This window comes from Mesoplodon mirus (assembly GCF_964341445.2).
Source record: "Mesoplodon mirus genome assembly, chromosome: 3".
Lineage (NCBI taxonomy): Eukaryota > Metazoa > Chordata > Mammalia > Artiodactyla > Ziphiidae > Mesoplodon > Mesoplodon mirus.
In genome coordinates, this window is record NC_138978.1 from 154003086 (window position 1) to 154075174 (window position 72089).

Consider the following 72089-nt stretch of genomic DNA (forward strand, 5'->3'; position numbering starts at 1 on the left):
TCACTTTGCACCTCAAATCTGTCCCATTTAACAAACAATATTTATAATGAGCCTACTGTGTGCTAGGCCTGGGAACTGACAGCTGAATCAGCCAATGGCTTCAAATCTGATTCAGTTCGAAGAATTTACCACCTTTTCCTGAAAAGTTGAGCAGGAATTGATTTCTGTACATCTGATATCAACTGTATTAAGAGAGTTTACTTTTCAAAGGAAACTTCATAATCAGTGTTTGAATTTCTCTACATTGGGTGTCTTTAGACTGGGGCATACCCCAACTCATATTAGCTTGAGCTCAAGAAAATTAGGAAGGCAATGACATAGACTTCTAGAACTGAAGGGACCCAGGCACTGTCCAACCCAGCTTCTGGATTTTTATGGAAGAGACCATTCAGACCCTGAAACGTGACATGGCCATCTGGTCCTGAGCTGGTCAGTGGCAGAGCTGGGATCACCGTCAAGTGTTCCTATGTACCCTGCTGCCTTCTCATGCTCCTGGTGAGGGGTTATCTAGGCTCTCTGGGTTGTCTGCTGGTTTGCACTACCATTCCGGGTTCCCTCCTTCACTGTAAAAAAAAACTGGCTGTGTAACATTTCCATAAAACCGGTGTGACTTTTTAATCTTGGGCCAAATTGTCTCCCCAAAGCACTTGTCCTCATGGGCCCAGGTTCAGGCACTCTCCTTCCACTTGGAACTTACGTGCAGAATTTCAACCCTGCAGTAACATTTGGCTCCTTGAATTTACTCCACTCCAAGAGCATGTGTGATACTGACAGACCTCTCCCTCTCGTGCCCAGAAATCACACTAAAGAAGCAAGGACAGATGAAGCCACCACTGCCCTTGGTGGGGGAGGCCATCGAACAGAAGGGCATGAGAGCAGGGACATGACACATGAAGCCTATTGTCCCGGCCTCGGCAGCCCTGGGCACGGCAGCACCTGTCCTTCTGGGCTGCTACCGCTTGAGGCATGTGGAGTGTGGACACAGGGTGGGCACGTGGCCCTGGAGGCCGCCCCTGCCAGCAGCGGCCCTGGTGGGAGCTGAAGCAGGAAAGGGCCTCACGTGCTCTTGGTGCAATTCCTCATCTGTTTTGAGTAGCAAAGTACTGACTTTGGCAGTTTGACTCTTTTTGCAGATGGAAACCGGAGGGCTTTGGTGAGATGAGAGATGGACCAAATGAAGAGCGTTTCTTCAGAGTGACCCCCATCTGTAGGGAACGGCCTGGATTTTGGCCGTGTCCTCATTATCCCCAAATTGTCTCCCGGCTGGGATCTTAGAAGAGGCAGCGTCCTCACCGTACACATTCAGAGCAGAGAAAGGGGGAGGGGATCACTCTGGGAAAATCTCACGGGCTTCGGGAAGATGCTGATCTTCTGCCGAGCGCCTGTAAAACGATAACCAGCCTGGGGAGGAGGACAGGGGACAAAAGCAAATAAAAGACGTAGACAAAGAGCATCCACTGGGCTCCTCTGTCTTTCAGGGAAAGACTAACTGCATGATTGTGGGGACCTAGAGTTAGGGCGAAGGGGACTGGAACATTCTCTGCTGATTATCTTTCTTGTCCTTCTTCTATGGAGGGGTGTGTGGAGAAATAGTGGGGTGACGAGAAACTTGTTGAAGAGAGCCGTGCAAACAATGGCTGGTGGATGCCAAAGCTGGCAGTCAGTGCTTCTTAATGTTTGAATGGAAGTGGCTGGAGCTAGCTTTTTCTTTTTTTTTTTTTTTTTTTTTCTTTTTTTCCTTTTTCTTTTTTCCACAGTCAGTGTTGCCAAGAAAACAAGGAGTAGCTGTTTTAAGCATTTACAAATGGTAATGTACCAACAGCTGGTCTCAGTCCAACGGAGCTATTGTAGGGGTATTAAAAAGACAGGCCAGAGTTGGAGATGTACTGCCAACCTCCCTTGCAGAGTTGGGGAACATTTTCCTTGGAAAAAAAAGGTCTTATATTCCTGCAGAGATCGACAGCACGGTTCTCCCGTGGAGTCAGTGCCTTGCTTGGCAGCGGAGGCCGCGTGGGCAGGCGAGCCAAATGCTTCGGCGACAGGGAAGCGTGGAGTCAGGGGGCTTGGGGCGGATTTATCAGCGCAGCCGTGCCGCCTCCCTGCCCGCCGCGCGGCGCGTGTGCGCGTGCGTGGGGACCCCGCTGTCGCGCGTGTCTGGGTCCGCGCATCCTCTGACCACCCGCTCCGGCACGTGCGTGGCGGTGGCTAGACAAGTGTGCCCCTCCTGCTCCGAGGCTTGGCTCTCTCCTGTAAATGCATCACTCTCTTCCTTTCCTCGTTACCCAGGCCACGGCGGGGAAGGAGAAAGATCTCATGAAAACCCGGTCCTCCCTACTCTCCTTCCACACCCTCTGCCCCTCGATGGCATAGAGAGGCACGTGAGGGTAGGGCAACCCACCGTTTCCCCCCTGCTTTTCATTTCAACCCCCAGTCTGGGGTGTTCTTCAGGGTTTTGTTCATTTCAGGAAATTGTAATACACAGAGCATGCTTCTTCGCTAAATGTAATTACCAGCGGCCCTGTGTTTATGGATGAGGCATGGTGGAAAGTAATAGAAAATGATTATTTTTCGTTCTGAAGGCCTTCTTTATTAGTGGTGCGGTAGGGACGTCAGCTGCCTTCTCTGAATGGCAATGCAGTGTTTTGCTTTCCCCAGCAAGATAAACGATCTTATTTGTTGATGTTTGGTGCTTGAGATGACATTTATGTGAAATAAAAGGGACCAAATTAATAATAAAAAAAAAATGATTAGCCAGACACAAATGAAAAATGTACATCTCTCCCCACCCCAGTTAAGTTGTTTGTATTTACATGCTATTCACAAATAATGGCAAAATGCCCAATAGTTGGATGGCGAGGATTTTTTTTTTCTTTTACAATCATATGGCTTGATTCCGTTTTCCAGATCTTGTCTGATAGTTGCTATTTGAAATAAAAATGTTTGCAACCGTTTCCTCATTAATCCTTCCGTTGTAATACAACCTGCTGCAGAGAAATGGCAAAACAGATGCAACAATGAAAATTAAAAGGGATGGACACTTATCTTAGGCTATAAAACCTGCTAACCATGGAGGAACTAGAGAGGCTTTTGGACAGAAAATATGACAAATGATAGAAACAATCATCGGACTAAGAGTTTGCTATTTGGAAAACTCTGGTGGGACATTTCTCTGCTCATAACGGCTGGAGGATCACTCCTGAGTTTAGTGTGCACCAGAGAGAGTGCTTTTCTGCTTTGCCTTGAGGCCTGTCTTCAATATTTGGTGCATCTACCCATCTGGTTTCTCACTGGGCTGGAATTTTCTCGACACAAACAAGCACTCTGCAAAGAATCTATGGACCTCATGTTTTGAGGGCTCTATATTTTGCTCGGAAATACTGCTTCCTGCCCTCCTGGGAATCAGAGATTCAGTTCAAAGCAGTGTTGGCCTTGTCCCTTATCTTTGCAACCAAATACATTGTATACTGGGGAGGCGAAGGGTTTATAGCATGTGCTGGGGTCATGATCTCACATTGCTCAAACAACTTGGTAAAAAGGAAGAAGAAGTTTCAAATGTGCCCTTTTTTGGCATATGTGATACCAACCTGTATATCATTCTAGGTTTTCTTTTTCCCTTATGGTTGTCTGATGTTATCTCACACCAACTCCCGAATTCACCATGATTTGGGGTCATAAATAGATTCAGCCTTTTTGTATGTATTTATTGTGTATCACCTGTTTGCAGTCTGGGAGTAATAAAGAGAGCCAGAGAACGGCAGAAACATGGTCTTTGCCCCTGTACAGCTTATAAACCTCTTGGCAGAGACTGGATTGGCACAATTAAATACACATAAAGACAAACAGCCAACCAGAGCCGTGCCCGTGGGAGGTGATGAGTGGGATATGAGATGAGAACGTGGCTGGGGCAGGACGTTTATTTGGTAGAATCCCTGCACTCGGTGTTGAGAGCATGAGGCCGCTACTGCTTGCTGATGGGCTGATCAGACCCTAACAAGTGAACTAAACAAGCAGAAGAGGTGGGAGCCTATGCGTACAGAATGTTTGTCCAATGTGTCAGACCTCTGGTGACTAGCCCCTGGCTTGGAGTGACACAATGGAATTACATTTTGGTTAGGATAGAGGTGCATTTCAGACCTGTCTAGTAGGTCTAGTAGAAGAAGACTAGTGGTAAAGAGGTTCTGCATCTCGATCAAGTCTTGGCTCTGCCACTAACTAGTCAAGCATTCTTGGCCTTAATCTTTTAGTGCCTCAGTTCTCAAATCTGTGAAAGGGGTAGAAGCACAGTGACCACTTTATAGTAACAATATGAGGATTAAGTGATAGAATATAGCTCAGTGCCTAGCATCAAGTGTGTGTCCAATAAAAGGTAGCATAAACAAAGAATTGTTCTTATCCTCTCTGTACATTTGTTTTGTTTTCCTTTCTATTTTGTCTAAAATGCAGGGCCAAATGTGTGTTAATTGTTCTACTTAGGATCATCCCCTGACAAAGAAAATTCTTTATCTTTTCACTAAAAAGGAGGTCCACTCCAAATGATGTAGCTGAAGGCATGAAGCTGGGCTGAATAACCTCTCATAGCCACTTCTAGGAATTTCGTTCTTGAATTTTTTGAATTGTTCTGCTTCAAAAACCTGAGCAGGGCTTGGCCCCAGGGAAGTACGCCTTCTGGGAGTGGGTAGGCAGGCAGAGGTTATTTTGGTACAGCCCCCAGTACAGACAAAGTCCCACTCGTGGTGCAGTTGGGAGTCTGGCTCTGTTGAGCAAGCGCATCTAGATTTCTATAGCAGTTTCGTCAGAGAACCGCTCTCGGTGCTGCTGAAACTTGTCACTACCAGGTTGGTGGCCCCGCCCATGCACAAGTGCTGAAGGGGATGAGCAGGGAAAGCAGGAGAAATAGTAACTCAGTACCTGAAGCCCGGTCTGAAGTCGTGCAGGCTGGCAAAAAGCGGTGGCACAAGGACCGAGATGGCACGGTGCAAGCAGAGATGGATCGGTGGGTGGGAGGAGGAGGGTCAGGGCTGGGGAGGTGGCCCTTGTCAAGCTAAACCTTAGGGCAGCTCATAGGGGAGGGACCTGAGTGATGTCCTCGTTTATCACTAACTTGGAAGTGAGCATCAGCTGGTTACATCCAAATTACAGCCTCCCAAATGTTGAAGGCATTAACTAATGGACTCCTCAGGGCAAACTCCACATCTTATGCATCTTTGTCTTTTTTTTCAATGACACTTGCAGTCCCCGGCCCAGAGTAGGTCTTGCTATCTGTTATTAGATGACTGACTATGTGAATACTGCACACGTGTAGGGTGCAAAGGAAAACTGCTTCTGCAAACTAACATTTTCTTGCCAAGTTTGGATGCAATATCGATATGTATAGTATTCACAGCTAGAGAGAAAACTCAGGAATTCTGATCTGGCTTTCACTTCTCTGGTCAAGTGAATCATTTCTGGAGCAAGTTCCTTGCCTTAAGTGTGGATGTCAGTGCCTGAAAGGGCTAGCCGGATCTTTCTTTTCCTTTCTGGGAAGGGAAAGATATGTGAAATTCAATGACATCTGCTGAAATTCAAACATATTTTTATTTATTCATGGCCATGATCAGGGCAGAACCTCTAATTTCAACCAATAATTAGACTTGACAATAGATGTGGAAATAAAACATTTTTGCTGAATTCACTTGTCATTCCTCCCTGCTGTAGCTGGTGTAACCCAGATGTCAGCTGTCCCCTTATTTTTCTCTTTGAGCTCCCCCTCTCTCAGTCCATTCATACCGATGCATTAGTGAGCCCTGTGGCATTTACTGAGGGTTTCATGGGGGAGGCAGAGACAGCCAATATTGCATACTTCATAGTCACCCATTAAATATCTCCTGAGATCCAAGAACAGTTTTCTAAAGGCATTTTCATTGCCATTCCACCAAGAAGCCCTTCTTTCTGTCCCCACATACGCGAAGCCATAGGTTTCAACCCTGCACCCCCTCTTGCCATTCCCAACTTCCAATTCTTCCCCTTCCTATTATACAGCCTTGTATTTCATTCTTGATTTAATGCCATCCTGCCTGCTGCTGTTCACGGCCAATTTAAAGACCTTCTGAGCCAAAAGGCTCACCAGCCTTTGCAACTTGACTAGCATTCCTTCTGGAAGGACTTGGATAATTGCCATTTTCTGCACTGATCGTGCAAGCGTCTGTTTATGTTTTTTGCTATTTGGTCCTGGGAATGAAGGTAAGAATTATGAGGTGGCTGTATCTGCAGAAAGTCCTTGCTGGCCTTTACTGAGCTTTCAGGAGAGGGTTGGGACATGGGGAGTGAACGGGAGATGAGGAAGGATGGACAGAGCAGACCGCACTTACAGGAAGTTTGCTTGTGAAAGAGAGGAGAGATGTGGGTGGCCTGAAGGGTCAAGAGAAGTTTGTTTAATACAAGAGGAAGATACCAGCACATGTTCGAATGCTGATGGGAAGGAGGAAGTAGAGAGGGAGAGGTTGAGGGTTAGGCGGGCATCCTCACGGACACATGTCTCTGAGAAGGTGGGAGGGCACAGGGTCCAGAGCACCGGAGGAGGATTAGCCACAGCAGAGGGCAGATGTGATGGAGGAGAGAGGGCATAGGGTACGGGGCTGTGGACAGGCTGGTAGTGGGGCTGAGGGTGAAGGGGGTACAGATGAGGCTGGGTGAATGGTGACCTCATGATCGGCTATCTGAGTGCGGGTAGGGACAATTCTGTGGGTTACTGTAGCTATTTACCACGTGTGTTCCTGGAGTCCGCCTACAATCCTGGTCTGCAAGTTTCCCTATGGACCAGCATCTTCTCAGTGGTCTGCTGGATCCAGCTCACACTGGTGCCAAGGAAGATTGTGAGCCAGTTGTTAAACCACTGGTAGCTTAAATCAGCCCTGGTGAGAGAGTGTGTACACTACAGAAATTGGCAAGGGCTATACATCAGGGTCTTTTCTTCTCCCAGGAAAACGGATTGTTCAACATGTAGAAGCATACTGCGCTTTGAACCCTTGCTCCCCACCCCTTGCTCTTTTGGGTGCACTGTTTGTCCTTATCTGCCCTGTTTGGCACACTGCCCGCCACCACCCAGAGCGCACAGGATGGCATTGCCCCACTGTGCCTCAGCTTCCTCCTCTTTCCCCGGGTCTTTGCAGCCTAGGAGGCCAGGTAGGAATGGGACATGTGTGGAGTGGAATATGCTTTCTGAGTGGCGTGGTGCCCATCACTGTGGCACTGCCTGCACTGAGGTGTTCGTGGTGCTCTATTGCAGGAGATGCTCTTCTGTGGAGATGCGGCTGCTTTCTCCTCGCCTGGCAAGTCTGGCAAACTTTGGCTTTAATTATTTATTTCTGAGCCTGCATGCTGGTGGAAGAGGGATTGCCCACTCCCTCTCAGCTCCATAAAACCCACGCACAGAAGCAAGCAGTGCAGCTGCCCCTGTCGCTGAGGATGAGGGTGCCAGCAGAGCAGCGGCAGCTGGTAACTCACGAGCGTCGTGCCTGGTGGGGGCTTCCACGAGTGGCTCTGGTCTTCCCAGTTCTCTAGCAGAGTGCCATGCCTGTCTTCCCAACCCCTTCCGCTGACATGGCTTCTCCCAGCTGCTCCTGCCCTGGCTGCCACTGGCCGATGGCAAATGTTGGGGAATCTGGAACTTAGGACCGTAAATGTCAAGAGTTTGCCATCCAGGGAATATGATGAGGTGGAGAGAGCCTAGCTTTGGAGCCCGAAAGTCCTGGGGTTGAGTTTGGGCTCTGGAAGTTCTCCCAGTGACCTTGGGTAACCTCAGAGTACTCCTCTGGGAAGGATTTAATGTGATCATGTTTGCAAAGGGTCTGGCACGTGGTGGGATTTCAAAAAGTGTTGGTCAAAAGGACAATGTGGGACTAGGGAAGAGTAATTATGGATTAAATATCTCCCTCCTCCAGGAAGCCTCCCTGGGCTGCTGCTCTCCTCCTCTGGTCACTAGTCATTGACACTTCTGATGATGTCCCATGTCTTTATGCTTCCATCACATGCTGACACTCATATGAGGATGAATACATTGTATGGTGCAAAAACCTGGGCTGGGGGGCAAAGTGGGGAACAAAAGTTCAAATCCGCCATGTGCTGCTGAATGTTTAACAGCCAGCTTTCTTGGGGTGGGGAGAATCCCTGATTTGTAGCCTTTGCCGATTTCTGTAGTGTACACACTCTCTCCTCATGGTTGTTTCTAAGCTGCCAATGGTTTAACAACTGGCTTGCAATCTTCCTAAAGATTTAACAATTGGCACCAGCGTGAGCTGGATCCAACAGACCACTGAGAAGACCCTGGTCCACAGGGACCTTGCAGACCAGGATTGTAGGTGGGGCTCCAGGAACACACGTGGTAAATTGGAACAACAACCAACAGCAAAGCATTGAAGAGTAGCTATAAAGCAGCGCAAGGCAGTGCAAAGAAACCATTTACATTTGAGCGTATTCCATAAAAGGAAGGATCAGAGCTGAGTCAGGGCTGGTGTTCCCGATGAGAAAGACTTTGATGGAGGGAAGGTAGATCCCTCAGAGTAGGCAAACGGCAACGGTAAAAACTCAAAGAAGGAAGCTAGAGAGTCAGACTCAGGGGTGAGATAGGAATAGCCCAGAGAAAGACATATGGTGAGTTGGTGGCTTAGACCTTCAGCTCTGCGGTCTGAGAAAGGCAGTTTTTGTTTTTTTTTTTGCGGTACGCGGGCCTCTCACTGCTGTGGCCTCTCCCGTTGCGGAACACAGGCTCTGGACATGCAGACTTAGCGGCCATGGCTCACGGGCCCAGCCGCTCCGTGGCATGTGGGATCTTCCCAGACCGGGGCACGAACCCGTGTCCCCTGCATCGGCAGGCGGACTCTTAACCACTGCGCCACCAGGGAAGCCCAGAAAGGCATTTTTGAATCTTGGTTCCACCACTAACATAGGAGGTTTCATGACCATAAAAAGATAAATGGAGATAAAAAGGAGATGCCATCTACCTTTTAGTGACATTGTGAGGGTTAAATGAGACAACATGAGTAAAATATTGGCACAGTGCCTGGGGTTGGTGAGGGCTCAATAGATATTAGCCATTATTATTGCTATTTGTCCTCTATCTTCATTACCCAGTGCCCTGAGAATGGAAATCTTTTTCTCCATGCCCAGCACAGGGTGTGGCCCATGCTGGGGGCCCACCTCGAGTCCTCTGACTGATGGCACGCCTCTGGGCCAAGGCTGGACAGCAGGGCATTTGTGGATTGTTTTCCCTCTGGGCCCTTCCTGGCTTTGGTGTCATGGGGCAGCTTTGAGAAGCTTTAGGGTCACCACCATCTTCTTTGTGGAGGGGCCTATTGCCTGGAGAAATCCAGAAGACTGCTGCTCCCCAGGCCTTGTCTTGTCTGCTCATTCTCCCCTCTGGGCAGTAGTATCAGGGAAGGTGCTGTCATATGGGGATCCCTGGGCTTGTTCCATACATGTTTATGGAGCACCTGGGCCTGGCACTGTGCTCGTCACTAGGAAGCAAGATGAGTAAGATGGAGACCTGCCCTCAAGGCCTCAGCCGATGGTAGGGGTGGGGACACTCAGTTATGAGTATTTATGTGCCGTGAATGAGGAGGGCATCTGCACCATGGTAGACTTGGGCAATGGTTCCACCTCAGCCTGGACAACAGGCCTGTTCATGCCGTTCGCCAGAGTCTCCAGAAACCCTAGAGACTCCCACAAAGTTCTTTCAAAATTCCCAAAACCCGGGCTTCCCTGGTGGCGCAGTGGTTGAGAGTCTGCCTGCTGATGCAGGGGACACAGGTTCGTGCCCCGGTCCGGGAAGATCCCACATGCCGCGGAGCAGCTGGGCCGGTGAGCCATGGCCACTGGGCCTGCACATCCAGAGGCTGTGCTCTGCAACGGGAGAGGCCACAACAGTGAGAGGCCCGTGTACCACAAAAAAAAAAATAAAATAAAATAAAAAAAAATTCTCAAAACCCAAATCCTTTAAAGCAAATCAATGTAAAATCTGTCTCCATCTTTTCGGAAAGGGGTGCTCACAGTGTTCAGTATATCAGGTAAAGATGCTGGTGCTGTGAAATGGTGGAGAATTGCCTTGGTGCATCAGTCCCCCTCCCCAGCTCAACCCCGCCCCCCCATGGAATATTCTGCTATGTGTGGGCCCCTGGGCAGCCCATCACTCTGATAATCTAACTCTGACATCAGTTAACATTTGGCAGAAGGATATACCCTTCCTCTTTCTTCTCCTTTTTTCCCCTTTTCACATTTTTGTGAAAATGTGCTACTCCCCTTAATCTTCTTCTTTTTAAAAAATGCTTCTCTCTTCAAACCTTCAACGGTCTCATATATGCACCCTTCAATCCCCAGGGTTTCTAGAATTAAAGAAATTGCTCCTTCTCGGTTAAAGTTTTGGGCACTGCTTTTCAGCCTGTAGAACAAAGTATTGCTTCCAACTGACCCCCATTCCACTGCGAAGGATGGTCTGTCAGCACCGAAAGTGCTGCTGGAGAGGCAGGGACTCTGGGGCGTCAGGGGTGCTGAGGCCAGCTCAGGAGTCAGGGACATACACACACACACGAGTTAGGGGCAGTCACCATCCAGGTAGGCCAGCAGATGACCTGAAATTCTGGAGGTCAAGGCAGAAAGGTAGAGAAGAAGGCAGAAAGGCATTTAAGAACCAAATGGGGGGACCTTCGAGATGGCAGAGGAGTAGGATGTAGAGATCACCTTCCTCCCCACAAATACATCAGAAACACATCTACATGTGGAACAACTCCTACAGAACACCTACTGAATTCTGGCAGGAGACCTCAGACCTCCCAAAAGGCAAGAAACTCCCCACGTACCTGGGTAGGGCAAGAGAAAAAACAGAGACAAAAGAATAGGAACGGGACCTGCACCTCTGGGAGGGGGCTGTGAAGGAGGAAAGGTTTCCACACACTAGGAGGGCCCTTCACTGGTGGAGACGGGGCAGGGGTGTGGTGGGGGGAAGCTTCAGAGCCACGGAGGAGAGCGCAGCAACAGGGATGCAGAGGGCAAAACGGAGAGATTCCCACACAGAGGATTGGTACCAACCAGCACTCACCAGCTGGAGAGGCTTGTCTGCTCACCCGCCGGGGTGGGTGGGGCCTGGGAGCTGAGGCTCGGGCTTTGGAGGTCAGATCCCAGGCAGAGGACTGGGGTTGGCTGTGTAAACACAGCCTGAAGGGGGCTAGTGCACCACAGCTAGCCAGGAGGGAGTCTGGGAAAAAGTCTGGACCTGCCAGAGAGGCAAGAGATCATTGTTTCGAGGTGTGTAAGGAGAGGGGGTTCAGAGCACCACCTAAATGAGTTCCAGAGATGGGCACGAGCCACAGCTATCAACGCGGACACCAGAGATGAGCATGAGATGCTAAGGCTGCTGCTGCCCCCATCAAGAAACCTGTGTGCAAGCACAGGTCACTATCTACACCTCCCCTCCTGGGAGCCTGTGCAGCCCGCCACTGCCAGGGTCCTGTGATCCAGGGACAACTTCCCTGGGAGAACACATGGTGTGCCTCAGGCTGTTGCAATATCATGTTGGCCTCTGTTGCCACAGGCTTGCCCCACATTCCGTACCCCTCCCTCCTCCTGGCCTGAGTGAGCCAGAGCCCCCAAATCAGCCACTACTTTAACCCCCTCCTGTCTGGGTAATGAACAGATGGCCTCAGGTGACCTACATGCAGAGGTGGGGCCAAATCCAAAGCTGAACCCCAGGAACTGTGCGAACAAAGAAGAGAAAGGGAAATCTCTCCCAGCAGCCTCAGGAGCAGTGGACTAAATCTCCACAATCAAATTGATGTACTCTGCATCTGTGGAATACCTGAACAAATCATCCCAAATTGAGGCTGTGGACTTTGGGAGCAACTGTAGACTTGGGGTTTGCTTTCTGCATCTAATTTGTTTCTGGTTTTATGTTTATCTTAGTTTAGTATTTAGAGCCTATTACCATTGGTACGTTTGTTTATTGATTTGGTTGCTCTCTTCCTTTTTTTATATATATACATTTTTCCTTTTTCTCTTTTTGTGAGTGTGTATGAGTATGCTTCTTTGTGTGATTTTGTTTGTATAGCTTTACTTTTACCATTTGTCTTAGGGTTCTGTCTGTCCATTTTTCTTTTTTTTTATAGTTTTTAGCACTTCTTATCATTGATGGATTTGTTTTTGGTTTGGCTGCTTCTCTTCTTTCTTTTTTTATTACTTTTTTATTTTTAATATGTATTTTTTACTTTTTATTTTAATAACTTTCTTTTCTTTCTACCTCTCTTTCTTTCCTTCTTTCATTCTTCCTTTCTCCCTTTCTTTCTTTCTTACTTACTTTCTTTCTCTCCTCTTCCTTCTCCATTTTCTTCTGAGCCATGTGCCTGACAGGATCTTGGTGTACTGGTGGGGTGTCAGGCCTGAGGCTCTGAGATGGGAGAGCCAAGATCAGGACATTGGTCCAACAGAGACCTCCTGGCCCCATGAAATATCAAACAGGGAAAGGTCTCCCAGAGATCTCCATCTCAATGCTAAGACCCAGCTCCACTCAATGGCCAGCAAGCTACAGTGCTGGACATCCTATGCCAAACAAACAACAAGACAGGAACACAACCCCACCCATTAGCAGAGAGGCTACCTAAAATCATAAGTTCACAGACACCCCAAAACACACAACCAGACACAGTCCTGCCCACCAGAAACACAAGATCCAGCCTCATCCACCAGAACACAGGCACCAGTCCCCTCCATCAGAAAGCCTACACAACCCACTGAACCAACCTTATCACTGGGGGCAGACACCAAAGACAATGGGAACTACGAACCTGTGGCCTGTAAAAAGGAGACCTGAACACAGTAAGTTAAGCAAAATTAGAAGACAGAGAAATATGCAGCAGATGAAGGAGCAAGGTAAAAACCCACCAGACCAAACAAATGAAGAGGAAATAGGCAGTCTGCCTGAAAAAGAATTCAGAGTAATGATAGTAAAGATGATCCAAAATCATGGAAATAGAATGGAGAAAATACAAGAAACATTTAACAAGGACCTAAAAGAACTAAACAGCAAACAAACAATGATGAACAAAACAATAAATGAAATTTAAAATTCTCTAGAAGGAATCAGTAGCAGAATAACTGAGTCAGAAAACGGATAAGTGACCTGGAAAATAAAATAGTGGGAATAACTACCACAGAGCATAATAAAGAAAAAAAGAATGAAAAGAATTGAGGACAGTCTCAGAGACCTCTGGGACAATATGAAACACACCAACATTCGGATTATAGGGGTCCCAGAAGAAGAAGAGAAAAAGAAAGGGGCTGAGAAAATATTTGAAGAGATTATAGTTGAAAACTTCTCTAATAAGGGAAAGGAAATAGTCAATCAAGTCCAGGAACCTCAGAGAGTCCCATATAGGATAAATCCAAGGAGAAACATGTCAAGACACATAATAATTAAACTATCAAAAATTAAATAAAAAGAAAAAATATTAAAAGCAGCAAGGGGAAAGCAACAAATAACATACAAGGGAATCCCCATATGGTTAACAGCTGATTTCACAGCAGAAACTCTGCAAGCCAGAAGGGAGTGGCAGGACATATTTAAAGTGATGAAAGGGAAAAACCTACAACCAAGATTACTCTACCCAACAAGGATCTCATTCAGATTCGACAGAGAAATTAAAACCTTTACAGACAAGCAAAAGCTAAGAGAATTCAGCACCACCAAACCAGCTTTACAACAAATGTTAAAGGAACTTCTCTAGGCAGGAAACACGGGAGAAGGAAAAGACCTACAATAACAAACCCAAAACAACTAAGAAAACGGTAATGGGAACACACATATTGATAACTACCTTAAATGTAAATGGATTAAATGCTCCAACCAAAAGACATAGACTGGCTGAATGGATACAAACACAAGACCTGTATATGTGTTGTCTACAAGAGACCCACTTCAGACCTAGGGACACATACAGACCCAAAGTGAAGGGACAGAAAAAGATATTCCATGCAAATGGAAATCAAAAGAAAGCTGGAGTAGCAATTCTCATATCAGACAAAATAGACTTTAATATAAAGACAATTACAAGAGACAAAGAAGGACACTACATAATGATGAAGGGATCAATCCAAGAAGAACTTATAACAATTGTAAATATGTTTGCACCCAACACAGTAGCACCTCAATACATAAGGAAAATGTTAACAGCCATAAAAGGGGAAATCGACAGTAACACAATCATAGTAGGGGACTTTAACAACGCACTTTCACCAATAGACAGATCATCCAAAATGAAAATAAATAAGGAAACACAAGCTTTAAATGACACCTGAAACAAGATGGATATAACTGATATTTATAGGATATACCATCCAAAAACAACAGTATACACTTCTCAAGTGCTCATGCAACATTCTCCAGGATAGGTCATATCTTGGGTCACAAGTCAAGCCTTGATAAAGTTAAGAAAATTGAAATCGTATCAAGTGTCTTTTCCAACCACCACGCTGTGAGGCTAGATATCAATTACAAGAAAAAAAAACTGTAAAAAATACAACTACACGGAGACTAAACAATACTCTACTAAATAACTAAGAGATCACTGAAGAAATCAAAGAGGAAATTAAAAATACCTAGAAACAAATGACAATGAAAACATGACAACCCAAAACATGTGGGATGCAGCAAAAGCAGTTCTAAGAGGGAAGTTTATAGCAATACAATCCTACCTCAAGAACAAGAAACATCTCAAACAACCAAATGTTACACGTAAAGCAAGTAAAGAAAGAAGAACAAAAAACCCCTAAAGTTAGCAGAAGGAAAGAAATAATAAAATTCATATCAGAAATAAATGAAAAAGAAATGAAGGAAATGATAGCAAAGATCATAAAACTAAAAGCTGGTTCTTTGAGAAGATAAACAAAATTGATAAACCATTAGCCAGACTCATCAAGAAAAAAAGGGAGAAGACTCAAATCAATAGAATTAGAAATGAAAAAGGAGAAGTAACAACTGACACTGCAGAAATACCAAGGAACATGAGAGATTACTACAAGCAACTCTATGCCAATAAAATGGACAGTTGGGAGAAATGGATAAATTCTTAGAAATGCACAACCTACTGAGACTGAACCAGGAAGAAATAGAAAATATGAATACACCAATCACAAGCACTGTAATTGAAACTGTGATTAAAAATCTTCCAACAAACAAAAGCCCAGGATCAGATGGATTTGCAGGCGAATTCTATCAAACTTTTAGAGAAGAGCTAACACCTGTCCTTCTCAAACTCTTCCAAAATATAGGAGAGGGAGGAACACTCCCAGCCTCATTCTATGAGGCCACCATCACCCTGATACCAAAACCAGACAAAGATGTCACAAAGAAAGAAAACTACAGGCCAATATCACTGATGAACATAGATGCAAAAATCCTCAACAAAATGCTAGCAAACAGAATCCAACAGCACATTAAAAGGATCATATACCATGATCAAGTGGGGTTTATCCCAGGAATGCAAGAATTCCTCAGTGTATGCAAATCAATCAATGTGATAAACCATATTAACCAATTGAAGGAGAAAAACCATATGATCATCTCAAAAGATACAGAAAAAGCTTTCAACAAAATTTAACACCGATTTATGATAAAAACCCTCCAGAAAGTAGGCATAGAGAGAACTTACCTCAACGTAATAAAGGCCATATATGACAAACCCACAGCCAATACCGCTCTCAATGGTGAAAAACTGAAACCATTTCCACTAAGATCAGGAACAAAACAAGGTTGTCCCCTCTCACCACTGTTATTCAAAATAGTTTTGGAAGTTTTAGCCACAGCAATCAGAGAAGAAAAAGAAATAAAAGGAATCCAAATTGGAAAAGAAGTAAAACTGTCAGTGTTTGCAGATGGCATGATATTATACATAGAGAATCCTAAAGATGCTACCAGCAAACTACTAGAGCTAATCAATGAATTTGGTAAAGTAGCAGGATACAGAATTAATGCACAGAAATCTCTTTCATTCCTATATACAATGATGAAAAATCTGAAAGAGAAATTAAGGAAACACTTCCATTTGCCACTACAAAAAAAGATCAAAATACCTAGGAATAAACCTACCTAAGGAGACAAAAGACCTGTATGCAGAAAACTATAAGACATTGATAAAAGAAATGAAATATAACACAAACAGATGGAGAGATATACCATGTTCTTGTATTGAAAAATCAATATTGTGAAAATGACTACACTACACAAAGCAATCTACAGATTATATGCAATCCTTATCAAACTACCACTGGCATTTTTCACAGAATGAGAACCAAAAGTTTTACAGTTTGTATGGAAACACAAAAGACCCTGAATAGCCAAAGCAATCTTGAGAAAGAAAAACAGAGCTGAAGGAATCAGGCTGCTGGACTTCAGACTATACTACAAAGCTACGGTAATCAAGGCAGTATGGTACTGGCACAAAAACAGAAATATAGATCGATGGAACAGGATAGAAAGCCCAGAGATAAACCCACACACATATGGTCACCTTATCTTTGATAAAGGAGGCAAGAATATATAATGGAGAAAAAACAGCCTCTTCAATAAGTGGTGCTGGGAAAACTGGACAGTTACATGTAAAAGAATGAAATTTGAACACTTCCTAACACTATACACAAAAATAAACTCAAAATGGATTAGAGACCTAAATGTAAGGCCAGACGCTATCAAACTCTAGAGGAAAAGATAGGCAGAACATTCTATGACATAAATCACAGCAAGACCCACCTCCTAGAGAAATGGAAATAAAAACAAAAATAAACAAGTGGGACCTAATGAAAGTTAAAAGGTTTTGCACAGCAAAGGAAACCATAAACAAGACGAAAAGACAACCCTCAGAATAGGAGAAAATATTTGCAAAGGAATCAACGGACAAACGATTAATCTCCAAAATTTACAAGCAGCCCATGCAGCTCAATATTATAAAAACAAACAACCCGATCCAAAATGGGCAGAAGACCTAAAGAGACATTTTTCCAAAGAAGATATACAGATTACCAAGAAACACATGAAAGGATGCTCAACATCACTAATCATTAGAGAAATGCAAATCAAAACTCTAATGAGGTATCACCTCACACTGGCCAGAATGGCCATCATTAAAAAATCAACAAACAATAAATGCTGGAGAGGGTGTGGAGGAAAGGGAACCCTCTTGCACTGTTGGTGGGAATGTACATTGATACAGCCACTATGGAGAACAGTCTGGAGGTTCCTTAAAAATCTAAACATAGGGCTTCCCTGGTAGCGCAGTGGTTGAGAGTCCGCCTGCCGATGCAGGGGACATGGGTTCATGCCCCGGTCCGGGAAGATCCCACATGCTGTGGAGCGGCTGGGCCCGTGAGCCATGGCCGCTGGGACTGCGCGTCCGGAGCCTGTGCTCTGCAATGGCAGAGGCCACAACGGTGAGAGGCCCGCGTACCGCAAAAAAAAAAAAAAAAAAAAAAAAAATCTAAACATAGAACTACCATACAACCTAGCAATCCCACTACTGGGCATATACCCTGAGAAAACTATAATTCAAAAAGAGTCATGTACCACAATGTTCATTGCAGCTGTATTTACAATAGCCAGGACATGGAAGCAACCTAAGTGTCCATCAACAGATGAATGGATAAAGATGGGCACAAATATACAATTGAATATTACTCGGCCATAAAAATAAATGAAATTGAGTTATTTGTAGTGAGGTGGATGGACCTAGTTTCTGTCATACAGAGTGAAGTAAGTCAGAAAGAGGAAAACAAATACGGTATGCTAACACATATATATGGAATCTAAAAAAATAAAAAAGGTTCTGAAGAACCTAAGGGCAGGACAGGAATAAAGACACAGATGTAGCGAATGGACTTGAGGACACGGGGAGGGGTAAGGGTAAGCTGGGATGAAGTGAGAGAGTGGCATGGACATATATACACTACGAAATGTAAAATAGATAGCTAGTGGGAAGCAGCTGCATAGCACAGGGAGATCAGCTCGGTGCTTTGTGTCCACCTAGAGGGGTGGGATAATGAGGGTGGGAGGGAGACGCAAGAGAGAGGGGATATGGGGATGTATGTATATGTATAGCTGATTCACTTTGTTATACAGCAGAAACTACTACACCATTGTAAAGCAATTATACTCCAATAAAGATGTTAAAAAAAAGAACCAATTGGACTCAAGTTTCAAAGAGCTGGAGCTGGGCAGGGTGACTACTAATAAGTAACGAGGAGCGAAATGGGCAGGGCCAGGGGAAGGAGAGGACCTGATGCGAAGACATGCTTTGGGGACAATTTCATACCAGTTCAGCTGCTTTCCCAACAGACGTTCTACTGTTTTTCCTGCTGGAGAGAATCTACTCAAAGCCACTGGGAAAAAAGAACATGGGTGGCGCTAGGACAGAGGGGACATTTGGAAGGAACACAACAGCAAAAACCGACAAGGGTGCAGAGACACTTTCCTCGGCTTCTGACTTTTATTTCTGACTCACTTTCCTGGTCAGTGGGTGACTGGACAGTTTTTGCAGGGACCCACTGTGCTTTAAACAGAAATATGGCGCCACCTATCATGTGCTGGCGAGGACATGTACCTGTGTTTTCATTTGTGGGAATGAGTTTGCTGAACCACTCAACTTCCTCCTCAGCTGGGTTGTGGCCCAAGATGTCTGTTTGTGACACTGGATTCAAAGGACTTTTTATTTATTTATTGGGCTGTTGGACTTTGAAATTTGGGTAATTGTTTGTGTTTTCTTTTTTCCTTGGCAATTCAGAACCAATTTGCAGTCCTATTAGGGCACCATTTTATTTGTAATCCACCCTTGGCTTCATGCTATTTTTCCCTTTTATTTTCTTCATCCTAATTTCTTCACTCATTTTTCTCAATGTATCTATGTATGTAAACCACCTTAATTATTTTAGAAATTAGTCTTAGAGTTAATTGAGTGAACCCTATAATATTTTGCTTCTATATTGAATAAACATATATCGAAAGTCCATAGGATGGATCATGAATCAATGCTTAAAAATCTCAACAAACAATATTGGGCCCTTAAGGGCTATTATATTAAAGAAAAGACAAGTGCCTTCCCTCAAAGAGACTCTAATCCCAAGTCACAGACAAAACAGATAGATCTGAGTTAACAGAACTCTTTAGCTACAAAATTATAGAGGCACTATGAATGGAAAGATTCCACTTGGTCCTTCCTCCCTTCAAGAAACATGACAGAGTACCTACAACACCCAAGGCACTGGGTTATTTCCGGTGGTAAAGCTGTTGGTCCTGGTAGACAGTATGCATCTCAGTCATGGTGAGGGTGAGGGCTGGGCTGGCTTTCTGGAGGAGGTAACTTGTGAGAGTGTGCCAGCAGGACGAAGTAGAGTTGAGTAGATCCTTGGCATCTTCCTGGAAGATATGAGCCTTAGCAGTTGTGCTTTAGTGAATCTAGCATTTTCTTCCTCACCTACCATAGATGGCTTTTTGTTTCAGTTAAGGAGGTGAATGTTTCCTCCAAAGACTGCTTCAACTTCCAGACTTCTTTGCTCTTTGGCAGTATGGCTTTCCCAAGCTGCCCTGTTAGCCTTGCCTTCCCTCTGCCACCTCTTCTTAAATGATGTCCAGACCTTGAGCCAGACAGCATGAGGGCCAGTAGGTACATGAGGCAGCCAACCCTCACCTACCCATTGCCATAGAAGCCCAACTATGAATGGCACATAGATCCCCATCACTGTTGGGAAGAGGGGACCCAGGGTGGACCAAGATCGCAGATGACTTAGGGTGGCATGCTGTTTTCAGGTCCCTCTACCTTTGTTGCCGGTGCCATTTGAAGCTGCTGGTTACTGTTTTTAGTTTGGCTGTCCACGAGCTTGAGGAGACAGCTTTTGTAGTCACTCAGGAATGCAGGGTATTTTTAGCAAAGAGATTCTGCTTCAGGCATGTGCATTGTGTTCTTCCAATTACAGGCATGGCAGAGGAGGGCTAGGCTCTGAAAACTTGGGGGATCAGCTGGATTTATTCATAGAATAAAAGAGGTGGGGAGGGGATGTATAACTAGGACCATCTGTTGGGTGTCCCATGGGATTAAAAAAATCTTTTCTCCTCATTCCTCCTCAGAAGCTGCTGCCCAGGTGAAATGAAGGTAGATTCCAGGAAGGAAGGGAGGGTGGGTCGAAGAACTACCAAAGGAACTGAGGAGCCATGGAACTGCATTTATTAGGCTGGACCATAAAAGAACAGGTGGTAGTGAAATGAAAACTCATTGAAAACTTTCTCTTGTGCTTGAAATCAATTTGTAGTGATTTATTTTTTTGACTAATTCACAAGAAAGAATGAATGTTTGCCTAGATATTTATTCATTCATGTTATAGCAACATACAATTTTTAGTCTGGGAGATGTATGAATCATCTTGCTTAATCCATTCCCTTACTTCTATTCCGTGCCTGACACCCCCCTCTCTGCTCCTTTCAGAGACAAGGAAACTGCAGCCCAGAGAGGTTAAGTGACTTGTCCAAGGTCACACTAATTAGTAGCAACATGGGACTGGAAACCAGGTGTTCTGACACCAAATTCCCTATTCTATATTGTTTCTACATTGTCTACGTTTATTATATTGTTGGAAACATTTATGTTGCCTACCTTTTGTTCTTATTTTAATGAACAAATTAAAATGAGAACTTAAAAGATTGCCTGAGATAGGGGTGGGCAGGGGCCATGCTTAGAATCTTGGAACTATGACAATGTTTTTTCTTCTTTCTTGGCTACCTTTTTTGGTTTCTTTCTGCTGGATGTAGCTCCATTTGTTGAGTACCTACTACAGAGACGGCTCTGTGCTGGATCCATCCACATGGATAATTTTGCAAACTCAATAGCCTTCAATGAAAGCGTCAGACCCATGTTTTCAAATCTGAAGACTGAGATGCAGAGGGGTGAAGTGGTTTGCTTAAGATCAAATACCAGCAAGTGACAGAGCCAGAATGAAAAGCCAGGTCTGTCTGCCATAAAGACCAGTCCTCTTTCCACTGACACCCAGATGTTTTCAGAATACCTTAGGAGCTGTGTTGTTCTGTTTCTTGGGCACAATGGTGGACCCTCTGATCAGTGGCATGTGCTATGTTCACTTGCAATGTGGATTTTCAGGGAAGTGTAGGAGGAGATACCGTCTGTTCCCTCATACTGTTAAATCACTAATGAATAAAATGTCTCCTATTGTCCTCAGAACTATCTCTAGATTAAGCACAGACAGTTAGACCACCTCCTTTCTTGGACCCTCAGCTTTGCTTTAGAGCTGCTATTGATACTTGTATGACTGGGCTCTTACCTTCGTTCCAGAACTCTGTGTAGGTTTTGTCTCTTGAATGGATTTTCACAAAATACAGTTTAGTATAAATGAATAAATGTTTATTGAATTCCTCCCAAGGAACTAGGAGCTGGGTCACAGAGGTGGCTCTGTACTTTGGATCTCATGACAGGACCGGGCTCCGAGCCACTCATTTATTCTTTTAATAAATACAGGGCCAGGCAGCCTCAAGGTGTGAATAGTCTAATAGGGGAGGGAGACAAGCACACAGGTTAACCCAAACATCCCAGACACCTCCAACTCTGTCGGTCAAGGGTGATCACCCTGACATTGGCTGCTTAGCAGAACCCAGCCCCACCTGCAATCTGTTGGTGTCTCCAAGTCTCCAGGAGAGAGCTCACTACCTCTCCTTGACCTCCATAAAAAACCAGCTTCCCAATAGGCTGTGTTCCCAATTCTTGACTTATCATTGCACAAAGATTTCAACATCCCATCTGGAATACTGAGGACACCAAAGGTCTTAAAAGGATATGAGGAAATAATGAGCACAGAGGATCTAATTTATCTCAGGCAGTGAGATTCCCAGGTTGGACAGGAGGAGAAAAACCATAAACTCCATGAGTTAAGAGACTTATCTGTCTTGTTCATCTTTGTATCCCCAGCTCCTACCATGGTATGTGGCAAATACACATGATACTGAATGAACAAGAAGATGCATGAGAATGGATTTATTAAATGATTTCTTCCCTATAAACTCATAGGGAGATCTATAACGGTCTGAAGAGTTGAAAATTGACACGTTAGAATAGAATAGAATGGGGTGCGTATATCTTTTTGAACTAGTGTTTTTGGTTTTTTTTGGATATATACCCAGGAGCATGCAATGTTCATAGCAGCATTATTTACAATTGCCAAGAAATGGAAACAATCTAAGAGTTCATCAACAGATGAATGGATAAAGAAGATGTGGAGTATGTGTGTATATATACATATCTATATACACACAATGCAGTATTACTCAGCCATAAAAAAGAATGAAATAATGCCATTTGCAGCAACATGGATGGACTTAGAGATTACCATACTAAGTGAAGTAAGTCAGAAAGAGAAAGACAAGTACCATATGATATCACTTATATGTGAAATCTAAAAAAATACAACAAACTAGGAGCAGACTCACAGATCTAGAGAACAAACTAGTAGTTACCCATGGGGAGGGGGGAGGGGCAATAGAGGGGTGGTGGAGTGGGAGGTACAAAGTAGTGGGTGTAAGGTAAGCTACAGGGATGTATTGTACAACATGGGGAATATAGCCAATATTTTATAATAGCTGTAAATGGAGTGTAACCTTTAAAAATAGTATAAAATAAAAAATTAAAAACAAATTAAAAAAAAGAAAAGAATAGAATGGGCTTGGGATCATTCTGCCTTGAGAACAGGTTATGGAGCAATTAAATAAACATATTTTAAAAAATTAAAAATATTTTAAAAATATGATTTTTAAAGAAAAGCTGGGTGTCATTTGTTCCTCCAGCTCCACTGTCGCCTTTTCCAACTTTGCTCTCTGCCGGGAGAGGCTGGGCTTTAGGCCTCCTTAATGACTCCCTTGTCTTCTGGCTTCTCCCTGGGGGTCCTGGTAGGAGGCAAAGGGACGACAGAGGGTGAGGTCTGGGCATTTTCCCCACTGGCTCTCTCCCTGAGGGGTGCCCCTGGGCTGTCTGTATCTATGACTCTTCTTTCCTTTTGTAACCACTTTCCCCTGTCTCTTCAGACCCCTCTGTTACTAGCCCTGGGTATCACCCCTTGTAATTTCCTTGTACCTTGCCCACACTTTTGAAATAGTTCCTATATTAGACCATCTTCAAATTATCCTAATTCAAGTGTGCCGTCTGTTTCCTGATTGCAACTGGATAAAATAGGTGCAGGTCTTCATGTCTTGAAAACCTGTTTAAGGTTTCTCCCGTTTTCTCCATCTCCTTCGTTTTTTAATACTTTCTTCCACCAAATATGTCAGTCAAGATGGAGAGGCTAGTTTATTTTTATGGATAAATAAACACTAATCTGGGAAAAAAAGAGACTGTTATGTCATCCAGACACATACCATCACACACAAAACGACTTAATTTGGTAACAATCAATGTAGGGGACAGGTTGCTCTTCATCTCAGGAGAAAGCGAACCTGGAAGTGAGAGGTCCCTTTATTGTCTCCTGAGTGAATTTCTCTGTCTTATTTTGGATTCCCACAAAGCAGAGCTTGAGACAAGGATTTGGCTGTCTTTGGCTTATGGTGGGAGGACCTCAGAAGAAAGAAGGAAGCAGGGTACCACTGAGAAAGCGCAAAGCAAGGATGTGGTCCCAGCTGAAGGCTGGCCTCAGCCTGATCCCCAGGGAGCTCTGGAGCATAAACTGTACCACAGAGTTGGGCCCACTTTGAGGCAAAGGTGTTGCCTTTGTACCCCTGTGTCCATCAGTTATTGGCTGTGGGCTGACTGTGGGGAAAGGCTGTCATCTGGGGGTCAGGTGGCTGCTATTCTGCTGAAGCCAGTTCTTTGAAGAAGGGGGGAAGATGTGGGCCAATATTCACAGCAGCTGTGGGGCGTGGGAGCACCGACCTGGCAAAGAGCATCTGGGCAGGGCCTGGTAGTGTGGACTAACCCTCCTTAGCCTTGTTCAGTGAGTACAGAACTACCATTGCTTTCACTTCACTGGTCAACACATACTTTTATCCTCTCCCTCCTCTCTCCCTCTCTCCTCCCCTCCCTCCTTTTATTGTTTTTTATAAATGTTTAGTGAGCTCCTGCTATGTAAGGACCAATGGGATATCCGAGAGAGATAAAAGACATGGCTCCCTCTTGGAGGCTCTTCCTGTCTCATTGGGATGACATGACCTGCCATAGTAGGCAATGTGTGAAGCCATATTTAATTGCATATTAACTCGTGTGGCTGAGAGAAAGAGTACCCTAGGAGCTGAGAGAAAGCAGCAATCAGTAAGGACTGGGATCATCATAGCGGATTTAAAGGTGAAATCAGTTTTGAAGTAATTGGTGCCAAAAATGGCGCCCAGAATCTCCCATCCCCTCTCCCTGGGCTCTTCCTTCTCAAGCGATACTGATGGAAAACAAATGCTGTGTTCAGTTCAGATCCCTATTTAATTCAATTCCTTTTAGGCCACACAAAGTTTCTGTTTCAACAAAAGCCTCCATAGTGGCAGCCCTGCAGATACCTTCTTGTTCTGCTCCAAAGCAATGGGGCGGGGACGGATCGTGGTAGAGTGCGGTGGAGACTGTGGCCACCCTGCCCGAAAGACACAAATGCGGCCTTTCAAGTCCGGGGCTGTAACTTAATCTCTCTTTCAGTTCTATTTGGGGGATGAAACCAGGTGGAAAAGCGAGGGGGGAGGATATTGTGGCAGTTTTGACCTATTCAGGGAGTGTGGAAAAAGGAGTCTTTCTTCACCTGGAAAACAAATGTGCAGTTAAAAAAAATTAAAGTATAGTAGTTGTACAATATTACATAAGGTATAGGTACATAATATAGTGATTCATGTTTTAAAGGTTACACTCCATTTATAGTTATTATAAAATATTGGCTATATTCTCCATGTTGTACAACATATCCTTGTAGTTTATTTTATACCTAATAGTTTGCACCTCTTAATCCCCTCCCCCGTACTGCCCCTCCTCCCTCCCCTCTCCCCCTTGGTGACCACTATTTGTTCTCTATATCTGTGAGTCTGCTTCTTTTTTGTTGTATTCACTACTTTATTGTATTATTTAGATTCCACATATAAGTGATATCATATAGTATTTAATAAATGTGCCCTTTTGATGCTACCCATGTTTGTCTCTGTCCATCTCTCCATTTAGGGCCTCTGCTTTGGGCCCTAGATCTCAGGCCAGGTCGATCAGAGTGGGAATACGGAGACCAAATCCTTCTGCAAAGCAACAGGACGTTTCTCCAGGTTCTCTGGCTCAGTCCCACTGAATCTGTAATCAGCATCTCCAAGTCACAAAATGTCGGATTGGAGCTGCTGTAATTGGAAAGAAGGGAAATTGTCACGTGGTTCTTGTCCACGGCAGTGCTCCTGAAAGATTTCCTGTTTGACGTTTTATTTGCATTAAAAATAAAATTAGCCAGCATCTCCAAACTGGAGAGGATTCCGTGTGTGTGTGTGTATGTGTGTGTGTGTGTTTGTGTGAGTTTGTGTGTGTGTATGTCTTTGTGTGTGTGTGTGTGTGTGTGTGTATGTTTGTGTGTGCTTCATAGGTTGAGGGTAGTGTGGTGGGAGCTTCCATACCACAACACCACCCTCCTCAACAGCAGCCATTTTCAATATGATCCTTGTGTTTGCTTGGCAAAATCCAGGATTGGAAAAACAAAAGGTTTCCTTGCCAGATTCCATTAATTTCAGCAGCAGCAGTAGCAACGGCAATCTGGTTCTGTCGGGTGAATGTTGACAAGAGCAGCCAGGAGTGAGGTTTGGGAGTCTTGTGGGGTCTTTTTCAGTGAAAGTCTAGGCTCTCTCTTCCCATCTTTTCTTTTCCATAAGAACATGTGGTCACAATGACAGGAGGATGGGCAGATGAACTGGCAACATCCCATGAGTGGGTGAGAGGACGTGGGTGCTCTGGGAGGGAGCTGAGATGTGGAAGAAAGGGACAGTGTGGGCTTGTGGCGGGAGTGTCCCCTCTGAGCCAGCCAAGGGAGATGTCAAGGGTCACTCCTCACCTGCTGGGGCTGGAGAGTGTCCAAGGGGGCCTGGTGCTGAACTGTGAGGCCATGGGATAAATCCCAAGGTGTCTGCTCTCTGGGGTCGCAGCACATTGCCTGGAAAACAGGAGCTGCCTGGTTATAAAGGGTGACCCAGAGTGAGCAGGAATGGGACTGGGGAATTTCCACTGGTTCCATGGTGAGGTTGGCTTGTGTGTGACCTGCTTGGAATTTTTTAGGAGTCCTGTAAGCAGACTGGAGACGCCCCCTCAGGGGTAGGGCCCTAGAAGCTGGTCCTGCAGTTTGATGATGATCCTGGACAAGGGACTATTCGCTCAGTCTTTTTTTTTTTTAGTTGTGTTTTCTTCCTGTCCTTTTCTTAGGTTTTATGATCTGGGGAAAAACTTTATGGAATTAGGAGGATCAATGAGTATGTGACCATCCTAGTGAGCTCATTGGATGGTCACCAGCCCTCCCAGGGAAGGTGCATGGAGTCTGGAGAGCTGGACTGGCTCACGCTCAGGTGTAAAGAGCTCTTCATCACCCTGTTGGATTAGATCACTTTCCTGAATTATCAAGTTCATCACAGCTCTCCTACATGGACTGTGAGGGTCCAAGGCTTATTTTAAAAAAAACAGCCAGCAAAGGCAACACCCCACCCTCCATCCCCCGAGATGTCTCACAGCCCTCTGACAAAGCGCTAAGTCATTCTGACGGTGATGCTGAGGGTGATGATGAAGCAGCTTCACTTACTGAGTCTTTGCTGTGGTACCTCGCCCTGGGCTGAGTGCTGGACTGCACTGTCACGTTTAGTCCTCTGTCATTTCTGGGAAGGCATAATTATATTTTCTTAAAATTTTTTTAATTGAAATATAGTTTATTTACAGTATTGTGTTAGTTTCAGGAGTACAGCAAAGGTGTACAGGAAAATATATTCTTTTTCATATTCCTTTTCATTATGGCTTATTACAGGCTTATTACAGGATATTGAATATAGTTCCTTGTGCTATACAGTAGGACCTTGTTGTTTATCTATTTTATATATAGTTGTTTGTATCTGCTAATCCCAAACTCCTAATTTATTCCTCCCCGACCCCCTGGCATGGTTATCTTTACAAATGAGAAAGCTAACTTGAAGACCTTAATCTGCCCAGAGTCACGTAGCACTGGGACTTTAACCCAGATTTGTCTACCTGTTTGCTTGTAAGTTCTGTTGGAGCCCCCCAGAGAGAGCAGGGTCCTGGTGCTGAGGCCCCTCTGCTCAGCCAGGTGAGGAAGAAAGGAGCGAGGTCCAGCCCCCGAGGTCCTGCCTACACGTATGACGTCCTGGAGGGGGGTCAGCCCACTGAGCATCATGCCAGTGCTTGAAGCTGAAGACCGCATCTGGGTTCCTCATTCTATCTGCTTCCAGGATATAGATTTCCTTTTTTTTCCCATTTAAATTTTATTTTATTTATTTTTTTATACAGCAAGTTCTTATTAGTTATCTATTTTATACATATTAGTGTATATATGTCAATCTCAATCTCCCAATTCAAGGGTATAAATTTCTTGTGTGTGTGTGTGTGTATTTGTGTGTGTGTGTGAGAGAGAGAGAGAGATAGAGAGAGAGAGAGAGAGAGGGCAAAGGAAGGCACGATGCCTTGGAATAGATGATTTGGGAAGTCCCAGTGGAATGGATTAAGGGGGTCATAGGTTTTTGCTCATGCTTTCTGCATATGTGTGAAGGACTAAAGAAGGGATAGAAAGGGGCTGAGACTGGGCAGAAACAGCCTGGTAGCCATAACTATTGCCTGGAATTCTAAGACCTAAGAATTGTAGGAAAGAGCTTGTCTGGTGCTTTGACATGTATCTGTCGACTGAAAAAATATGCACAACCTGAAATTTGAGAATTATGTTTTATTAGGCAGACTTTCTGAGGACTTCAAGCCCGGGAGGCTTCTTGTCGCAAGTGAAAGTGTGGGATTTATGCTTCTTTGCATTCTCCAAGTACATAGTAGGGCTTGATAAATGGTGGTTGAATTGAGATTAGTGAAACTTGGCCCTCTAGAGTATAAACTCTACAAGGTAAGGAATTTGTCAGTTTTGTGCATGGCTATATACCTCAGAGCAGTACCTGGCACATAGTAGATGCTTAATAAAATGTTACTGAAAGAATCCCGTAGCTACAGACTTAGAAGCTCTATGAATGACCTGAATCTTTCCCTTACTAAGGCCTCTATTCTTCTGTCTGTATAATGTAAGGGCCTGCCTGTCTCTTTCAAACTGGAGAATCTTTTCTAAATCCAGCCACAAGAACCCTAGGTGAAAATGGCTAGTGAGAAGCTAAAGGCTAAAATCACACTTTATAGTCCCTACTCTAGGAAAGGTGGGTACCCCTGTGTAGACCGCCACGATGTAGGACCTCATACCCCTTCACTGCTGATGGGCAAGTTTGGTGACGTTTCCCTATATCCCTACAGATGTTTCCATCGATTACCTCATCTCCTTCCATGGGGTGATGGTCAGTTTTACATGTCAACTTGTCTGGGCTACAGTACTCAGTTATTTAGTCGAACCCTAATCTAGGTGTTGCTGTAATAGTATTTTGTAGATGTGGTCAACATCTAAGATCAGTGGACTTTAAGTAAAGGGAATTACTCTTGAAAATGTGTGTGTGCCTCATCCAATCAGTTGCAGACTTTCTGAGCCAAAATTGAGGTTTCCCAGGGAAGAAGGAATTCTGCCTCTAGACTCAGTACCAACTGCTGCTGAGTTTCCAGCCTGCTGGCCTGACCTACAAATTTCAGACTTGCCTGTGCTATGGATTTTGGTCTTGCCAGCTCCCGTAATTGCATGAACAAATTCCTTGAGATAAATCTCTTTACACACACACATACACACATATTCTATTACTTCAGCAAAAAAGACACATGGGTATTTTATGTACATCCTATTAAATCATAAATTCCTAATTCTATAGGGAGAGATTGTGTTATTATTACTCAATAATTACATTCATTGAGCTGTGCAGCTTGATAAGTTCCGTAATAAAGGGGCATTCTGCCCTGTGCTCTACGCTTTAGAGCCAAAGGGGGGAAGAGCATGGCTGTTTCTCTCAAGGGACTTACATTACAGTTGAGAAATACTGCACCCCACTTTCTTCTATTCTTTTTTTTAAAAATACATTTATTTATTTATCTATTTATTTTTTGACTGCGTTGGGTCTTTGTTGCTGCTTGCAGGCTTCTCTAGTTGTGGCGAGTGGGGGCTACTCTTCATTGTGGTGCGCAGGCTTCTCATTGTGGTGGCTTCTCTTTGTTTTGGAGCATGGGCTCTAGGCGCGCAGGCTTCAGTAGTTGTGGCACGTGGGCTCAGTATTTGTGGCACACGGGCTCAGTAGTTGTGGCTCATGGGCTCAGTAGTTGTGGCTCACGGGCTCTAGAGCACAGGCTCAGTAGTTGTGGCGCACAGGCTTAGTTGCTCCACGGCATGTGGGATCTTCCCGGACCAGGGCTTGAACCCATGTCCTCTGCATTGGCACGCAGATTCTTAACCACTGCGTCACCAGGGAAGTCCTCTCTTATTCTTTGATATCTCCTCTTAGAGCCTTTATACTTTTACTGGGAGGGTCTCTGTCTGCTCGAGAGGTGAGGAATTTGTCTGCCCTGAGATAGAAACCTGCTGGAGATGGTTGAGGAAGTGGAAGTCTGAAGGAGTGATGATGTAAGGGCACGTTTGAATGGACTGGTTTAATGTTTGCCTTCTGCTTTCAGTTCAACTCAGTTGCACACATTTATGACTGCCTCACTGGGGCGTCTCACTCTTGTCTTCTAGAAGTTCACACAACGGACTACAATGCAAAGTTCTGAGATGCCATGCCAGAGCATGAAGCAAGTGTTAAGGGATACGAGGAAGGGAGCTAGCTCTGATGGGGAGGTCAGGCAAGTCTTCTCAGAGGCACCATTATAACTGAGATGATGACTCACCTTTGGCCAGAGGTGCAAAGGTGGGAGTAGAGACTGTTCCAGGGAGAGTGGCAACAGCTCCAGGGAAGGCACAGGGGCAAAGAAGCCTGAGGCACATTCACACAGCTTGGAAAACATGTTTAATATTCAGCTTAGTTGATGCATGGGTTGAAAGGAAAGAAGGAACACCGAGTAGGATGTGGACCTGAATAGGAAAAGAACTGAATTTCAAGATCAGACTTGGGATCATCAATAGAGCAGGATAATAAAACTTTAGGAAAGCACGTTATTTCCCATTTCAGTTCAATTTGTTACACGGCTTTGACATGGTTAGTGATTACTCTGTAGTAGGATGGGTAGTATAGTGCGTCTGAAAAACACAAGATGCAGCCACAAGCTTAAGGAGTTTATAGTCATCTGGAGGTGATAGATCTTGCATTTAACATTCATTTGAGAAGCTTTCATTCAGTGTCTGCCATACTCCAGAAACTGTTGGAGCATGTAAAATTAAATTTGAGTGTGTTGCTGCCCTCAAGGAGCTTACAATTGAGTGAGAGAAGACAGAAAGGTAAATTATTTTTTATACCTCAGTGTTTAAGTGCTGTGATGGAGGAATCATACTGGTGATTTGGGAGTCCAGAGGGTTGACTTGAGGGGGTAGGAAAGAAAGGCTCTCTGGAGGAGCGTGTTTGTATTTAAATGGCAGAGACCTGAGCACATTTAAGATACAACGTGATGGAAAGGAGGCAACAGAGAGGGAGAGACTCAAGACGGGGTGGGGTGGGGTGGGGTGATGGATGATGAGGGGTGGGACCCAGAGCCGGATGGAGGATCTGCCTTGGATAGAAGAGATGCCTCAGAAGGAAGGAGGAGAGGACAGGTGAAGGTAGAGACAGGTTAGTGGTGAGGAGGAGACAGAGGGAGCATGTGCCCTAGGTTCTCAGTATTTTTAGTGAAGAAGTAGGCAAGGCTGAGATGGAGTGAGGAGGAAGGTGGTAGAGGAAGATTTTGAGGTGAGAGAAGATACCCAGAAAGGTGGGTGAGGAGAGGAGAGGAAGGGCATGGTGTCAGGGTTGAGGTTGGGAATCCATGGTCTCAATGATCATGTGGCTTCCACTGGCAGCCCTCAGCAGCTTGGCTGCAGGATCAAGGGAGTTGGACTCTCAAGGAAAACAGTGAGGAAGTGACTGAATGCATAGATTGTGGGGTGTTGGTTAGAAAGGGAAGAATGTGAAGCCAGATGAGAGGTGATAGATGGGGAGACACTTATTTTGTCACAGACAGAAAGTATCCATGAGATGAGAAAACAATAAAAGTAAACTGAGGAAAAGAAAGATATAAGATTGTGCTCATGTTCTCAGAGTAAGTGATTGGTTTTTCAGATGGAAGATTTTGGAAGGTGGGGTGCAGATTTGAAGGGGTCAGAGTCAATCGAATAGAACAGGCCAAAGAATATCAGGATGCAATGTGCAAGGGTTGTCCTTCTATCCAGGAGGGCTCTCTGGATGATGGCAGGACCAGAATGGAGCGTAAGACAGCTGTATATATAAGGGGAGTGACAGTGATTTCAGAGCAAATGACCTCCCTTCCTCTCTTCCTCCTGAGGGCTGTCATCCACAGACTCCTTTTCCTGCTCCCTTCATTTACCCATTTACCTGCTGTTTAATTCTCTAGCCCCATTTTAATGGAAAACACTTATCTATGATGGTAAGGCCAGATTTCAGAGGACCTAGAAAGAGGTGGAGGGAAGTCAAATGAGAAGGAAGGTCAAGGCAGGGATCTGTCAGAGGTGAAGGCTCATCTGGCCAAGAGGGAGGAGCTGGGGTGTGAGATGTTTCTGAGGTGCTGCAGTGCCCTGAGAAGATGACACTTCTTGTCTCTTGTGGGACAGTGGATCCTTGGGCTTTTGCTTAATGTTCCCAAGAGAACGTTAGAAATGTTGCTTTGGTCCTTCGTAGAGCTCAGTCTTGCCTAGGTGGAGGGCTTGCTGTGGCCTGAAGCAGGATGGAAGACACTGGGGTTTTCAGTGCTCTCTGACCTTGGCCAAGGTCATCCCTGAACCAAAAGGGAGGATGAAATTGGCTGGTACCGTGATGAGAGAAGTGGGCACTCCTGGGCAGCCAGGCTGGTAGAGATTGGCCCCAAGTGACTGAATGGGTTGACTCAGCAAACCTTCAAGGCAACATTTAATCAGTTGCTGAAGCTAGTGGTTCAGATGGAAAGTGCAGTGGGTCCTCAGGCCGAAATCATCAAAGAGGAGTTTCTGGGGTGTTGGGGCCATTACAAATGGTTGCTTTTCTACAGCCTGGGAGTGGAGGTGGAAGTGGGCTGAGCTCTGCAAGGGGTAGTGCTTTAGAGTGGTCAAAGACTGAGTCCTATGCAAGGACCACTGAGTTCCCTATGTGGCTTCTGGCAGCTACAATATTGGGTATGGTGTGAGGGCATGTGGCAGGCTTCTTCAGGGGATAGCAATGGGCTTAATGAGTTGTTTATTCAGCAGATAAGCAAAGTCTTGGCTTCCTTGCTGGTTTTGTGGGTGTTCAGATGTCTTATTGTTCAATCCCAATCTGCCCACTTGCTTTCATGGCAGGTACAGGATGGCTGCTACAATCAACCACCCGTGGAAGCCTTGGAAAGCAGAATGATGGGCCTGGGCTGCTCCCCATGATTTTGTTTGCATCATTGGTTCCTGCTGAGACTAGCTAAGTCCCTTTTGTTTGTGCCTGGCAGACCATGATGGAGCATTCCTATCTAGCAAGGAAGTCCTCATTAGTTCTGCCTTCAGAAATGAATTTTATTCTAAGCCATCCATCCTTAGATCTGCAGAGCAAATGGCAGATGGGATGGGACTGGGGTGGGAGCAGGGGAGAGAGAAGGCTTCACAGCCATGGTGAGAGAGATGAAAAAGAGGGAGTGAGAAGACACCTTCATGCCATTTCTTTGATGAGGACACTGAGTATGCTAAGGCTTAGACCAAGGAAGCAGAGGAATGAGCTGTAGCTCCTGGCCATCTTATGTCCTGCTTTTCCTCTGCCCCAAATGACCCCTTCCTTTTCTGCAGTGGTGTCTCAACATCCCAATACGTTTCCTGTTTGGGGGCAATTCCCACATTGTATAAAGGTCCCTGCTACCCACTTTAGAAGTTGAAGTGGGGCAGGTTTGCCCTGTCCTGCTCCCTGGTATCTGGGCATAGGCAAGTGATATATTCTTGGACAACTGGATGCTTCCATCTACCTGGTAATGGAATTAATAAGCAGGGGCAATGCATATTCAGTGACAGGAGAGGTACCTGGGGCCATAGGCCAGACTGTGCCTGTGGGTGGGTTGGCTGTCCCTACGCTGCCTGGCCTCCTTGTTCTGCCTGTTGGCTGCTTCTCTTGTATTTCCATCACCTCTACGAGCTCTCAGTTATCCTTCCAATAAATCTCTTTTCCATTGAAGTTAGAGTTGCTTTCTGCCATTGGCAACTGAGAATCCTGACTGAGAAGCATTCCCCACGAACCCACAGAGTTCCCTCTACCTTCTCTTAAATTCAGAAGCCCTTAGTATATGTTGCTGTTTGAGTTGGGTTTAGAAATCTTGTCTTCCTGTGTTACAAGCTCCTTGAGAAAATGGATCATGTTAAATTTTTCTTTCCCAAGAGGATCTATGTCATTTTGTTTGCTCTGAAATATTTATGGAATGATGAACAAATGAATGGTTATGTGGCTGAGTATGTGTATTAGCTACCTATTGAGGCACAATAAATACCCCAGAACTTAGTGGCTTAAAACAGAAACAACTATTTATTATCTCACACGGTTACTAGGAGTTAGGAATTTGGAGTGGCTTAGCTGGGTGGTTTTCTCATGTGTTTTCAGTTAAGATGTTGGCTGGGGCTTTTGAGTACTGGACTAGATATGGAGAAACTTAACACCAAGATGGTTCGCTCAGGTGGCTGGCAAGTCAGTGCTGGTCATTGGCAGGAGCCCTTAGTTTCTATCCATGTGGACTTCTTCACTGGTTTACTTGAGTACTCTTCCAACATGGCAGCTGGCTTCCCCCAAAGCAAATGAACCAAGACACAGCAAAGTACACGTTACAATGCCTTTTATGATTTACCTTCAGAAGTCACACTCCTTCATTTCTGCAATATCCTATTGGTTACACAGGTCCAGTCTATTCGGTGTGGGAAAGGTCTATATAAGAGCACCATCTTGGGGGCTGTCTGCTGCTACATGGCTTGTGAAGACACTAGGAATGGATTTCAGGGTCAGGGCCTACCTCAGTCAGGTACTTTGGCGATCGTAGGGGAAGCTAAAAATGATGTTGGCCAAACTTGCTCTGAAGATTAGTGTTTGCTTGGTCTTGCCCAGGGGTCTTCACTTTCAGTTTCCTGATGTGATGAATGACCCCTCCACCCACCTTGGTGTCCATACTCTGATCATCAGAGGCCTGGAGGTGGGGCGGGAGAGGTGAGGTGGGCAGAGTTGGGAGGCTTCATTTGGAGGAACCTCACCCAAGCCTCTCATTTCCACAAACTTTCCTCATCATTTATTCCTCTTGTGATCACACTAAGTTCTAGGTTCTTCTCTTGCTGTTTGGCTCTAGGAAGGTGGAGTGGGTTGAATCCTAAAATTCACATCCACCTGGAACCTCAGAATGTGACCTTATTTGGAGATAGGTTCTTTGCAGATATAACTAAAGGATTGATAACATATTGGATGAGGCTGGGCCCTAATTCCAGTGAAAGTGTCCTTGTAAGAGACAGAAAAGGGCAAGGACACAGAGAGTCAGGCAATGTGATGATGGGGGCAGAGATGGGAGTGATGTGTCTGTAAGCCAAGGAATGCTGAGAAGAGAGACAGGGAAGTTTCTCCTTCAGAGCCTCCAGAAGGAAGTGATACTGCCAACACTGCTTTTGGACTTCTGGCCTCTGACACCGTGAGAGAATAAATTTCTGTTCTTTTAAGCCACCCAAGTTTGTGGTGAGCCCTAGGAAACTAACACAGAAGGGGAGAGAAAATACAGTCTTTGAAAGATCTTCCAAGCCTGATGGTGCTTCAGAACTAGTAACAAGCAGGAGCAGGGTTGAGGCAGGTGGTCTGAGAGGAGGGAAGGGTCTTTCTTCATAACCTGGAAAACCTCAGGGCAGCCTGTTCACCTCTGGCCTCCCCACCCCTAATAGTGCTTTGCCTGGGAAAGACTCTGGGATTGTTGATACTTTGGGATCAGGTGGAGGTGCGGCCAGAGGGCCTTGTATCTGAAAAGGTAGAGTGGGAAAATGGGACCTGTCTTAACCAATGGCCCATTCATTGACTTAATCAACAATTCACTCATCGATTAACTAGTTAACTAATTAATTGATTAACTCATTAATTGGAAGCAAAGCTGTGCGGTTTCTTTCTTCCCTTTTCTCTAGTTTATTCCTATACTCTGCCAGAATCAAATGCTTCTCCTAAAACTGAAGCCCTTCCAGCGAGGTGGAAAGAATCTGCTATACTAATTCACACTAACGTATCAGACTGTTATTAGTGATCAAATGGCTTTTTCCTCAACAGGGTATTTGAATTTTAAAATTGAGATCCGGAAAACTCGGTAATCGCTCTCTAGCGCTGGTTGATGGGATCAAGGGAGGACTTCTGCTGAATATAGCTCATCCCACAGCAATGATTCTGCCTGAATCCGTCATGACAAGCTAAGGGAGTGGGTTTCTCTGTGCTGTCTGAGGTGGCATAGGATGGGGGTTGGGGACAGGAGAAATGGAGGGAACCCTCTCTGCCCTTGGGCAGCTTTATACCCAGTTCTGTAGGAGAAGGCTGGAGGCAGGGTAGCTTAGCCCAGGGCTTCCTCCTTGGGTGGAACTGACCTTGAGGGGGGCAGTGTTTTCCCCAGTCTGTTCCTCTGGGGCTCTTTAATGCCAATCTGAACAGTCTGGAAATGGAATCCCTGGGATCCCTCCCCATCATCATTAGTATAATAAACTCCAGGATTGTAGCCTCGGAGCCTCGGGCTTCAGGAATGCAGCCTCTAATTACCTCGCTTCTAAATGCTCCTGGTAATGGATGATGAGACCTCGTACATCGGACCAGTTAAATTGTGTGACTCGGCCGCAATTTAACTCGGCAGACGACATGTTCAAACTTGGCATATAGAGACAATGTGAACTATTTGGGAATTGTTAACTTTTAGAACAAATAGGAAAGCGCCTGAGAGGCCTCTGGAAGGGAGAAGTTAAATCAGTGAAGTCTTGGACCTCGCGTTATTTTCCATGACCACCTCCTTTTACTGCCTACCTGGCCCCATGGTACAGGGATCAGAGCCTGGAGGCTGTAGGGATGCCCAGGCACTCTGGATGCTGGATGCGGGGGATTAGGAGTGCTGGAGTCGAGACCACGAAGGGTCTCTGTCTTCTAGGTGTTTATGTCTGGTGAGGGGCAGATCCCCACACATCTGTTTCATGGGCCACACTGGGATCCATTCTACAGAGTTACAAACTGAGGATCTGAGGCTTAATGGAGACTGAGTAATCTTGCCATGGGGCATGGGGAGATTATGGAAGGTGTTATAGGAAAAGATTATTTGAATTGCTCATTAAAGAATGCACAGGAGGGCTTCCCTGGTGGCGCAGTGGTTGAGAGTCCGCCTGCCGATGCACGGGACACGGGTTCGTGCCCCGGTCCGGGAAGATCCCACATGCCGCGGAGCGGCTGGGCCCGTGAGCCATGGCCACTGACCCTGCGTGTCCAGAGCCTGTGCTCCGCAACGGGAGAGGCCACAACAGTGAGAGGCCCGTGTACTGCAAAAAAAAAAAAAAAAGAATGCACAGGATTTGGGCAGGCTGAAGGGAAAAATGAGGGAGTGACCAAGATGCCTCCTTAGGAAGGAGGCTGTGAGCATGTGGCAGGTTGTTAGGTGAGTGGGCAGGTGAAAGGGGAGGGAGAAAATGAGAGGGTGGCACTGTTTCCAGGAAGCTGGGGCAAGGCTGTGAGGCCAGATTCATTCCTTTTCTCAAGGGAACATACATGAGCAGGCCTCCCCAGTAACACTGGCTGCCACACCCAAACCCTGGGGTTGTGCCTCTGAACAGAGAGACTGGTCAAGGTGGGGCCTGGCGTGTAGGGTAAGGGGCCTGAGTTAGCTCAGCGCTAACTGAGTACAGCTCAAACCAGCTGGATGGCTTCAGAGCTCCCAGGCACTACTCCTCCACTCTCTTTCCTGCCATGTCCTTGAAGAGGGACTCGGGTCTGTGCGTGGTCATCCCTACCCTTGGTGTGATCCTCTTCTCTCCTCCCCTCTCCCCTTCCCTAGTTATGATCTGAAAGGGTCAGCCCTGGCTCCAGAGAACTTGACCTTGGGGTGAAAACCCAGCAGCAAGGAGGTTTTTGCAGGCAGACTGCAGCTGGCCATGTGCCGGTCTGGGGCAAAGCGCTCCCTGGGGCCTGTTCTGTCTGCGTAAATGGATATGTGATGTGGCACATCCCAGCACCCCGGGATGGGCTGCTGTCTAAGCTCAGAGGGGCCATGGGGCTCTCGCCAGCCTCCCCTCGACCGTCTTTTCCTTCTTCCTGCTGACTTTCATTCATTCGCCAGGCCCTGACGGCTTCCAGAGCTCCTTATACATTTGCTATGAATTTTTATTTCCAGATTAGCCACCATGTACACAAAATGGAGCGTCTCTGATTTGAGGAGCAAAAACAGTGATTACTAGATTGGTTCTCTCGCAGAATGTGGAGGAACAGACAATGCCATACAATTTCCGTTTGTATAGCGTCTTTCAAACCACGCAATGCCCCGGGCACAGCGCAGAGTTGCTGTAAATAATACAATCGTCGAGATGAACATTCTAAACATCTTTGCATCAAGCTTCATTTCGTCCTGCCATACAGGACTCTGGAGGCTAGAGTAAAAGAGTGGGGGCTGGTGCAGCCCCAGACCCGGGGGAAGCCAAAGGGGTGTGGCTGGAGGGGTGGCGGAAGGTAGATGGGGGACCGCGGTCTGTAGCAACTGAGTTTAAAATGAGATCAGGAAACAGGGTACAAAGCAGGGAGAGGTCGGAGGAGGTTGGTCCTGGAGAACGAGCAGGGGCCCAAACAGGGTCAGTCTGCTCTAGAAGGGTCCGCCTCCACCTCAGACAGGACTAGGGAGAGGCAGGTAGAAGCGGGACAGGAGAGCTTGCTCCTCTTATGGAAGGCTTTAGGGCGTCTTGAACGAACACAGGGTGATCGGGCTGGTTGTGTTACTTACATAACCTGTTGTGTGACTCAGTTTTGTCTCCCTGACCTTGGTTTTTCTGCAAAGGGGTCCTGTCGGTTGGTCATGAAGTTCCATGGCAGGCCTGATGGTCTCTGAGCCATTGATCCTGTGGCCCCCCACAGAATCCCCCTGGTGTGAACCCATCAGGGGTTCTGGCCGCCTGTCCTCTGCCTGGGGGAAAAGGGCAGAGCCCCACCCCCCCTTCTTGCAGCAGGTGCCTCCTCTCAGCTTCCAGTGGAGCAAACCCCCCTGCCTCCTGGACCCTGGACCCGCTCTGGAGAAGGGGAGGGTGAATGAATAACCAGTCCACCTCTGAATCCTCCTGTGGGACCTTGGGCAAAAGACAGCCTCTCTGACTCTCCATGGCCGACTTTAAATAGGCATAAAAAAATAAGTATGCAAATAGGATTTTGGTGAGGATTAACATGTCTAAGGTCCCTGGTATACTGTCTGGTACACAGTAAGTGCACAGTTAATGGTGGTTATGATGATGATGATTAGGGAACACACAGCCCTGGGGGGAGCATTTGGGGACTGAGGGTAGGTGGCAGGGGCGCGGGGACACCCTACCCTGCTGGACCCGCCCCCTGGTGCCCGCCGTGCCTGTCTCTGGGATGCGCACCTGGAACTCACTCTCATTTTCAGGTTGCTGGAGTTTTGTTCATCAGTTCCTCCTAATTTGGGTGAAGTTCGCCATATGGGTAGCAGGGAACAGTGTTGAAAAAGCTTTCACACATAGATAGCGCGGCACTTTCTCTGCTAAATGAGGACTCTCTTCCCCAGCGCAGATTTCACACGCCGATCTCCAGGGTGTTGAGTTCCCCTGTCAACAGGGGTGGAGTTGTCGAGGCTCCTGGAGCCATTGTCTCCAGCTGGCGGAGTCCTGTTACGACCCCAGGAGAAATCCCATCTTCTTTTTCCTCCCCAGGGGTGAGGGTTTTCCAGCCCTCTCAGGTGAACCCACTTTGCTTCCGAGACCCGGCTCAGCTGCCAGGCCCGGCTCGCTGGGGTCTCCCGGGGATCCCTCTGGATGCTGCTCTGGTTTCCCGTCTGGAAGGGAGCTGGGCTGTTCTGAATTGAGCCCAAGCCCCCTGTTCCCCAGCCCACGGCACAGTCTCTAGAACTTTCTCTCCCAGCCAAGACACACATCTCTGCCACAGTATGATTCCCTACCACTCGTCCCACTACTTCTTGGCCTGACAGCATCAGGATGCCTGTCTGCATCAGGATGCCTGTTTTCATTGTTAAAAATAAATCTCTTCATTTGTCTACTGGAGGCTGAACGGGTGTTGTCCTTCCCCTCCAGTGGGGCTTCTGAAGGCTCTCCCTCAGCCAACAGGACAGTGTTCTTTCCCAGATGTCACACTGTCTGGCTTTGTCTGCCTGGATGGGACTGCAGTTAGCTAGGGGTCAGTGGGCAACTTGTTTGACCTCAACTTCTTCCTTAGTGATCACGATATGTGTTGGTCCTACATATTATTATCTCATATCCTACTTGCAATAACCAGGCAAGATCTGTGTGAATATACTGATTTTGAAGAGGAGGAACTAGGACTTCCTGGGCAGTCCAGTGGTTAAGACTCTGTGCTTCCAATGCAGGGGGCACGGGTTTGATCCTTGGTCGGGGAACTAAGATCCCACATGTCTCGTGGTGTGGCCAAAAATAAAAATAAAAAATAAATAAAATAAAATAAAAAATAAAGAGGAGGAATCAAAGACTCAGAGAGGTTAAGTAACTGGCACAAAATTGCACAGCTAGTTAGTGGCAGAGAGGATGTTCAAACCCAGATCTCTGAACCCCAGAACTTGTGCAGTTTCCATCAGCCTGTTCCCCTATCCTTGTCTTAGTGCTGACACCCTGTTGCATCCAAAGATGCCTCACACTTGGGTCAGGGGCCAAAACTGCATAGAAATACAGTTGAAGACTGAAACTTAAAGGCTCCGGGAAGAGAGTTAGAATTTTCTTAGGCTGGCTGACTTTCTGGAATGGCATCCTATGTTAGGATAGAGAAGTGAGAGACAGTCTGCCAGGGTCTATGACTTTGTTCCACTGGAACTCTGCCACCCGCATGGGTTTGGCTCTTCTTGGGACCCCTGCACAGCACTGCAGGGGCTGACTTCACCACCCTGAGGGAGGAAGAGGAGCTTGAAATTGTTTTTGAGATGTTTTCATTGATTTTCTTTAATGCACAAAAACATTTCCATTCCCACATGGGCTTAGTTGAGGGGGACAAAAGAAAAGATTTGACACAAATTTAGGGAGCTAGGTGGAGCTCAGGGAGGGAGCCTGAGTGCCTTGTTGATTGCTCTTCAATTTATCAGTATTTTCCCGGAGTTCCTCTGCAAAGCCCTCTGCTTAATCTCGCTGCCGGGTGAGGATTGGAAGAGGAGATGTGGCTTCCAGACCAGTTTAGGCCCGCAGCTCTGCCCCTGCTCTGTGTAAACCACAGTCCCAGAGCTGTTCTGTTTTTCTCTAAGAGCATCTGGCTTTCCGGCTAGATTTCTACGTTCCCAAAAGGAAAAAGTGGGGAAAAGTGGTGCAGTCTGTGCCCCTATGTGGGGCATAGGACCTGATAGGAGGCCTCGGTACCTAGAGCTCTGGTGCTCTTGCACCTGTAATTTACAAGGGAAACAATTTCGTATAGTGAAACTGCTGTCAGAAGTACTGATCAGGTTCCAACAGTGTTTACAAATGCCATGAAAATAAAAATAAAAGCAAAACCTCATGATCAAATTCTTAAAGAGAGCTGCCCTGGATGGGTGAGCAGGAGCAAGGAGTGGTAAGAGGGAGGAAAACGGGGAATCCCAGCTCTCTGCTCCCTGTCCGCCTTCTCCTGAGGGCTGCTGGGCATTCCAGGGCCCTCAGGTGAATGTTCTCCAAAACCTCCAAGAAGACTCCTTCTCAATTTTCCTTGGTTGGCTCCTGGTTCAAGTTCTAGGACTACTGTGACAAAGTACCACAGACTGGGTGGCTTAGAACGACAAAAATGTATTGTCTCAGCTCTGGAGGCTGGAAGTCTGGGATGAAGGTGTCAGCAAGTCTATACGCTCTCAGAAGGCACTAGGGAAGTATCTGCCCCAGCTCTCTCTCCCAGCTTCTGGTAAGGGAGAACAGCTCCACTCTTCACGTGGCATTCTCCCTGTGTCCGTCTGTCTCTGTACAAATTTCCCCTTTTTAATCAATTAATCAATCAATTAATTAAATTAATTATTTTAACATCTTTATTGGAATATAATTGCTCTACAATGGTGTCTTAGTTTCTGCTTTATAACAAAGTGATTCAGCTATACATATACATATATCCCCATATCTCTTCTCTCTTGCATCTCCCTCCCTCGCACCCTCCTCCTTATCCCACCCATCTAGGTGGTCACAAGGCACCGAGCTGATCTCCCTGTGCTATGTGGCTGCTTCCCACTAGCTATCTGTTTTAAATTTGGAAGTATATATTAGTCCATGCCACTCTCTTACTTCATCCCAGCTTACCGTTCCCCCCCCCATCTCCTCAAGTCCATTCTCTACGTCTGCATCTTTATTCCTGTCCTGTCCCTAGGTTCTTCAAACCATTTTTTTTTTTTTTTTAGATTCCATATATCTGTGTTAGCACAAGGTATTTGTTTTTCACTTTCTGAGTAATATTCCACTGTATGTATGTGCCACATCTTCTTTTTTTTTTTTTTTTTTTTTCTTTTTTTTTGCGGTATGCGGGCCTCTCACTGTTGTGGCCTCTCCCGTTGCGGAGCACAGGCTCCGGATGCGCAGGCCCAGCGGCCATGGCTCACGGGCCCAGCCGCTCCGCGGCATATGGGATCCTCCCAGACCGGGGCACGAACCCGTATCCCCTGCATCGGCAGGCGGACTCTCAACCACTGCGCCACCAGGGAGGCCCCTGTGCCACATCTTCTTTATCCATTCATCTGTCGATGGACACTTAGGTTGCTTCCATGTCCTGGTTATTGTAAATAGACCTGCAATGAACATTGTGGCACATGACTCTTTTTGAATTATGGTTTTCTCTGGGTATATGCCCAGTAGTAGGATTGCTGGGTCATATGGTAGTTTTATTTTTAGATTTTTAAGGAACCTACAGAGTGTTGTCCATAGTAGCTGTATCAATTTACTTCCCAGCAACAGTGCAAGAGGGTTGCCTTTTCTCCACACCCTCTCCAGCATTTATTGTTTGTAGATTTTTTGATGATGGCTATTCTGACTGTTGTGAGGTGATACCCCTTTGTAGTTTTGATTTGCATTTCTCTAATGATAAGTGATGTTGAGCAGCCTTTCATGTGTTTGTTGGCAGTCTGTGTATCTTCTTTGGAGAAATGTCTATTTAGGTCTTCTGCCCATTTTTGGATTGGGTTGTTTGTTTTTTTAATATTGAGCTACATGAGCTGCTTGTGAATTTTGAAGATTAATCCCTTGTCAGTTGCTTCAGTTGTGAATATTTTCTCCCATTCTGAATGTTGTCTTTTCATCTTGGTTATGGTTTCCTTTGCTGTACAAAAGCTTTGAAGTTTCATTAGGTCCCATTTGTTTATTTTTGTTTTTATTTCCATTTCTCTAGGAGGTGGGTCAAAAAGGATCTTGCTGTGATTTATGTCATAGAGTGTTCTGCCTATGTTTTCCTCTAGGAGTTTAATGGTGTCTGGCCTTACATTTGGGTCTTTAATCCATTTTGAGTTTATTTTTGTGTATGGTGTTAGGGAGTGTTCTAATTTCATTTTTTGTCGTTTAGCTGTCCAGTTTTCCCAGTACCACTTATTGAAGAGGCTGTCTTTTCTCCATTGTATATTCTTGCCTCCTTTGTCAAAAATAAGGTGACCATATGTGGGTGGGTTTATCCCTGGGTTTTCTATCCTGTTCCATTGATCTATATTTCTGATTTTGTGCCAGTACCATACTGTCTTGATTACTGTAGATTTGTAGTATAGTCTGAAGTCTGGGAGCCTGATTCCTTCAGCTCTATTTTTCTTTCTCAAGATTGCTTTGGCTATTCAGGGTCTTTTGTGTTTCCATACAAATTGTGAACTTTTTTGTTCTAGTTCTGTGAAAAATGCTATTGGTAGTTTGATAGAGATTGCATAGAATCTGTAGATTCCTTTGGGTAGTATAGTCATTTTCACAATGTTGATTCTTGCAATCCAAGAACATGGTATATCTCACCATCTGTTTGTATCATCTTTAATTTCTTTCATCAGTGTCTATAGTTTTCTGCATACAGGCAGGTCTTTTGTCTCATTAGGTAGGTTTATTCTGAGGTATTTTGTTATTTTTGTTGCAATGGTAAATGGGAGTGTTTTCTTAATTTCACTTTCAGATTTTTCATCATTATTGTATAGGAATGCAAGAGATTTCTGTGCATTAATTTTGTATCCTGAAACTTTACCAAATTCATTGATTAGCTTAGAAGTTTTCTGGTAGCATCTTTAGGATTCTCTATGTATATTATCACGTCACCTGCAAACAGTGACAGCTTTACTTCTTCTTTTCCGATTTGGATTCCTTTTATTTCTTTTTCTTCTCTGACTGCTGTGGCTAAAACTTCCAAAACTATTTTGAATAATAGTGGTGAGAGGGGACAACCTTGTCTTGTTCTTGATCTTAGTGGAAATGGTTTCAGTTTTTCACCACTGAGAACAATGTTGGCTGTGGCTTTGTCATATATGGCTTTATTATGTTGAGGTAAGTTCCCTCTATGCCTACTTTCTGGAGGGTTTTTATCATAAATGGGTGTCGAATTTTGTTGAAAGCTTTTTCTGCATCTATTGAGATAATCATATTGTTTTTCTCCTTCAATTTCTTAATATGGTTTATCACATTGATTGATTTGTGTATATTGAAGAATTCTTGCATTCCTGGGATAAACCCCACTTGAACATGATGTATGATCCTTTTAATGTGCTGTTGGATTCTATTTGTTAGTATTTTATTAAGGATTTTTGCATCAATATTCATCACTGATATTGGCCTGTAGTTTTCTTTCTTTGTGACATCTTTGTCTGGTTTTGGTATCAGGGTGATGGTGGCCTCGTAGAATGAGTTTGGGGTTGTTCCTCCCTCTGTTATATTTTGTAAGGGGTTGAGAAGGATAGGTGTTAGCTCTTCTCTAAATGTTTGATAGAATTTGCCTGTGAATCCATCTGATCCTGGGCTTTTGTTTGTTGGAAGATTTTTAACCACTGTCTCAATTTTAGTGTTTGCGATTGGTCTGTTTATATTTTCTACTTCTTCCTGGTTCAGTCTTGGAAGGTTGTGTTTTTCTAAGAATTTGTCCATTTGTTCCAGGTTGTCCATGTTATTGGCATAGAGTTGCTTGCAGTAATCTCTCATGATCCTTTGTGTTTCTGCAGTGTCAGTTGTTACTTCTCCTTTTTCATTTCTAATTCTATTGATTTGAGTTTTCTCCCTTTTTTTCTTGATGAGCCTGGTTAATGGTTTATCAATTCTGTTTATCTTCTCAAAGAACCAGCTTTTAGTTTTATTGGTCTTTGCTATCATTTCCTTCATTTCTTTTTCATTTATTTCTGATGTGAAATTTATGATTTCATTCCTTCTGGTAACTTTGGGTTTTCTTCTTCTTCTTTCTCTAATTGCTTTAGGTGTAAGGTTAGGTTTTTTATTTGAGTTGTTTCTTGTTTCTTGAGGTAGGATTGTATTGCTGTAAACTTCCCTCCTAGGACTGCTTTTGCTGCATCCCATAGGTTTTGGGTTGTCGTGTTTTCATTGTCATTTGTTTCTAAGTTTTTTTTGATTTCCTCTTTGATTTCTTCAGTGATCTCTTGGTTATTTAGTAGTGTATTGTTTAGCCTCCATGTGTTTATATCTTTTACAGGTTTTTTCCTATAAGTGATATCTAGTCTCACAGAGTTGAGATGGAAAAGATATTTGATACGATTTCAATTTTCTTAAATTAACCAAGGCTTGATTTGTGACCCAAGGTATGATCTATCCTGGAGAATGTTCCATGAGCACTTGAGAAGAAAGCGTATTCTGTTGTTTTGGGATGTAATGTCCTATAAATATCAGTTAAGTCCATCTTGTTTCGTGTGTCATTTTAAACTTGTGTTTCCTTATTTATTTTCATTTTGGATGATCTGTCCATTGGTGAAAGTGAGGTGTTAAAGTCCCCTACTATGATTGTGTTACTGTTTATTTCCCCTTTTATGGCTGTTAGCATTTGCCTTACCTATTGAGGTGCTCCTATGTTGGGTGCATAAATATTTACACTTTTTATATCTTCTTCTTGGATTGATCCCTTGATCATTATGTAGTGTCCTTTGTCTCTTGTAATAGTCTTTATCTTAAAGTCTATTTTGTCTGATATGAGAATTGCTACTCCAGCTTTCTTTTAACTTCCATTTGCATAGAATTTTTTTTTCTATCCCCTCACTTTCAGTTTGTATGTGTCCCTAGGTCTGAAGTGGGTCTCTTGTAGACAGCATATATACGGGTCTTGTGTTTGTATCCATTCAGCCAGTCTATGCCTTTTGGTTGGAGCATTTAATCCATTTACATTTAAGGTAGTTATCTATATGTATGTTCCTATTACCATTTTTAAAATTGTTTGGGGTTTATTATTGTAGGTCTTTTCCTTCTCTTATGTTTCCTGCCTAGAGAAGTTCCTTTAACATTTGTTGTAAGGCTGGTTTGGTGGTGCTGAATTCTCTTAGCTTTTGCTTGTCTGTAAAGGTTTTAATTTCTCCATAGAATTTGAATGAGATCCTTGCTGGGTAGAGTAATCTTGGTTGTAGGTTTTTCCCCTTCATCACTTTATATATGTCCTGCCACTCCCTTCTGGCTTGCAGAGTTTTTGCTGAAAGATCAGCTGTTAACTTTATGGGGTTTCCCTTGTATGTTATTTGTTGTTTTTCCCTTGCTGCTTTTAATATTTTTTCTTTGTATTTAATTTTTGATAGTTTGATTAATATGTATCTTGGCATGTTTCTCCTTGGATTTGTCCTGTATGGGACTCTGCACTTCCTGCACCTGATTGACTATTTCCTTTCCCATGTTAGAGAAGTTTTCAACTATAATCTCTTCAAATATTTTCTCAGTCCCTTTTTTTTTCTCTTCTTTTTCTGGGACCCCTATAATTCGAATGTTGGTGTGTTTCATATTGTCCCAGAGGTCTCTGAGACTGTCCTCAATTCTTTTCATTCTTTTTTCTTTATTCTGCTCTGCAGTAGTTATTTCCACTATTTTATCTTCCAGGTCACTTATCTGTTCTTCTCCCTATTATTCTGCTATTGATTCCTTCTAGAGAATTTTTAATTTCATTTATTGTTTTGTTCATCATTGTTTGTCTGTTCTTTAGTTCTTCTAGGTCCTTGTTAAAATTTTCTTGTATTTTCTCCATTCTATTTCCAAGATTTTGGATCATCTTCACTATCATTACTCTGAATTCTTTTTTCGGTATATCCTCTTACATGTACGTATATCCTCTTATATATATCCACGTATATCCTCATATGGTATATCCACGTATATCCTCTTCATTTGTTTGGTCTGGTGGTTTTTACCTTGCTACTTCATCTGCTGTGTTTGTGTGTTTCTCTGTCTTCTAATTTTGCTTAACTTACTGTGTTTGGGGTTTCCTTTTTGCAGGCTGCATGTTCGTAGTTCCCATTGTTTTTGGTGTCTGCCCCTAGTGGCTAAGGTTTGTTCAGTGGGCTGTGTAGGCTTTCTGGTGGAGGCGACTGATGCCTGTGTTCTGGTGGATGATGCTGTGTGTCTTTCTGGTGGGCAGGACTGCGTCCGGTGGTGTGTTCTGGGGGGTCTGTGACCTTATTATGACTTTAGTTAGCCTCTCTGCTAACAGGTGGGGTTGTGTTCCTGTCTTACTAGTTGTTTGGCATAGGGTGTCCAGCACTGTAGCTTGCTGGTCGTTGAGTGGAGCTGGGTCTTAGTGTTGAAGTGGAGATCTCTGGGAGAACTTTTGCTGTTTGATATTATGTGGAGCTAAGAGGTCTCTGGTAGACCAATGTCCAGAACTCAGCTCTCCCACCTCAGAGGCACAGGCCTGACAACCGGCCAGATCACCAAGACCCTGTCAACCACATGGCTCAGAAGAAAAGGGAGAAAATAGCAAGCAAGAAAAATAAAATAAAATAAAGTTATTAAAATAAAAAATTTTAAAAATTATTAAAAATTAAAAAGTAATAAAAAAAGAAAAAAAAAGAATGAAAGAAGAGAGGAGCCAAACCAAATAACAAATCCACCAATGGTAACAAATGCTAAAAACTATACTAAAAAAACAAACAAACAAAAAAACCGGACAGACAGAACCCTAGGACAAATGGTAAAAGCAAAGCTATACAGACAAAATCACACAAAGAAGTATACACATACACATTCACAAAAAGAGAAAAAGGAAAAAAAATTCTATACATAAAAAAAAGAAGGGAGAGTTCCACCAAATCAATAAACAAATCTACCAATGTTAATAAGCTCTAAATACTAAAGTAAGATAAATATATAAATAAGAAACTAGTCAGTTGCATACAGCAAACCCGAAGTCTACAGTTGCTCCCAAAGTCCACCACCTCAATTTTGGGATGATTCATTGTCTATTCAGGTATTCCACAGACACAGGGTACATCAAGTTGATTGTGGAGATTTAATCCACTGCTCCTGAGGCTGCTTGGAGAGATTTCCCTTTCTCTTCTTTGTTCACACAGCTCCTGGGGTTCAGCTTTGGATTTGGTCCTGACTCTGTGTGTAGGTCGCCCGAGGGCATCTGTTCTTCACTCAGACAGGACGGGGTTAAAGGAGCAGCTGATTCGGGGGCTCTGGCTCACTCAGGCCGGGGGGAGGGAGGGGTATGGATGCGGGGCGAGCCTGCGGCAGCAGAGGCCAGCATAACGGTGCAACAGCCTGAGGTGTACCGTGTGTTCTCCTGGGGAAGTTGTGACTGGATTACGGGACTCTGGCAGTGGTGGGCTGCACAGGCTCCCCGGAAGGGAGGTGTGGAGAGTGACTTGTGCTCGCACACAGGCTTCTTGGTGGCTGCAGCAAGGCCTTAACGTCTCATGCCCAACTCTGGGTTCTGCGCTGATAGCCGCAGCTCGCGTCCGTCTCTGGAGCTCATTTAGGCGGTGCTCTGAATCCCCTCTCCTCACGCACCCCGAAACAATGGTCTCTTGCCTCCAGACTCTTTCCTGGATTCCCTCCCGGCTAGCCGTGCTGCACTAACCCCTTCAGGCTGTGTTCACGCCGCCAACCCCAGTCCTCTCCCTGCGATCCGACCGAAGCCAGAGCCTCAGCTCCCAGCCCCGCCCCCCCGGCGGGTGAGCAGACAAGCCTCTTGGGCTGGTGAGTGCTGGTCGGCCCCGATCCTCTGTGCGGGAATCTCTCCGCTGTGCCCTCCGCACCCCTGTTCCTGCGCTCTCCTCCGAGGCTCGGAAGCTTCCCCCCTCCGCCACCTGCAGTCTCCGTCCATGAAGGGGCTTCCTAGTGTGTGGAAACCTTTCCTCCTTCACGGCTCCCTCCCAGAGGTGCAGGTCCCGTCCCTATTCTTTTGTGTCTGTTTTTTCTTTTTTCTTTTGCCCTACCCAGGTGCGTGGAGAGTTTCTTGCTTTTTGGGAAGTTTGAAGTCTTCTGCCAGCGTTCAGTATGTGTTCTGTAGGAGTTGCTCCACATGTAGACGTATTTCTGATGTATTTGTGGGGAGGATGGTGATCTCCACGTCTTACTCCTCCGCCATCTTGAAGGTCTCCTCCAAATTTCCCCTTTTTATAAGGACACCTGTTTTATTGGATTAGGGCCCACCCTAATCATATCATTTTAACTTGATTACCTCTGTAAAGACCCTATTTCCAAATAAGGTCACATTCTGAGGTAGTATGGGTTAGGATTCCAACAATTTTTTGTGGGAGACACAATTAAGCCCTAGGAAACCCACTCTTCCCGAGACCTATTGTTTTCAGTAAGGTGTCCCTTAAATTTGAACGAGTTTACAGTCACAAACTGCTAGTGTAGTGAGAAAAACATGGGCTAGAAATTCATGCAGGTCTGTGTTCAAACCCTGGTGCTCCAATTTACTAGCTATGGGGTTTGGCACATCCATCAATCTCTTAACTCTGTTTGCTCATGGGAAGTTGGTGGTAAAATTTCCATTTTATTGGTCAAATGTGAGGTCTGATGAACTAAAGGACCTGGAGTGGTGCCTGACACACTGTAGGTGCTCAAGAAATGGAGGCTCATTGTTACTCTCCCCTTTTGTGGATGAGGAAACTGAGGCTCAGAGATATCCTAATCTAGGGCAGCATGAATGCCATCTCTCCAGACTCTGGAACCCCCGCCCCCCCGCCACTGCCTGCCCTTATATCCCATTTCCCCTTGTTCCCTGTGTGGGTATGGTACTCTCCTCACAGTATTGCACTCACTATATATATATTTTAAACCTGGCTTCTTCCCTTGCTCCAAGTTATTTGAGGACTATGATTAACCTTATTCACTTCTTTTTGTATTTGATTTTCATTGCAGTAAAATGTACCTAACAGAAGACTGACCATTTTAACCATTTTCAAGTGTAGTGTTCAGTGGCATTAAGTACATTTGCATTATTGTGCAACTATCACCACCATCCAGCTCCAGAATTTTCTCATCTTCAGAAACTGAAACTCTGTACTCATTAAACACTAACTAACTCCACCTAGCCTTTGTCTCTATGAATTTGACTACTCTAGGTACCTCATATAAGTGGAATCATGCAGTATTTGTCCTTTTGTGACTGGCTTATTTCACTTAGCATAATGTCTCCAAGGTTCATCTATGTCTCCACGGTTCATCCATGTTGAAGCATGTGTCAGAATTTCCTTCTTTTTAAGACTGAATAATATTCCATTGTATATGTACACCACATTTTGCTTATCCCTTCATCCATTGATGGGCATTGTGTTGTTTCCACCTTTAGGCTATTGTGAATAATGCAGGCGTGAACATTGGTGTACAATTATCTATTTAAGTAAGTGCTTTCAGTTCTTTTGGGTAAATACCCCAGATTAGAATGACTGAATCTAACCACATTCACCTTTGTATTCTCATGGTTGATTGCAGTACCTTTAGAATCTTATTACTTAATAAATATTTGTTGAATGAATATAGTAAGGAAGAATGATTGAATGAATAATGAGTAATAAATGAAACAAGGAACAGAAACCTGGTAAGGAAAGAGGGGGTCATTTCAACAGCAGGAGGTTCAGATGAAGCCCATGGACCAGATTAACAGGAAGGAGAAGGGAGTGGTCAGCTTTTGCAAGAACTGCCCTATACAGCATTTGTACCGGCTCCATACACAAGCAAGAATTCAACCAAGACACTTGGCTCATGCTTTCCTCAGAGAATTCTTTCTGAACTAATGAAAGTACCAATATGTTGATGCTCTTGATTAATTACTGTGCTCAAGGACATACTGGAAAGTGACCTGGAATTTTGGACTTCAGGTAACAGCCCTCTAGGCCTCCTCACCCACAGACAAATCAGGAGTCTCCCTGGCAAGGATTCCCCACGGCTCCTTCAAGCACCTACTCCTAGGAGCTCGCTTCACGCGCCTGTTCTTTGCCCCCCAGAACCCACTACAGAAACTGCCTGTCCTGCTCCTCTTTCATCTGACATGAATGTCATGCAGCTGAATGCGACTTTATTTGTTTTTCTTTTGTTTGGAGCTGAGGACAAGCTGCCCGTCTTCCTCCTAGCCCTGGATGCTGGGAGGCTGTGATTGGCAGTGGCCCAGGATGAAAGAAAAATGTGCCTTAGGTAGCAGATCTGCCAGAAAAATTCTGGCTGGTCTGAGCTCAACTCACCCCATTCTTGATGGCAGGAGTTTTGCATTTCTCTGGCCCACTCCCTCCTCTCATCCCTCAGCCAGCCCCTAAGAAACTCAAATCCCAGAGGCAACAGCATTGGATCTGAAGGTTTCTTCTCATTCTGTCAGCTCATCGCTCAGATTCAGCTACCAGTTTGACAAGAAGTGTACCCAGGAGGGTGGCATCAGGGGGTGAGGATGGTGACTGTGAATGGTTTAGCCAAGGCTTACCGCTGCTGCAAACTTTATATAAAAATTGTAGGATCTCGCCAACCTTTTCTCTCTAGGTAGCTAAATAAGAAGCCAGTGAGACATCTTTTCTCCATCAGACCTCTGTCACATCCAAATGAAAACAAATGCCCATCTTGAGGCCCAGTTTCTTTCTTATTTTGCTGGTAAAGCAGGAGAGTTGGTGGGGGAGCTTCAGGGGGCTGGTGTGGGGGGGAGGCAGCCCAGAAGGGAGGCGGAGGGGAGGAGGGGGCATGGGCTGGGTGAATAGGAACTCAAGAGCTCTTCTGCACAACGAGATTAGCACGATGTGAGCATTTCCATGCCAAGGTGCTAACGCAATAATACACGCGAGTTTGCCAACTTTTCAAATTGAATGTATTTGATTATTTGCTTTTAATTAGTGTGAGTTTTGGAGTATGTACAGGATTGTCAGGGATACACGCAAAGCCTCCTACAGCCCATGAAGCCTCCCCTCCATAAAGACGGGGCCGGGATTGTTCTTTTTGAGCTGTGGAGAATGAGATTTAACAGCTCTGTTAAATGTTTTAGCCAATTTCCATTGTGCCTCTGTTTCAACCTATTGGCAAGACCAATCGAAGTGAGAAAATAAACCTCTTATCTGATCTGAATGCTGAACGCTGCTCCTAAGAAGAATTTTCCAGCTCAACTTCAGCTTTCCACGAACATCTCTGTTTTGTGTTGTGCTGTGTTTTCTTTTTCTTTCTAGCGTTGGCGATTAAGCTGACTTTTTCTCTTCTCCCTTCCCTGTAAGGATGCTTCAGGAAACGTCTATACACATGAAAAAAAAAAAAAAAACAAAACGTGGGCATGGAGAGGGGGAAGGGAGAGGAGAAGATATGTGTCTCTATAACTTAGAAGCATTTCGAGGGCTCTTTCTATCTGCTGGAGACTCGAGAGCATCCTGGGTTTGGTGTCTCTCCAGATAGCGGGCGCAGCTCAGGAAGATTCGAGGCCCTGGGAGGCTGCAGAAGGGCTGGTGTCGCCAGGCCAGTGAGGAAGAGAGTTGGAGTTGAGCCTTGGAGCTCTGCTGCCATCTGTGCCTTGGGGGACAGTGCTATCCTGGCTGGTGTACCAGCTACCGTATCTTTCATTCTGTTGTTATTTTCCCCAAGATCTCTCCCGCCCCCCTTCCCATGGGAGTTTTGCAGGCAAAGGTCATTTACAAAAACAAAACAAATCCTTCTTTAGCCGCAAACTTCAAGAAGCAGAATGAGGTGGAGAAATCAGTGGACCAGTTATATCTCCTTTGCCTCTTCTCCATCTCTTTATATTGCTAAAGAGGAGAAGGATGTGTCGTGAGGCTTTTTCCACTGGCACTGCTTTCTTCCCAGTCTCCTCAGGCCCAGCACTCGGCTAGCCTCTGCCCCAGGACACTAGGGACACAGAGACTGAAGCCCACCCTAGCAGGGCCGGCCACTTTGTCCCTTCCTGCCCCAAGCCCATGTCGCTGTCCCAGCAACTCACTTGGGCCACGGAGGAGCCGCCATGTAGCAGGGAAGCAAGACCCCTCATACACATTCTGCGGATGGCTGCCTGCTCACCCATTACCTACACAATCTCTCAGTTACATTAAAAAAAAAAATCTTTCCCCCCCTTAACAATAGAGAGGAACAAATGGTTGACAAATAACAACAGCAGCAGCTCTCCAACAAAAGCACGCAATTATTACAATTATACTATCCTTGATTAGGCTGCCATGCATTGCATTTCAATGTAATTGATGTTGTAGGTTGACATATCGGACACCAAATATTCTCGCCTGTCCCTTCTCTCTTTTGTTTCAGAAGCTGATTTGCATTTTCTATGCTTTTAGTAATGAAGACTTAGCACTTTTCCTCCATTAGAAAAAAAAAGAGAGATACAATAATCTGCAACTCGGCACTTGTTTAAGGATTCTGACCCTCGAAAATACCACTTTGCTTCACACATTAGCTGCTTACAAAGAAGGAAGCTAATGTATCATCTAATTGGGCAAACCACTGCATCTGATTTCTCTCAATCAGACTATTAGCTTCGTAATTACCCATCTGCCTCGTGTGGAAAAACGGCAAGGCGCACACCCAGCTAATAACGTTCTCAAGAGCTCTCCACCGCAGTGAGAGGAGGCGCCGTGGAGGGATGCGGTCTCTAACCATTTCGGTGCCAAGGTGGTCACACAATGCAGGGGGCCTTTGCCAACCTTCCCCTGCCTGAATGTGTTTCATTATTTGTCTTTAATTAGCTGGAGTTTTTGGGGTCTGTTCAGGATTGCTGTCGCTGATGCTGCGGTGGTGGTGGCTGTGGTGGATGCTGAAGGACGGTGACCAGTGGGAAGGCGAGGAGGAGGCTGCCTGTGGCCTCTGCCGGAGATGCTGGGGTTGAAGGAAGATGTTCCCTGCCTTGCCAGGTGTCCTCAAAAGGGAGTGAGGATTCCACCAAGATCGAGCAGGGTGTTTCACTTCTCTTGCTCTTCCTTTTCTTCTTCTGGGGTTGGGTTATTCCCTTTTCCCTCCTGGGTGAAGAGGCATCATTTGCGCCCCTGCCAGGGCTTGCCCAAGGAGGAGGATGCCAGGAATGGGAACCTATACCTCCTGGTCTGTGTGTGCCCTGGCTTGTCATGATTTCTTCTGGCTCACTTTCCAAACGCCCTTTTGTTTGGTTCTGTGTTGCTGGGCTTTTCTGTGGTCTTAAGATTGTGTGACCTTGGGCAAGTCAGGGATGGCTCCTTTCTCTTCCTCCATAACCTGAGAGGAAGTTGGGTTCTTCCATGTCCTCAGAAACCAGGGTGTTAGCATGTGGGTACATTTGGGAGGGCAGGTGGGGCCGATTTTCGTGCCAACTGAAGTGAGTTGTTGGGGTCCCCTCGACTAGAATAGCTCAGCTACTGTTTGTATATCCATCTATGTCAATTTGATTTGAGCAAAAAGTTCCAGATAAAATTTTTGAGGCTAACTGGACACACATGATCTGGCTAGTAATGTCCAATGACAATGTCTATTTCAAGTCAGTAAACTGCCTATGTGGACACCAATATTCACCATCTAATAGTGTGGTAATTTAGCCCATAGCTGCTGCCCCTTAAGTAGGAGTTAGCATATCAAAATGGAATCTTTTAAGGCTGACATAGTGATGAATTTTGCTTTTGTGGATTTTTTTTTGTAGCCCAAGTTTAATTATGATATGATCTTAAACACTCACTGATAGCTAATACTAAAGTATTAGACTGAGAACAGAAATTTACGTATTCATTCTATCACCCATAGCAGGGTTTCAAAAACACCCTACTATGTATGTGCTGTGGTGAGAGACCCTATAGATATTATTTATATTGGACATAGTCCCTGCATAATGTAACTTTGGTAAATAAAAGATAAATTTTCCCCTTACACAAGTAAGAGACAAAGTATCAGGATCCATCTGGTCTTGCTAAATGCACCATCAAGCTGGCCAGATTTTCCATGGTGGAGGCATGACACATTCATTCATGAGCCCACCTCAGCCAAATTACTTTCATCACTTAGTGCTCAGGCTTCCAGCAATCAGTTCTTTTTGACTTCATAATACCCTCTTGAAATAGTTTGGTTGATCTGTGGTATCTTTCCTAGTCTATCTGTAGAGAAATTGGGGACCTTAATAGCCACATGTATCTCTTAGGGTTTAGGAATTTTGTAGGAGATGCTGTCATTGCATCATATAGAATCTTATAATGACCTTCTAAACATTCCTTCCAGGTATCTGTTTAAGGAAAGGTTTGGCTTCCTTTGCACTACATATACACCTTGTATTTTATAACTGATCTTTTCCTTTTTGCTTTGGCTGCCCAGAAGCTCAAAGGCCAAATTTTAGCCTATCTCCACTGGCTTAAGAAGACTATGTGTCTTATGTTTTATGTGTGAATGCCACTAAAACTATAATTTTTCTGTTTATAATCATATTTTTCCTTTGCTCTCACTCCTGCAACTATTTATTTCTCTTAAATCTTTTTGTACTATGTGCATTTTTGTACAATATCTAAATACTTGATGGGAAAAGTTCTGGTGGAAACAAGAACCAGAGAGATTAAGTAATGTGTCTACATTATGCAGGAATGAATGCAGTCAAGAAATCTTCCCAGTGCTAAGAGCAGATTTTCCCAGATGTTTTGATGTTAGCTATGGAATATGCTAAAATGAGTTTACCTTGAGATCTGCTACAACTTCTTAATTTCTCTTTGGCTAAGTTCACATAGTTTGTTAGCCTCCATTAGAGCTTTTCACTCTTCCCTGGGATGCTAAGCAGTCTGAATCCATGAAACCACATCCAGGGACAAAATTAAGGGAAAGATAGTCTCATGGCCTTCTGTGCTCAGGGGTTGAGTTCCTGATCTTCACAGTTGTGGTTCCACCATCATTTCTGTCATCTCTGAGCTGTGCCTTCAGGGCTCCTCCTCTGAAAAGGCAGTGTTTGCTACAGCTTCTGTGTGGCCCCAAGGTCAAGGGGAGAAGGGAACTAAGGGTTGCTGAGGGGGTGAGTGCAGAAGACCAGTGGACAGGTTTTCTGCCTCAAACTCTCAGCAACCTCACATAGGCTACCACCTCACAAACTGCATATAAGAGTGACTGGAACTTGTGAAATATGCTACCTGGGACGTGCTCTCATTTTAGCCTAAATGATAATTATCTGTTTGGGTCAGGCCTTTAGCCATCACCTGATTCTTCACTTGTCTCCAAGCCTAGTCACTATTCTCCAGAGGCCAATAGTCCCAAAGGACTCCCCCAGGGAAGGAGATCCCATAATGCAGCCATTCCAAACCTTTTGGAGTTGGAACATCCTATCAATTATTTTTTTAACACTGCCCTTTCCTTCTCTACCTTTTTATTGAACAGTCATATGACCTTTTTAATAAATATAGTTCTTTTGAGAATTTGATTATCATCACCTTTTCCCCACCAACTTAGACCTGGGAAAAACTGAACCCAAGGGGCAGGTACTACAAAACAAGACCCAAATGCAATTCTATAATTAGTTCTAGTCTGAACAACTCTCAGGAAGTTCTTCCCTATCTCTAACTGCTATCCCTCCTACTGCATTTTATTTCCTTTCCTCTGGGTCTTTCCTTAGAGGAGATGAGCATCATACTAATACCCAGATAACTGGAAATACAACCAACTTTCTATTGATTATGTTGCAGTTTATCTCTGGCAAATCTTGCTTTCATCTCTTAGTTAACATCTCCACTGCTTACGTAATTTCTTTACTGCTTTTATAACCATTGTCACCTGCTCCTGAGATTGGAGTGCAACAGGAACTAGAATATTGAAACTTTCAAAATGTAAATAATGATTTTTGAAGACGATGAGACTGGGAAAGATAGAGGTCTTAGAGGAGAGAGAGCTCTGCTTAAACTGACCACAGGCCACTTAGAGTCAGGTTGGCCTAAGCAATCATCTGGTCATCTTCCACTAGGTTTATTGATGAGGAAATCAAGATCTTGATCAGGTAAGAGTCTTGTCAAATGTCATAGAGCTAGTTGGTGGAAGCTCTGATACTAGGATCCAGGTCTGGGTATCTTTATAAGTCTATCACAATTCTTACTTATCAGCCTGAAAGGTAAAATTGTCCATTTCTAGCATGGAGTGTATGGCTGGGTAGATGTGCATATTGGGACAGAACTGAAAAATGGGATGGTTCTGAGCTTTCCAGCTCCTCTAGAATTTTGTCTTCATGATGCAATTTCATGATTTTGTGTGCAATATCATGAATAACTAGTTCATCAGCTATCCCCACTAGAAAAAGCAAGCAGAACCACAGACTGTAACACATATACTCCAAAATAAATTGACATAGAGAAATTATTTCGTATCTATCCACTGTTCGGGTTACCTTTGTGAGGATCTCTTGCATTTCTGTGGACGATGAGGAATTGCTGTTACTTATGCCTTCATGTAGGAGTCGGAATATGTGTAACATCCTCAGCATCTGGACCAAGTCCAGTCTGTGTTTTTTTTCCCCATCTGCTCCTGGTATTTTAAGTAAAAGTGTTTGTATCTGCATCCCCCAAGCCCTGTTGTAAATTGTAAATCATGCCATTATATCTGGTAAAACCACAATGTCAAGCAACAATTCACAAAGCCACAAAGATTCTCTGGAGTAATTTTCCTGTTCTCGTTGATCAATTTTATATTTTCCCCTTGGCCATATGCACACATTAAATGGCACTAATTCAGTGAGAAAACTCATAAGGGATAATATTTCAAGTGGCACAAATGGCAGCGATGCCTTTACAAGTATCTATTTTATAATTGCCTCTGCACTCTACCTGAATCTGTTCGTCTCTGTTGTTTCAGCTGAGTGAAATGGACGCAGAAATGGGGTGAGGGGCAGGGAGTGAGGGAAGGGGGAGGAGAATGGTTTAGTTAAATTAGGTGTAAAACCAGGAAAATCTCAAGTCAAAAATTGTGTGGTTGAAATGATTTCTTTCTTCTGGTAAGGCTATTTATTGTCTTATTGTCTGATCTGGAGAAATGACAGGTAGGGGAGAGCAAGCTAGTGCTGGCTAGTCAGGAAGGATGCTTACAGTGGAGCATCTCCCACCTATAACTTGAAGGCAGGACTTTATCTAGGTCACTGATTTCTTCTTTTAAATTTTTTGATTGTTTTTTTAAATGAGAATTTTTTTTACTAAACTTTAAAATTCAAGTACAGTGGATACACAGAAAAGTACATAATTTATAGCTATAGAAGATAATTTTTTTTGTGTGTGTGTGGTACGCGGGCCTCTCACTGTTGTGGTCTCTCGTGTTGCGGAGCACAGGTTCCGGACGCGCAGGCTCAGCGGCCGTGGCTCATGGGCCCAGCCGCTCCGCGGCACTTGGGATCTTCCTGGACCGGGGCACGAACCCACGTCCCCTGCATTGGCAGGTGGACCCCCAACCACTGCGCCACCAGGGAAGCCCAGAAGATAATTTTTAAATTTTTTACAAAGTGAACAACCTATGTAACCACCACACACATCAAGAGGCAGAACCTTATCAGCTGCCCAGAACATTCTCTCTTATCCTCTTCTGGCCAATACCTACTTTCCCCCAAAGGTAACTGCTATTCTGACTTCTAACACTATTCATTATTCAGTATGTACTCTTTGGTGTCTTGTTTCTTTTACTCAATGAACATTGTATTTGTGAGACTCATTCATGTTTGAGAGTATGGAAGTATTTTTTCATTTTCATTGCTCTATTGTATTCTATTGTGTGTGTTTATGTGTCTATATGTTGTGTATTATTTATTCATTCTATTATTGATAGACATTTGAATTGTTTCTTGTTTTTGACTTTTATGAATAATAGTGTTATGAACATTTTTGTACATGTTTCTTGATGCACATTGTGTGCATTATGATGGGCATATACCAAAGATGGAATTACTAATTTATAGGGACTATATATGTTTAGATTTAGTAAAGATTTTTCAAAGTGTTTGAAATTTAATTATAATTAACACTCCTACCAGTAGTGTGTGAAAATTCCAATTGCTCCATACCCTCACGAACATTTAGTTGAATGTTTTTAAACATTTCTTGAAATTTCTAACCATTCTGGTGGGTGTGCACTGTACCTCATTGAAGTTTTAATTTTCATTTCCCTGATGACTAATGATAAGGACCACCTTTTCATGTGGTCTTTGGCCATTTGAATATTCTCTTTTGAGAAGTTCCAGTACAAGCCTTTGCCTGGTTTAAAAAATTGGGTTCTCTATTTTTCTTTTATGATTTGTTGTTTTTTACGTATTCTGGATACAAGTCCTACATACATACACAACTTATTAATATTTATAAAGCAAATATCTTTTACTACTCTATGACTTGCCATTTCACCCTCTTAATGCTGTATTTTGATGAGCTTTAATTCTTAATTTTTTAAAATATAATTTACATCATTTTATTTATTTATTTATTTATTTATGGCTGTGTTGGGTCTTCGTTGCTGTGCGAGGGCTTTCTCTAGTTGCAGCGAGCGGGGGCCACTCTTCATCACGGTGCGCGGGCCTCTCACTGTCGCGGCCTCTCCTGTTGCGGAGCACAAGCTCCAGACGTGCAGGCTCAGTAGTTGTGGCTCACGGGCCTAGTTGCTCCGCGGCATGTGGGATCTTCCCAGACCAGGGCTCGAACCCGTGTCCCCTGCATTGGCAGGCAGATTCTCAACCACTGCACCACCAGGGAAGCCCCTTTAATTCTTAATTTTAATGAAGTTCAATTTATCAATCATTTCCTTGATGATTGTTGCTTTTGGTTTAAGAAATTTTTATGTATGCCCAATGTCATGCATATATTCTCTTATTTTATATTCTAGAACTTCATCATCTAATACAGTCATCACTAGCCTCATGTAGCTACTTAGATTTCTTTTACAATAAAATATTACAACCACTTTGGAGAACAGCTTTTCAGTTTCTTGAAAGGTTAAACATACACCTACCACATGATCCAGCCAATCTGCTCCCAGGTATTTATCCAAGAGAAACGAAAGGAAATGGACATCACAGAGCAGGCAGAATAATGGCCACCACTGCCCACTTCAAAAATGTCCACACCCTGATCCCTGAAACTGTGATTATGTTACTTTACACAGCAAAAAGGACTTTTCAGATGTAATTAAGGTTACTGACTTTGAGATGAGGAAAGTAGCCTGAATTATCTGGGTGAGCCCAATCTAATCACATTAATCCTTAAAAGCAGAGAATGTTTCTTAGCTGTGATCAGAGAGAGATGTGGCAACAGAAGAAAGGTCAGAGAGATGCAATATTGCTGGCTTTGAAGATGGAGGAAGGGGCCACAACCAAGGAATGTGGGTACCTCTCGTAACTGGAAGAGACCAGGAAATAGATTCTCCTCTAGAGTCTCCAGAAAGGAACTCACCCCTGCTGACACATTGATTTTAGACCATTGTCAAACTTCTGATCTGTAGAACCGTAAGACAATAAATCTATGTTATTTTATGCCACTAGTTTCGTGATAATTTGTTATGGCAGCAATAGAAAAACTAATATGTGTTCATAGAAGCTTTATTCATAATAGCCTAAAACTGAAAATAACCCACATGTTCATGAACAACTGAATGAATAAATTGTAGTATATCCATACAATGGAATATTACTCAGTAATAAAAAGGAATGAAATATTGATACACTCAACAACATGATACATCTCTAAAATAATTATGCTGAAAGAAGCAGAACGAGAACAAAAGAGTACATGCTGTATGATTCTTTTTATATAAAATTCTAGAAAATACAAACAAATCTATTGTTACAGAAAACAGATCAGTGGTTGCCTGAAGACAGGGGGAAGGTTGAGAGGGAAAGATTGCATATGGGCACAAAGAAACTTTTGGGGGTGATGGATATGTTTATTACCCTGATTGTGGTAATGGTTTCACAGGTATCCATAAGTCAAAACATATCCAATTGATGCTTTAAAATGTGTAATTTATTGTATATTGATTACACCTCAGTGAATCTAGTATTTACATTTATATCAACTGTTCATGAGAATTCTAGCTGCTCCACATACTCACCAACACTTGGGATTTTCTGTCTTTTTGATTATAGCCATTTTAGTTGGTGTGTAATGGTATCTCATAGTTTTAATTTGAATTTCCAAAATGACTAATGACATTGAGCATCTTTTCATGTGCTTACTTGCCATCCTTGTATCTTCTTTAGTGAAGTGTCTGTTCAAATCTTTTGCCCATTTTAAAGTTGTTGTTTGTTTTCTTACTATTGAGTTTTGAGAGTTGAAAAAATATTCTGGGCTTAAGTCCTTCATCAAATATGTAACATGCAAATATTTTCTCCTAGTCTGTGGCTTGTCTTTCCATTCTCTTAACAGTGTTTTTTGAAAAGCAGAAGATTTAATTTTGACAAAGTCCAATTTATAAATTTGTTCTCTTATAAATCTACTTTTGTTGTTGTATCTAAGAAATCTTTGCCTAACCTAAGATTGCAAAGATTTTGTCCTTTGTTTTCTTCTAGAAGTTTCATAGTTTTTTCATTTAACAAAATATAAAAAGAAAAAAGTCTTACATATTTATTGATTTGGCTACCACTTCTGTTGCTCTTCTATCATTTAGATAGATCCTTATTTCCATCTATTATTATTTGCCTCTGCTTGAAGGACTTTCATTTACAATTCTTGTAATATGGATCTCCTGGCGATGAATTGTGTCAGACTCTGTATGCCTGAAAAATTCTCCATTTCACCTTAATTTTTAAAGATATTTTTACTGGATATAGAATTCTAGGTTAGCTGTTTTCTTCCTCTTACCTATTTTAAAGATGCCGCTCCACTGTTTTCTCATTTGCATTGTTTCTAGTGAGAAATCTGCCATTATCTTTATTTTTATTTCTCTACATAACGGCTTTCTCCCCTCTGATTGCTTCTAAGATTATGTGTTATCACTGACTATGATGTGCCTTGGTGTATTTTTCTCCATATTTATTTTCTTGTGGGGGTTCATAGAACATTTTGGATTTGTGTTTTTATAGTTTTCAACAAACTTGGAAACATCTCAACCATTATTTCTTCAAGTATTTTTTTCTTTTTCCTCCCCCTGTCCTTCAGCAATTTCAATTACTCATATAACTAGGCTGCTTGAAACTGTCTCACAGCTTACTTTTGCTCTCTTTATTTAAAAAAGTATTTTCTCTGTGTTTCATTTTAGATAGTTTTTATTGTAATATCTTCAAGTTCACTAATCTTTTCTTCTGTGTTTTTTGAAATTTGATATGTCTTTTAAATATATTTTTCATGCCTCTACTTAATATTTTGCACATATGGAATATAGTTATAATAACTATTTTAATATCCATGTCTGCTAATTTTAATTGGTTGTTTTACCCTGTTCTTTGCATGCCTGGTAAGTTTTTATTTTTTATGAGGCATTGTAAGCTTTACCTCACTGGGTGCTAGATGTTTTTATATTCCTATAAATATTCTTGGGCTTTGTTCTGGGAAGCAGTTATTTGAAAGCAGTGATATTATGGGGTCTTGTTTTTAAGTTTTATTAGGCAGATCAGAGCAGTTTAGGTTAATGTTTTCTCACTGTTGAGGCAAGACCCTATGAGCACTCTGCCTGATGCCCTGTGAATTATGAAGTTTTCCAGTTTGGCTGGTGGCAACAGGTAATATTTTCAGCTTTGTGTGAGTGCTTTATACTATTCTTTCTGATTCTTTCTTGTGGTTTTTCCCCTGGCCTTGGGTAGTTTCTTCATACATGTTCTGATCTATTCTCTGTTCAATACTTGATGGGACCTTCTGCAGATCTACAGAGTTCTCTCTGTATGATGCTATCTTTTTTCTTGGTACTCTTTTTTGCCACTCTAGTAGCCTTGGACTTTTAACTCCATCTCCTCAACTCTGGAATTTCTCTGGGCTCTGCTTGGGTTTCCTCTCCCTGCACTGTGGAAACTCTCTCAAGCACTATGTTGAAGCAATCATAGGACTCACCTTGTTTGTTTCCCATTTCTCAAGGTTCACTCTTCTTTGTTGCTTGATGTTCAGTATCTTTAAAAATATTGTTTTATATTTTTTTGTCTTTTTGTTCAAATTTTTCAGGTAGAAATGTAAATATAGCTTTCCAGTTCATCTATGTTGAAAGCAGCAGTCTTTGTGACAATTTAAATTTGAATTATTTGATATGAATAAAATTTTAAAAACTCAATTTTCAATCATTTTAATAGACACATTTCAAGTGTTCAAAATCCATATGTGGTTAAAGGCTACAACATTGGATGGTACAGATATAAAACATTTCCATCATTATAGAAAGGTTAATTGGACAACTCTGTTATAGAAGTATAATATTTTAATTTTACAAAAAATCTGGGTTTATAGTTGTGTATGGTATGAATTAAGGGTCAATATAATGTTGTTTTTCCGGTATGGATATCAGTGTGTTGTTTATTCTTTACCTTTGCATTTCCACTAGATTTTTAGAAGTAGTTATCAGTTTCCAGAAAAAATACATGCTGAGATATTGATTGGAATTGCATTGACTCTATGTATCAATTGAGGGAGAATTGACATTTTTAAAACTTGCAATCTTCCCATCTATGTATGTGGTTTATTCCTTTATTTATTTAAGTTTTTCTGATTTCTCTCAGTAGTAGTGTTTCATAGTTTTATGATTTATTCTTAGGTATTTGATATTTTAGTTGTTTTTGTAAATGGTATCATTTTAAAATTCCATTTTCTAATCTTTTGTTTCTAACATATGGAAATGTGATCCATTTTTGTATTGACCTTTTATCAGTGACCTTGATGAAATCAATTATTTATTTGAATATTTTATCTATAGATTATTTTTGGAATTGTATGTAACCAATTATGTATCTATGAATAATAATGATTTAATATCTTATTTTCAAATTTTATATTTTATATTTCTCTTTCTTGATTTATTATACCAACTAGGACCTCTAAAAGTCTACTGTTAAACAATAGTGGTGATGATGGACAACCTCAGGGTAAAAACTTTCAATATTTCACCATTAAGTATAATGTCTGAAACATTTTATTTTTGGGGTAAATATCCTTTATCTGTTTTACTTTTTGCCTCATTTAAAGACAGTTCCATTTGTATTTCTTGCTTGACTAATTTCTTAAAATTTCTAGCATGAAATAAAAACTACAATGAGGTATCACCTCACACCAGTTAGAATGGGCATCATCGGAAAATCTACAAACAACAAATGTTGGAGAGAGTGTGGAGAAAAGGGAACCCTCTTGCACTGTTGGTGGGAATGTAAATTGATACAGCCACTATGGAGAACAGTATGGAGGTTCCTTAAAAAACAAAAAATAGAATTACCATATGACCCAGCAATCCCACTACTGGGCATATACCCAGAGAAAACCATAATTCAAAAAGACACATGTACCCCAATGTTCATTGCAGCACTATTTACAATAGCCAAGACATGGAACCAACCTAGATGCCCATTGACAGATGAATGGATAAAGAAGATGTAGTACATATATACAATGGAATATTACTCAGCCATAAAAAGGAATGAAATTGGGTCATTTGTAGAGATGTGGACGGATCTAGAGACTGTCATACAGAGTGAAGTAAGTCAGAAAGAGAAAAACAAATATCGTATATTAATGCATATATGTGGAACCTAGAAAAATGCTACAGATGAACTGGTTTGCAGGGCAGAAATAGAGACACAGATGTAGAGAACAAATGTATGGTTACCAAGGGGGGAAAGAAGGTGGTGTGATGAACTGGGAGACTGGGATTGACATATATACACTAATATGTATAAAATATATAACTAATAAGAAACTGCTGTATAAAAAAATAAATAAAATTCTAAAAAAAATAAAATAAAATAAGAAGAGGAAAGAAAAAAATTTCTAGCATGGTTTTTGAAATCTCAAACAGGTGTTGAATATTATTGCATGCTTTCTTTGCATCTATTGAGATGATTACATGTTTTTATCTTTATCTTTTGTTAATATGAGATATTATATTTATTGATGTTCAAATTCTAAATCAACATTTTATTCTTGGATTAAAATATGTTGTTTGTGTTGTCTTTTCCTTTTTAGATATTACTGGATTCTATTTGCCTATGTTTTTTGCTGAGTAAGACTTTTCAAAAAGACTTTTGAGTTTACATTTTTTAGAGATATTGGCTTAAATTTTTTTCTTAAGATAAGCTTACTGGTTTTACTATCAAGATTATGCTGATTTTATACAATGAACTTGGAAATGTCAGTATAAGATCGGTGTTATTTCTTTCTTAAATATTTGGAAAGATTAACTGATAAAGCTATCTGGGCCTGGAATTTTCTGTGTAAGTTTTAAGTTATGAATTCAGTTTATTAAATAGATATAAGCTTTCAGATTTTTAAATTTGTCCTTGTGTCAGTTTTTCTAAGTTGTGTTTTTTAATTAATTAGTCTGTTTAAATTTTCTTCCTTGTATTTTCCTTGTGTCTAATTTGCCATTAATTTTCCTAGCTTCTTGAGCTGGATGCTTTAGATAATTGATTTTTAGCCTTCATTATTTTCTAGTATGTTCATTTAAACTATAAATTTCCCTCTAAACTAGGCTTTTGTTGTATTTTACAAGCTTTCATAATGTTGTATTTTATTTATTTAATTTTTTTCATAATGTATTTTATTATCTTTCATTTCCAAATATTTTCTGATTTTTCATTTTGATTTCTTCTTTGCCCCATAGGTTATTTATAATTTTTTCCTTTGTGTGTCTGTCTTTGTATTTTCTGCTAATCTATCTTCCAGTTGAATAATCTCCTCTTCTGATAGTAGTAATATGCTGTTAAATCCATCTCTTTACTCCATGATATCTGTAATTGCATTTTTTTTCTGTTAGAAGTTACATTTGATTCTTTTAAAAATAATTAAATGGTGAAATTTCCATCTTGTCATACATTTTCTTGAACACATTAATCATAATTATTTTAAGTTCCATGTGTGGTAATTCAAATGAATGGATCATCTGTGAGTATTTCTATTGTCTACTTTTTCTCTAGATTTTCAATCTTTTGGCCCTATCTTCTGGCATGCTTCATAATTTTTGATTAAATGCTGGCTATTGTATTTGAAAAATTCTAAGGATCTTGATGATATTATTTATCTCTGGAGAAGATTTATTTGGCCAGCAATTAGACTAAGGGCAGATTACTTTGATTCAATCACATATTGAGATAGTTCAAAACAGTTTCAGATTATATGTGGACTCTCTGTAGGCTGCTTAATTTCTGGTTTCTCCTTTTGGTATCTCAACTAAAAGTTTGGTGTGTAATTGGGGCTACTCCTCCTTCGAGGGCTGTTGTTCTAATTTTAGTCTTTGCAATCAATACAACTGATAATTTTTTTTAAACATTTGTAGCCACTTAGCGGCTATTTTTACTTGGTTTCCCAGCCTCTCATTCAGGGGAGTGTAGGATCCAGCAAATACTTCAAAAGTGAGAGCTGCACAGAATTTTAAGCTTATTTTGCTGAGGTTCTTTTTTCTCTAGGATATTGGTTTCTTAAGTAATAGCCACCTTGGTATCCCTGAATCCCAACTTTTGTCTTCCCAGCACTGTGGGACTGTCAAATGCTCTAGATCATTGTTTGGAGCAATGAGAGAGAGAGAGAGAGAGAGAGAGAGAGAGAGAGAGAGAGAGAAAGAGAGAAAGAGAGAGAGAGAGAGAGAGAGAGAGAGAGAGAGAGAATAAGCCAAGTAAGTGACACAAACTATTGGTTAATGGCACATTACTGAAAGGGGCTTTTATGGCACAAACCCTACTAAAGCAATGTCCATCTCCTGCCCATGGTGCATAGCCACAATACCGTGTTGCTTTAGTTATAATGACACACCTTCCGTTGTTTGTTGTTTATGAGAGAATTGCCTTCCATAAGAATATGTTTAATTATGTGCATAATCAGATATATTGCACTGCAGGGGAGACGAGAAAATCTTTAGCTCCTTTGTGAACTTTGTCACTTCCTATCATCCTTCCCCCAACCCCTACCAGCTCAGAATCCCAGTCATAGCTGGCAGAAACACTCTAAAAGGAATCATAACAGCAACAGTCACTGAGCCTCCTATGTGTCAGGCACAGTTCTAGGTGCAGGAGACTTGAAGACAAGTCACAACAAAATGATATAACAAAATTCACAAAGAGATTTAAGAGAGAGTAAAGGGAATGGGGAGGTGGATGTGAGGATGTCTATCTTCTCCTACAGTTTAAGAACATTCTCTTTATTCACGTGCAACTCAGTTCTTTCTGGGCTAAACCTTCTAGGCTAAAGAACTAAAAAGTTCTTGGGAGGTGCTATGTTTGAACTGTAAAATGTTAATATAAACATGTAAATACCTTACAAAGACTATTATTAAACTGGGGGGAAAATCACTATAAGGATACATAGAATTAGTACAAAACCAATTTCATATATTAAGGTTTTACTCTGTCCTAATTGTGTAGCAGTTTTTCTAACAAAGAAAAGATTGGGATGCTGCCTGTTTATACGGAAGCCAGAGAAGGTAGAGACGATAGCTGAGGGATAAAAGAGCTCCCTGGTTGGTTAGTGATCATACAATATTTCCATCAAGTATGTAGTGAATGTGAGGCATGATGAAACATTAAGAATGATTGAGGTGCCCATGGTATGTCTGGGTACCCTCACAGCTGTGCAGGCAGTCCTTCCTTAATGGGAAGAGCTGGGTGGCACATCCCATATCTACCACAGGAAGTAACAGGAGGAGTGATGGGGTGGGGGGGAAGGAAGCCATACAAACAAATGACAGCAATACCAGGGAGATGGTGGCAAGTCATCATAGAGCTCCATTATCCCATACACTGTGTGTTTTGCACACATCAATTCCAATCAAGAGGAGGAGACTGGGAAAACTTGATGGAAGAGGTGAGATTTGAGTTGTCCCTGTCAGGATGGATAAGACAGGCTCCCTGTAGGGTTTGTCATAGATGGAGTCTGTTTGCGGATAATAGTGATAAATGGCTAACATTTACCTAGATCTGATTCTAGGTCAGTCTCTGGGCTGAGGGCTTCCCACACGTTATCTCAGTTAAGCCTCAGAACCATCGTCTGAGGTATAGAAAATTAGCACCCTTATTTATACAGAGGGAAACGGAGGCTTTGAGAGTTTGGACTTGGAGCACCAGCACACCCTGGCTGCATGTGAGAATACACTGAGGAACTTTGAAAAACCACCCATGCCTGGGCTCCACCCGTTCACACTGAAGCTAATCTCTAGAGATAGGGTTCAGCCATCTGTACCTTATATGAGCTCTCCAGGTGATTCTGAGGAACAGAGAGGGTTGCGAAGTAGACATTGAGAGGAAGTTCAGCCACTACCCTCAGCATAGACCACTTTTTTTTTTTTTTTTTGTGGTACGTGGGCCTCTCACTGTTGTGTTCTCTCCCGTTGCGGAGCACAGGCTCCGGATGCACAGGCTCAGCGGCCATGGCTCACGGGCCCAGCCGCTCCACGGCATGTGGGATCTTCCCGGACCGGGGCACGAACCCGTGTCCCCTGCATCGGCAGGCGGACTCTCAACCACTGCGCCACCAGGAAAGCCCCAGCATAGACCACTTTAAACAAATATTACAAAATAATTTGAACACACCAGTGGTTATAAAGGCAAATTGAAGAAATTTCCCTACGTCTAATACCCAGCTTAAAATGATAAACACCGCTGATCTAGTTGGAGTTCCCCAATCTCATCTCTCTCTCTGTCTCCCTCTCCTAGGGAGTCACTATCCTGAACTTTATTCCCATGCATTTCCTTACAGTACCTTTTAAAGTCTGGGATGGGACACTTTGCAACTGTAGCTCTTTAAGCTGTGATCTGAATGTGCGTTGGAGAGGTGGGCATTCTCCTTAGGGGAGGACATATCAGAATCTCTTGGTGAAAGGGAATTTGTCAGATTTGGAAAAGAAACCCAGGCAATTTCAACACCTGCCCCCCCCCGTCCCCAGGAGTGGCTCCTCAGTTATGGTATGTGTTCATCTATTTGTTTATTACCTATACCCTCTGCCCTGCCCCCCTCATAACACCACATAACTCTCTTGAGGGCGAGGACTTTATCCTATTTATCATTCTCTCCCCAGCACCCAGAACATTGCTTGAACTCGGTAGGTGCTCAATAGATATTTTTTTTGAATGAAGGAAAGAATCACTGAACTATAAGCCTCTCAAGAGCTGGGAGATTTTTAAATAATACAGTATACCTGAGGGGTCAAGAGCATGGGGTTCGGGGGGGTAGAAAACTTGGATGGAATCTTAACCCTGCTATTTCTGATCTGTTATATATCTTGGGCAGAGTTACTCAACCACTCTCAGCCTCAATTTCCTCAACTGTAAAATGGGAGCAGCTACTCAGTTGTATTGTAGTGGGGATTAAATGACACAATGCATGTATATATTAAATGATACAATGCATGGGAAATGCATGGGAAACTTGTTTTGCAAAGTGCTTGGTAGTAGCAAGTGTTCATATTAGCTTTAGCTGTGGTGGTGGGCTTCTATGTATGGGATTATTTCTGTCCTGCACCCCTCTTTTCCTGGGAAATGCCCCTCCCACTCCCAATGGCTCCCAGTGGCAGTTCCCATGTTCCTATATGGCCTTGCCGCTGTGGTTATACCTTGCTATTTCCTTCTGTGCACTTGATCCACTCTTGGAAGTGTGGAGAAAGATTGGAATTAAGTCGAAAAAAATATTGACTATGTTCAAGGAAAAGAAGCTGGGTTAGAAGTGACCTTGAAGATGCCTTTAATGCACTTGTGAAAATGATGTCTAGGAAACAGGAACCGTACCTTCTTGCACAGTATTCCTTGTTGCCCATGAGACCACTCCTGATAGAACAGCAAGAGTATGGCACTTCCTAGTCTTCTTCGGGTTGGGGTCAGCTAACACCTCGAGGTGGCACACAATGTTTTAAAATTTTTTTCCCCATGTGAGTATCACCGGCATTTATTAGGATGATATCCACAACATTGGCTTCATTAGCTGATGCTTCCTAAGGGCCTAGAATAGTGCCTGGTACATAGCAGATGCTCAATAATTATGTGTTGAATGAATGAATGCCTGAGTATCATGTTCCAAGTGACTCTGTTCTGTGTATTGGCCCTGGATCTAGGTACAGGATCTCCCTATTTTACAGATGAGGAAACAGGCCTAGAGAAGAAAAGGTCACTCAGTTAAAAGCTGTGTGATGACAGGGACTACTTTTTCTCTGTCTATAAACCATCGCTGCCTGGCTCCCCCTCCCAGTTCAACCACATTGCTGTGTGGTTGGGCGTGGTCAGTCAGAGACTGAGGATGGGGAATCTCTCTCTATGGGAAACTGATCCCGGGGCAGGAGTGGGTGTTGTGGCTGCCCTTGCTGTTAATGGAGTGAGCACAGGCATGAGAAATGCACACCCATCGTGGACAAACTCATCAAGGCTGTAAGGACAGGAATCTTCATCAATGCTCCTGAATCTGGTCATTCCGAACTCCACATAGTTTGGTGTATTTTTCTCTATGGAAGTGACCTTCTTGCCTTATTTATCATTTCAGGGCTGGGGAAGGCAGTCCAGGGAGAAACTCTGGTGAAATGCAGGGACTTTCCATAGCAGGCAAGGGAGGTGGGCTAGGGTGCAGGCAAGTGCCCAGCAAGCTCAAGCTGGCTGCCAGGCTCCAGGGAGAGACCCTCCAGAGAGGAGACCAGGCTAGACTGTGCTTTACTAGGAAAATAAAACACAACAGAACAGGAATCTGACGTTGTGGAGGAAGCCATACCCTAGTTACTGTGGCCACACTTTCTCCTGGGAAGGGGTACTGGAAAGCGACAGAAGGCAGATTTTGCTGCAAACTGACTGCTAAGGAGCCTGTTTCTGGCTCTGAGTGTCCGGTAGCCCTTTGCATTCATGGTGCACAAAGCCCTCCCAAGCCTTTCCTAATGGGAGGTGTTATCTCCATTTTCCAGGCTGAGAAGCCCCGTGCAGAGGGGAAGCTGGCCCTTTCCACCCTCACGCCTCCTCCACCCTTGGCGGGCAGCAAACGCAGTCCAGGTCTTCTGCTTCCAAACCCGAGCTTTATCTCCCACACCGTGCTGCCTCTTGGAGCCTTCTGGAGAGGTCCCTGCTGTGGAAATGAACATCTGTCCAAACTTTGGAGCCTGGCCTTCAAGGGCTTGAGTGACTTTCCACCCGGTGTCCGGCCCCCGCCGTGCCTCGTGCCACCCCCTCACAAGTCTCCACACTGCCAAGGGAACCTGCAAGTGATTTCTTGCTTCTTTGCATCCAGGCAGGCCTTTGCCCACACCCCAAATTTCCCTTTTCTTCCTGTTTTATTTTCTTTCTTTATACGGATCTTGGACAATACATGGGATGATTTTCTTTTATAGTCACATATTTGGTATATAATATTTGTCATCTTTAAAGCGTCTTCGTTCATCCATTCACTCCTAGATCCATCCTTTGACATACATTTATTGAGTTCCTACTATGTGCTATGCACTGTGCTAGACAATTGGGGAAATAGAAACTTGTAAGGATGGACCAAGTATTTCTCTAGAACATGCAAAGCCAGAGGACTGTCAAGGATCAAAATGTTGATAAGCCTCTTATTCTGTAGCTCAGGCCCATTAGACGAACTGCAGGAACTCTTGTCCTCACCAGCACCCTTGCTCTGGTTCAGGATGGAGGGGGTGGGTTTTGTAACCCGTCATCTTTGGTTCTCTGTAGCCTCCTGGTTTCCTGGGCATAGTGAGATGTCCAAACCCTCTTTCCAGATGAGGGTTTTGACACTAATGCTGCTGCTTCAAGAGTGTAGTGACTGGGCTTTTCGGGGCTGTTTCTCAACGGCCCCTACAAGGGTTTCTCTTCTCTGACCAGCTTTGGTTCTGGGCAGTGAGGCTGAGTCTCTGAATGACACCATGTCCTCTAACCCAAAGCAGACACCTCCTGTGCAGTTAGAGAGCCCAGCCCGGGCCGTGGCCAACACTGTGTCCCACTGCAGCCTGGGGCAGTTTCCATGGGCAGTTGTCAGTGTTTCCTGCCTTGCTAGTGTCCCTCTTGGCCACCGCCTTCTCTCTGGGAATGCACGGACAAAGCAAGTAAAAACATGAAATTCAAATCAAGACACATTAGTTCTAGCTCTGCCACTGATTGGTTGTGAGATGTTTTGTAAATTCACTAATCTCAACTATAAAACAGAAAAAAACCATGTGTCCCTGTATCAGTCAAGGTTCTGCAAAGAAGTAGAACCAATAGGAGATATAGACTTATTTTAAAGAATTGGCTGACTCCATTTATTTTAAAGAATTTAAAATAATTTAAAGTG